This window comes from Micropterus salmoides, unplaced genomic scaffold (assembly GCF_014851395.1).
Source record: "Micropterus salmoides isolate LMB-PRFRI ecotype aquatic unplaced genomic scaffold, ASM1485139v1 Ms_hic_scaffold_15, whole genome shotgun sequence".
Lineage (NCBI taxonomy): Eukaryota > Metazoa > Chordata > Actinopteri > Centrarchiformes > Centrarchidae > Micropterus > Micropterus salmoides.
In genome coordinates this window covers 33,634,543-33,695,490 of record NW_024040596.1, presented here as the reverse complement: position 1 = coordinate 33,695,490, position 60,948 = coordinate 33,634,543, and the positions used below count along the sequence as shown (strand labels likewise).

Below are 60,948 nucleotides of genomic sequence, written 5' to 3'. Positions count from 1 at the left end.
TAAATATTTCCTCATTCTTTCTCTCCTTGCTTGGTTTCCTTGCATCTCTCCATGAATCTTCGGCGGGCGGGCCTAAGACGCAAGGAAAAGACGCAAGTGAGGGAAACGTGGATGTAATTAAGAGACTTGAGAAGCACCCTTAGTTTTAAATCTGACCCAATAATCCCTCCATACTGGTGTATCCTCGCTCATAGCTCCTCCTCGCTCCTCAAGGCACAAATTAGAGTTTTGGAACGGCCTGCAAAATGGCGGAGCAGAACAACTTCCGGTTCGAGCGAGAAAACGACAAATAAGGGAAATAGCTGTCTTCATCCAATATTTTAAGGAAGTGTCTCGGTTCAGGCTGAATGCTGTGTTTTAGTTTTAACGGGAAGGTTTTGGCTACAATGGAGACAAATGTGTTCGGGGACTCGTCGCGCTCTGTGAAATGATGCTGTCACGATGCTGTGGGTTGTGCTGTACGTTCAACTCGTCGTCCAAGGTAAGAAGTTTAACAACTGCGGTTTCGTTTCAGCTAACCTAACGTTAGCTGTCTGTGCTAGATATGAGGCAACATGCTTTTTACATGTGTGTGTGTGTGTGTGTGTGTACCTAAGATAACACAAACAGGCCTCTGCCATTAAATTAACGTTAGTCCTACTGAAGACGTTCTCATCTTTTATGGAAGGGGCTGTTAAGCCAGCAAACGAAGCTCCGTTAGAAAACTCCCACCTGAGCCTCCTGTCATGTCGGCGGAGCTGAACTAAGAACATGAATCAATTCATATAACTGTTAATGTAGGACGTTGTAGTAAAATCAGCACTGTGAATAAAGACCTTATCAACAGACAGCGCGTGTTTTGGCTGTTCACAAGTTACTTTTTTCCCGAAATCTCAGCCTTTGGATGCAGTAACGTTAGCAAAATGAACGTTAACGTTAGTGTTCGTCTTTAAATGGCGCCGAAGTTAGTTACGTAATAAGTTTTAAGCGATGTACAAGTTATGGAAAGCAGCTGTCGATTTGAAAGGGAGTTACTGAACATGACAAGAAAAACAACCCGTCGTCTATTATTACGAAATATGTGGACACTGTAACTCTCAGGTTAACGTTTAAATTGATAAAACACTCAGTTAATAAGATTCTTAATTTGAGTATATTATCAGAAAACTCACACTGCTTGTAGGCCACAGAGAGGATTGATCTTTTCATTTGTAGTTTGACAAATCACACTTCCATTATATGTCTAATTAATAAAACAAATATTTGCTTATTTGCATAGCTCTAGTGTTAGAAGACGATAAATTGGAATGGAAATTGTAGAAAAACAAAAGATATAACAGTGGTGGTCAGATTGACCTTATATAGTTGCAGTGAAATTCGCTACTACTTATATTCAACTGTCTACTCATTTGCTGGTCTGTCCACGTCCATCTGTCTCAGTTCTGTCTGAGGCGCCACTGGCTCCACCACAGAACGTCAGTGTTGATAAGTGGCTACTGACGTGGACTCCTACCACCCAGGAGAAAGACGTCACCTACACCGTTCAGTACCGCAGGTGAGCTCTGATGGTTACATCCTGCAGTGCACCCTGCATGAGAAGACACCTGAGAGGTTTTTTAACTTCCTGCCTTGTCTTTTTTTTTTTTAGCTGAGAATAAATATCCATTTGATTTGTGCTGGTCATTAAAACAGACAATGTATGAAATGTGTCACAAGCTTTAACTAAAGGTTAGAATCATGTCAGATTCACGACTGATGTGAATCTGTTGTTGTTTCTGTACCTTGTCCTCAGCTTTGACTCCAGTGAGTGGAAGGACATACCAGCCTGCACCCAGATATCTAGGGATTCCTGTGATGTCGCTTCAGCCAAAGCTAACGGCAAATTTGGCTGTGTTAGACTGCGTGTGCGAGCAGAGAGACGTCTGCTGACCTCGAGCCCAGCTGAAGCCTGTAGCAGACATGGTAAGAAACAAAGAATTTCCACGTGAACAGGCAATGTGCATCAGTCTAATAACTTTGTTCACACGGCAGCAGTTTAGTTCATGCATCAGTCTATTCTTCATTGTCAGGGTTTGTACAAGAAGTTCTGAATGTATGCAGTTTTTGATGCTGTCATATTGTTTTATAATGTACTAAATATAGCACTAAGCAGAAATCCACAGAAGACCCTCCGTAATGCTACAGTGGTGTTACCTAATGAGGAGGGGTCTAATGTAGACTCATGACTAAATAACATTTACTCTCGGTTGAAGATGGCCTTCCACAGTTTGTTCAAACTAGTGCAGACCTCTACAATAAAAAAAAAATCAGTCATCAGTTCAAATCAGAGTTATGACGTCTTCCTATCATGTAGTGTATTTGTAGGTGTTAACCAACCTAACCACAATGTGAACCATGTAGTGTGACTTGTCAAAAACTTAACAAACCCACAGCAAGCTTTCATAACTTCATTAGAATCATTGTGCTAGACTGAGTCTTGTAGTCATTTTTTTTTAGGTCTGAAAAGTTATTGGTGGCCATGTGAGATCTCACACCTACATTAATGACAGAGGGCATATGGCACAGATCAGTCCTGTTTTTGTCAACACTGAAAATGTTTGCTCTGCTCTTCAAGGTGATGCATGTACTCCTGAAGTCAGTCTGACTGCACGGCCTGGCTCCCTGACTGTACATTTATATAGGAACCACGGTTTGGCTCAGGAATATGGGAACCATGCATTACACAGGGTTTACTATGGCAAGGAAGGGGAGTCCCTGGAGGTGAGAAACCATGTGCTTGTTTAATGCGTACTGAAAGTGATGTAACACCATGTTCACACTAAGCCGGTTACTTTTGAAAATGCTGTTTTAGAATGTCTTTTATGCCTTTTTAATAGTAGGAATGGGTTCCGAAACCTGGTACTAAACGGGCCCCAGGGCTAAATTATGAAAGACCTCAGTATCGATTAGCTCCAACGTTAACGGTTCTGCTTTCGGTACTGAAGAAATAAAGAAAATACATTTCCCTTTATTATTGCTACATAAACTGGCGGCTGTGTTGCCAGTTAATAGGAAGGACGGTTCAGTCCCCGGCTCCCCCTGGTTGCATGTCGAAGTGTCCTTTGGCAAGATACTGAACCCCGAATTGCCCCTGGTGGCTGTTCTGCCAGTTGTTTTTTTGTTGTTGCAGTAAATAATTTTTTGTGTTAGTTTTTTCTGTTCTGAATTCTGTTCGTTTTTTTTTTTTTATCTTAAAAACACAAAGAACCGATAAGAATACCGGTAAAGTACCAGATCAATTAGCAGTATTGGTAGAGTAGTAATACACTTAAAATCTTAACGATATCATCCCTATTTAATAGACAGCTGGCAGAGATGCTTACTGTGGACAGAAGATCAAAATGGAGAGAAGAAAGATGTGGTCTTAGTGAATCCTTGCACTGCATGCAGCTCAACAATTAATAACAAGTTTACCCATTTTATATAGTAAATAACACAAATAAATCAATGTATGGGAAGCACTGGAGTGGGAAACAGTGTTGAAGTGAATAGGAAATATTGGCCTTAAATGTGTAACGTGTGCTAATGTTATCCAAATGCCTTCCACTATCAAGCAGAACCTTGAAGATACTTCCTCTTCAGTGTCCTTACATGAGCTGCAGAAGGGACAGCGTTACTGTACAAAGGTGCAGTATATCTTCTTCAGTACACCTGTTGGACTACCCAGCTGTACCCAGTGTGAGCTCATCCCCAGGACTGGTAAGACCACATTTGAGACCATAAAGAAGCAAATCGGCTGTGTTATTTTGGCCTTGACACTTTTCCCAGAATATAATGGGTCTCTCTCGGATTGCTTTTCTTTGTGACAGCCAATGCTTTCGGTTGCAGTGCTGTAAGAAAATGAGTTTAATGTTTTAGAAACGTGACACTTGGTAGAGGTAGGTGAATGATCTGCCATGATGCTGTTTTTAATGAAGAACTGACATCCACAATCTGACAGTCGGTTGCTTAAAAGCAGGAACATGAATGCTGTGCTTTCAGGACATCAAAACATCATGATCAACAACTAAATACAGCAGTCCTGCTGGAAGAGGTTCAAACAGTCATTGGATATGTTGTTGGGATGTGCGTTATTACCACAAAACCTTTCATTTAAAATGAAGCTGATGAAATTCAGTTCACTGTGATGGAATACTGATTAATGCGCGTCTGTATTGATTTTCATAGTGACCACCAGCGTCTGTGATTTACAGTATATGGACTGTACTTGTATTGCACTTTGCTAGTCTTCTAACCTCTTAAAGCTTAACACTACATGACACATTCATACAGTGATGGCAGAGGCTGCCATGCAAGGTGCCTTCTATCAGTTGTGTAATCATAAGCTCATTAATCCTCTGAAGTCAGAACATGCTAAAAAAGAATTGTAATGGATTGCTTCTGTCTCTTTCATTTGTGTGTGTGTGTGTGTGTGTGTGTGTGTACCTTGCATTTTCCCGAAGACCCAAAACAAACAGAGGTGATAGTAGCTGTGTTGGCGGTCCTCTTCCTGGTCACTCTGATCCCTGTGATAGGATACTTCCTCATCTGCCAACGTGGGAGAATCAAACAGTGGCTGCGGCCTTATGAGATCTCAATTGATGTGAGCACTCACACTGAACATATTCACCACACAACCGCACACATATTGTACTGCAGTTAAAAGACCTAACTCTGCTGCTCTTATAACAGCACCTGTCACGTAGATGTCCTTTGATGAAAGAGGAGAGGAAGCTAACAAAGCGTGATTTACCGAGCTCACACAGTGTGCGGGTGAAAATCATTTGTTCCTCATTGATATTAAATAATGGAGTGAAATCTTAGGCTACGTTCAGACTGCAGGCCAATGTGACCCAAATCTGATTTTTTTTTTTGCTCATATGTGACCCAGTTTTGATCTTTTTATGACAGTGTGAACAGGCCAAGTCACATGGAATCTGATACAGATCGGATCTTTTTAAATGCAACCTCAGTCTGGACACTCAGGTCGCATTTGATGCGACTTTGACATCACCCTAGAGCAGCAGTTCTGCTGTAGATGGAGCCGCGCTGAACGAAATGTGACTTGGCCTGTTCACACTGTCATAAAAAGATCAGATCTGGGTCACATATGAGCAAAAAAAATCAGATTTGGGTTACATTGGCCTGCAGTCTGAACGTAGCCTTAGTAGCAGTGGTCATAATTCAGCAGTGGCTATGTGCCGAGTGTAGGTCTCTCTCAATGTCTCTGTAATGTGCACATCAACATGACGTTATTAACATTTAAGTAATGGATTTGTGAAATCTGTGAATCAAAAACAAACCCAGCTTTAAACACTGTCAATGAACTATGAGGACAAAACAGCAGCAAAAAAAAAATTCTATTAACTTTTATATATATGTGAGCGCTTTTCATAAAAGAGCAGGTCTAGACCGTACTCTATAGAGAGAGAGAGAGAGAGAGAGATTTCAGTAACGAGTTACGCAGTGTTACTTGACTTAGTAACTAGTAATAATATTACTGATTTGGAAAATTAATTAGTTACAATACTAGTTACTGGGAAAAGTAATATTATTACTGCCCAACACTGCTGACCCTTAAGAGCTTTGTAGGTGTGAATTTAAATTCTATTCTGGATTTTAAAGGAAGCCAATGCGGAGAAGCTAAGACAGGAGAAATGTGATCTCTTTTCCTGGTTGTGCTGCAGCATTCTGAATCAGCTGAAGAGTCTTAAGGCGGTCCTTGAAATTTGCTTAATGTGAGACTTAAACGACATGTCCTGATCAAAGATAACTCCAAGATTCCTCACAATGGTACTGGAGGCCAGGGTGATGCCATCCAGAGTAACTGTATCTTTAGATAATGTGTCATGGAGGTGCTTGGGCGCCAGAACAATAACTTCAGGGATGTGATTTTTCTGGATTTTCCGACCTGAAAATATGACCCACGTGAATCATTCAGATCTGTGGTACGCATCAGTGGTACGTAATACTCTAATATTACTTTTCCCAATAAAGAGTAATGTAATGGATTACTATTTCCAAAACAGTTATATTATTACGAACTACTAATTGTTACTAACTGAACACACCATCCTTGACGTGAATGCGTGACTGTTTAAGTTAGCTGTTAGCCAAACAGCTAAAGGAAGACTGGAGAACAGGGGGAGAAGGGTATTTTCGACAGCTGTAAATAACGTTATTGCCATTATTTTTCAGTCAGTCTACGATGCAAAGAACATTGTCGTCCTTTGTAAACTTTGCGACCAGCAAAAAGCTTTTAACTGCGAACAATTCTACATTTCTACTTTAGGCTAATTGAAACATTAGCTAAAGCAATACAACAATGTGAAACTCAGAAAGAAACCGGCCGCTACTGCCAGTGATGCTTGGACTATTCGGGAGAGAGTGCCGTTATATCACCCAGTAATAAGTAGAGTAGCTAATATTACTTTTTTAAGGAGTATATGCTAAGTAACTTTCCCAACACTTGACAATGTTTGTAATGACAATATGTTTTGATTATTGCTTGTTAAAGGCTATGTCTAATGTTTACTTTGACTTAACCATCATGTTATAATAGAGACAGTTTTATCGGAGTGTGTGCGGTCTCAGGATATTTTCTGCCTTTTTTGCACTTTGCCAGTCACATGCCTGTAAATTACAGGTCATCCAGGTTTTAACATCCTGAAGGCACATTTGAAGTTTAGCTAACTGATTAGTTTCATCTGGCTTGATTGATAGATATAACTGAGTATCATCTGCATAACAATGAAAGCTTATGGAATATTTCCTGATAATATTGCCTAAAGGAAGCATATATAAAGTGAACAGGATTGGTCCGAGGACAGATACTTGTGGAACTCCATGACTAACTTTGGCATGCATGGAGGACTCATCGTTAACATGTACAAACTGAAATCGATCTGATAAATAGGACTTAAACCAGCTTAGAGCGGTTCCTTTAATGCCAATGAAATGTTCCAGTCTCTGCAATAGGATCTGATGGTCAACATTCAAAAACAGAATAATCATTCAATAATCATAGCAAAACCCCGCCCACACTCTCTTTCTGCGTGCAGCCCCTCTAGCTTACAAGTTCTCTAGCAACATGAGGGAGACACAGTGCCGATTAACACTGCTGAAGACCTGGTTTGTAAAAAGTAAAACAATGGTTCAGTACTTGGACATATTTGGCTTTGACGTACAAGCCCAAATGGTCCCGTAGGTGAGGGTTTACAGACATAATGTGAAGGTCGCTAACTGGATCAGAGGCTCCCTGAAACATACTGGATATTTACGATTCAAAATCAGAGGAGTCTCCGATTAGAAACCTTAAAAACAATTACTCCAAAGCAAAACTGCTTTGCCGACCCCTGCTGTATATCATTACTTCTTCTTCGAATGTATGCGTAGCGATGAACGTCTACACTGCCAGAATTCTAGAAGAAAAAGAACATAGTGGTGAAACGCTCTTTTGCGCCTTTTGTCAATTTTGGTCTACTGTAGAAACATGGCGACCTCCATGTAAGGGTGACCTGCAGTTATGTAGATGGGACTTACATTGTATTTCTGTCAATAGATGCTCAAAGATTACACACTGAACCTTTTAACACATTCAGACAACTTCTGTTAGGATGACATATTGCTATAAACAAATAATAAAATTAAAATAACATTGTAATCAGTCACTTTGACTACAGTAACATGAGCCGCTGATCCCGGGTCTGTGCAGGGGAACTGATCTAATAATGAGTGGAAGTTGTCTCTCGTTCGTGCTGTATATTATAGGATAAAAAGGCTCCAATAACCCATAACCCTGGTTGTACAGGACTCTGTCCCCACTTCTGAAGGCCGATCTGACAGAGTTTCACTGTGAACCAGGGCTTTGGTTTTTGTACAGTATGTGCGGAAGGTTTTAGTTGGCACACACATCCTCACAAAAACTGATGTAAGATGTCACAGTGTCAGTTCGTCCAGGTCAGTGGCTGCAGCCTCAAACACTCCAATCAGGGCAGTCAAAGCAAGCCTGTAAATCCAGCTGTGACTTGTTTGTCCATCTTTTAAAACACAAAAAGCATTACGGAGAAAATCCAGAGGCGGTGGTCTGCAGCGCCATCATGAAGGAATGGTAAATGAGAGGATTCTGTCCACAGAAATGCTAGAGGAATGCAAAATGTAGATAGTATATTTCCATGTCTGTGCCACGTGAGTTACGCTGCTTATGTGGGCTGCTCTAACCTTTGAACATGGAACCCGAAATAAAAAGCAAGGTTCACAGTTATTCACTATCTCAGTGTGCAAAATGCACACATCATCTTTAAGGTAACTGGTTCATTTAATTAAAGGTTGACAGTTTTTGTCATTTCTCCTCTAGTTCATCCTCGAGCCATTTCCTGAGCAATACAGCCCCATCTCCACTAGCAGCCCCAGCGAGGAGCACTGCGATGTCATCACCTGCATTACCCCAGAGGGCTTCAGACCATAAAGCAGCTGCCCCCATCTGATTCTGGACCACAGCTCCTCTCTGTGGCCAGGATCAGACCTGAGAAAACCCTGCTGTGCTGACTCCCCTACATTTCTGTTTGGCTACAGGGAGACGCACATCAGACTTCCTGCTGAGCTGGATAGGCTCAGGATATGTTATGACTTGATTTAAAGTGAGAAGTCTGTTGCTGGGAAGAAGGTATAATTTGATCTACATTTAGCTTTCACGCCAGGAGAGAAAAGGGAGCAATGAAAAGACTGAAGCACTTGCTGGCCACTCAAGTTATTAAGCTCCAGACTTTTAGGAAACCAACTCTTGTTTGGTTTAATATGGCTGCAAAAATTCTAAGACATTTCTATTATAGCAAAAGTAAAATATAAACACTGAGGTCCAGTGTTTATATTTTTACAGGAAAGTGTCAAATTGAGTAAAATGACCAGGTAACGTCCATGCCTGATAGTGTTTTTGCACCTTTTTATGAGCATACATCTGTCAAGTACTGAACATTTCCAGGCTATTTGTGAGCTGCAGTCCACATAAATGAGCGCATTAGAAACAGCAGCCTCACAGGTTCGGTGCGGCTCAGACCCATATACTGCTGGACACTAGTTTTCAGACCACCACAGGTCCTTCCTTTGAGCCAAGAAAACTGCTGATTTCTAAAACATTATGACTAAACCCTATTTGAATGTTCATATGATACTTTACTATAAGGTTTCACTATTTTTATGCACTTTTTCTAACAATCGAAACATTTGTGCTTTAGTAGCATTAAAGAACACAGCAGAAGCTGATCTGGTGTGAATAGAAGATAGCTCCCACAGAATGTGTAATTTGCAAGAACCTTTTATCTGAAGCTCCTGCATATTTCTTGAGACTGAGTCATTCAATAAGCACTCAGCCTCGAGCCCTCAAGGTTCACTTTGAAGACCGAGACCTGATCTTTCATCTGTGTCGCATCATTTCAGATCACTACTAGGGCTTCTAACACAACAGGAAGGATCACTCTTTAAATAAGTCAGTTATAACCAAGTGTCCCAAAAGAGAGCTCATGTTGGGGGGGGCTGGCTCTAACATTTACTTTGGCACAAAGTTAGATATTTCTAAAAATCAGAACACTGCAGTGTTTATCTTTATTATCAAATAATACTAAACCCTATTCTTTAACTTGCTGACCAGGTTAGATTTTCTGACTATCATTCAGTGTCTTTTGTCTGGCTCTGTTGGCCATTATCATGTTTCTCTTCTAACCATTGCCAGAAACATTTTAAATGTCTTTGCACTTCATGTAATGATCCTACTTTTTATATGTGGTGATTTACAATAGTGTGTAAAACGGTTGGATGTTGCCGGGTTTTTGTCCAGAAACGTTTTCACAATAAATGACTGGTGCACAGACTGTGATTTGGGCTCATAAACTAGGATGTGTCGTTTCATTGCAGGAGAGCTTATAGTCACCTACTTGTGTCCTTGTAGAACATTTAAATGATCACCTCACCTAAATCACAACACATTTCCTTAATTAAAGGCATTCTGTGACTCCTGTATGGTAGCTGCATGATTAAAAGTAAAAAAAAATTATTCTATCTCATACAGGCCCTTCATGCAGGCCGTCATCAACTCCACCAGCTGTTCGCTGTAAACACACTGCTGCATGCTGGCTGCTATTTCCGAGCAATACGTTTAATACAGACATTTGATCTCGGGTGACATTGGCGAGACTTGTGTGGCTGTTTGACTGTTTATTGTGATTTATTGGTTAGCAAACAAGGTGAAAGGTGGAGCAGTTGTGGAAAAACAGCAAACATGCTCAATGTAATGCGAGTAACCTCTACTCGATCATTCAGAAATTATCGAATTATGAGAAATTGGTTTTTAATCCCCTGTTCGACATCTCTGCCTTCGATTTTCTGGTAGTCTTTAAAAAAGAAAGCAACAGTAACATGTTTCATACCCCCCCCCCCCCCCCCGTTACTCTACATAATCCCCCCACGCTGTCAACAGTTTCCATAGGGGTCATTTCTAAAGGATGTGAGACTGCAAAGTGGATGTGGATGTTCATGCTGTATTTATGCTCAGATTTTATGTTGAGGTCGAGGAACACTTTACCACTCCAGTTCCACTTATTTTGCCTCCACTGTGAACATCATAAAAAAGCTGTCAGGAATTAGTACATACGTATGATAACCAGCTGTGGTTACACTTTTTTTTTTTTTATGACGTAAAATGTACAAAATTGTTAGTTCTTACACCCCCAACCGGTCGAGGCAGATGGCCGCCCACCCTGAGCCATGGTTCTGCTCGAGGTTTCTGCCTCTTAAAAGGAAGTTTTTCCTTGCCTCTGTCGCCTAGTGCTTGCTCTTGGTGGGAACTGTTGGGCTTCTGTAACTATCATCACAGAGTACGGTCTAGACCTGCTCTTTTATGAAAAGCGCTGTGAGATAACTTTTGTGATTTGGCGCTATATAAATAAAATTGAACTGAATTGAATTGAATTACCAAGTAAAGCCACTCAGTGTAGATACAGGTACCATCGAGTCTCACCATTTTATAGATGGCCATGGGTTCCTATAGCAAGTAAATGCTGTCCCACAGCATTCATCATGACAAGTGGCAGGTTGCAGTCGCTCACTCCCAGTTCTACTAAAATCACCCAGCACCACAAGAAAAACAAAGAACTGTATCTGCTGTTTGTGGACAGCACAATGTGATGAATACACATTGTCCAGCATTCTCTAATACAACATTTGCTTTATTTGTCACGTTTTAAGCTTCTAAAAAGTCAGACAAATCATTAAAAAGATGGAAAGTAACCCCAAATCCCATTTCCCCATTTTTTTCTCCATGCAAGTGAAAGCTTTAGGGTGCGGGTGTATCTTAATACATAAAAAATGGTCTGTGATAACAAGTCCTTTAATACTGTTACTACAGCAGTCTGATTCACAGCATCACAATATTTGTTCTATACTGAAATACTTCAGTCAAGTCTCTGAATAGTTACATTTCACGTTTTCTGGTAAAAACAAGAGCTAAACATGGACCACGTACAAGAGGACAAAACAGCTATTTAAAAAACATACGCCATCTTGAGGCAGAATGACCGAGACAAATCTGTCAACAGGAAACTGACCCTACATGTAAGAAATACTCTTCTCTTCTCTAAAATACTTTATAATCCAGAGCATGTATTGTCATACCAGCATACAGGAGCAGTTTAAGCACAGACAGCAGGCAGGGCTGTGTTCTCCCTGTGTTTACTCTCACATCCACTTCAAAATGTTTTTCCATCAATAAATTAGCTCATTCCCAGAAACCTTTCCCTTTCTGATTCACTACAATGACATTACACTGTAACCCTCAACAAATTAAACAAATGATGACATGTATTAACGCGTAAGAAGCATCTGAGATACAATAGAATAAATTGACCTGGCTCATCAGTTCTCAATAACAAAAAGAATTCCCTTATTTAAAATACATTTTCACAATTATTTTCTCAAGAACAGCACAGAAAAACTAGTAAAAATAGCCATAGCACTATATGCCAGTTAACACCATCAGTGTGTGTGGAGCAGCAGTGAGTTTGGGTTTCTGTTTAAAAAGCAAATTCAGGTTATAAAACATTCTGTAAATCTATGTATGTGTTTGGGATGGAGGTTCTACAGCTTTGTAATTAAAACAACAGATTACAAAACATGTTGAAAGACTGTGTGTGTGTGTGTGGGGGTGGGGTGGGGGGGGTGGGGGGGGGCAGACACTCTAACCCCATAAATCTTCAGTCCGGCCAAATTTGTAGATCAGAGTGCTAACAGAGAGAGAGAGAGATGAAACATGACATCAGGACACAGTGATCATGAACAGCTCCACTTTTTACCACAGGTAAGATCATCATCACATGATGTTCAGCCTGTGAGGTTCTTGCTGTTGCTGCTTTACTTAATGAACTGTATTATCCTTGAATCTTCTGACTTTCATGCCAATAAAGCAAATGCAAAATTGAAACTGAAATATTAAAAAGTTGCTGGAAGCCATCTGTACATTTGAACAAATCAACAAGTTGCTGTAGTATAAAATCCACATATACATGAAGCAAGTTAGTCTCCTCTACCATCTTATTATATGTATATTTAAGGGCTACAAAATATGATACAGCTTGGACTGCACTGCGCATTAACTGAATTGAAATGAATTCATTTATCATTGAGGTGATGCAAATGCAGAGGCATACATCCTTTGTAACACTGCGTATATAGAAACTTCTGGGACTGGCCCAAATGTCATTTTTTGTGCATGAATAATAATTAACAGCAAACAAGCATCGCCGGGAGGGGGAGGGGGCATCTGCTCAGAGATTTTAGTATCGCAATTATCCTCTATCTTTTTTGAGTTGGTTGCATTGCATTTTCTTAATTTCACTGTTCTTTTCTAGGTGTTCTGCCAAAATTTACTTTAAATGATGCATTTATCATGTGAAAACGTCATTGTGGGGATCGAACCGTCAACCCTGTGATCAGTGGACAAGCTGAGCCAGGACAATGGATGGCGAGGTTTCAACTTTGTCATTTGTTTGAGATCATTTATGAAGTCCTGATCAGAAAGTAAGGGGGTCTAGCTTCCATACTTTCTTGGTTTTCTCCATCATGTCCAACTTTAAAGTAGAGGAAACAGAACAACGCTCAGGGATAATTCTTTTGTGGTATTTAGGTGGAAAAACAAGACATGCAGTGAGCATCTACCATAAAGTAATCAATCCTTGTATTAATTTACTTATCCCTCCCTGGCTGTTGGATTAAATGCTCTCCACACAGCCATCAGGTTCAAATGGTTCAAAGTGGTAATAAGAAAAAGAACTGGAATTGGAAGGTGAAATTCTTTGGGAAGACTGTTCTAGTAATTATTAAATCCATCTGTCTGTGGGATAAAGTGAAGTACCTTTCTGAAAAAGGCATTTTAAGACAAGACTCATCTTTCACAGGAGTTTGTGCCTCTAATCATTTTTAACTTTTTGTGCAATGGTTCGGACTTCTGCATTTACGGCTGTAGAAGCACCACCGACTGCATTCTTTCCCTTGATGATGATCCCATGACAAAAAGCAGGCCACGGCTACGTACTGACACTACCCCACAATCTCCCTAATCACCGGAGAGCCTCTCAGTCTCAACAACTCAGGTACCACACAGAAGACAAAGCTCCAGCAGGTGCTCATGTCTGCTTCGCTCTGACTACCAGCTCTATGTGGCAGTTCCTGCTACGGTGGCACTGCTCTCTGTCAGTCTGTAAATTTTGGGTACAGATGGTGTTTTAATACCTGACAACTATCTCCAAAGTTTATTTTCAGACCAGTTTCATGTTATACTCACCTAAAAAAGATGAAAGCATTCTGAAAGAACACAGCCAGCCCCGGTGCCACTACTTCTTTCTCTAATAATTAAACAGAAAAAACAAAACAAAATCACGGTCAATAACAACATTAAGTAAGGGGTTTCGGAAACAGATGTTTATGTGTCTGCAAATGGGAACAGAGAGAAGATGAAACTGTTAAGTATGCAAGACTGAGAAATAATCTGGAGTCTGTGACTGGGCTGGGGAAAAGTGGGTCACTTGTTAACCTAGGGCTGGGTGATATGGCCAAAAATGTTATCACCATTACATTTTTTATATCATTCGTAGGGGTCTAACGATTCAACAAATCCATGGTTCGGTTCAGACCTCAATTTTTTCTCCTTGTTCATCTTTATGTGATATTATTATTACCATCATCATCATTTTCCATCTTGGGTTAATTAAATTAGTCTATGTTGCGAGCATGATCACTCAATCAGAAATGCAGTGCAGAAAGTTTTGAACATGAGCAGAAAAGCTGCTGAAACACAGGAGCTATTAAAGTCCAGGAGTTTATCACTGAATTAAAAAGAATTCAATTATCATTGAGGTGAAAATGTTCCACATGCACATTTAAAGAGGTTATTTCCCCAAACCCTCGATTTCAAGGCTGCTCAAGTAAGTGTCAGTACTGCAGTGACAAAAGTAGGATACCAAAACATTTTGGGATCTTGTTGCTTGTTCTGTTTGCAACAATGTCGGACCACAATTACAACTTGGAGATGGCTCCACGAGGCAAGTGATGATATCGACATCGATGAAGAATTAGGGGCGGTCGGTCTCTCCGCCAAGGAAGCCCAAATTAACAAAGACCATACACCAATTAAAGAGCCAAATCCCAAAAAACAGAAATACAGAAGTGAAATTGAGGACGAGAACACAGGCGCTGCAATTCTTAAAGCAGTACAAGCTCTGACCCGAAAAATGGACCAACAGACTGAACTTTTGAAAAGCTTTGACAGACGTATTGAAGCGAACACAACTGCGACAAATAAAAACCGGGAAGACATCGGCACGCTCCAGGAAAGAGTCGAGGACCTTCAGAGGAATAATAACCTCCATAAAGAAGCATGTGCTGAGCAAACCCGATACAAAAGAAGGTGGAACCTGAGGGTTATTGGTCTCCCAGAAAAGGACGGAGAGGACACGAGAGAAGTCATCCTCGGGATATTTACAAGAGTTGTCCCAATGTCTGTGGAACGGCTGCGAGACCTAGTTGACACTTTTCACCGGCTGGGAAGAAGAGGGGACGGCGTTACCTCAAATGTCACGTCGAGAGAGATCATTATTCAGTTCGGGATGAGAACAGTGCGGGATGAAGTTTGGAAGAAGTCGAAAGATGCAAGGGTGTGTAAGGACATGCACATACGTTTCAAGGAGGACTTCTCGAAGGAAGACCGGGAGGCGCGTCCGAAACTGTGGCCATTAGTTCAAGAAGCCAGAAAAAGAGGTAAAAGAGCATTCTTGAAAGAGGGATTCGCCCTGATTGATAACCGAAAAGTAGTCCCTGAATAAATTTCATGTGAATGACTGATTGATGCCCAGCCTACACTAACCTTTGACTGAGGTGTTTTGTTTCATGGTTATGTGACTGAACGGACGTGTTGATCAGCTGATCACAACAGGGTTGATAGGGAGAACATCCCTTGTTAATTGTTAGTTGTTGCTTATTTCTACAAGGTTTTATCACCTGTCACCTTTCTTGGTAGCCTACTATCAGTAGCTATTTTAGTTATTATAAATAAGGAAAATAGGGGGAAAAGTAAGGTAATGTTGTTGTTTTTTTTAAATGGACCATTGCTATAGCTTTTTCATCTAACCCATTCCTTTACAGTGTTTAAGGGGTTATTTGCACTAATTATAAAGGTTAAGGACTAAGTTACTCATTCCTGCTCATCGTTACACTCTTTATTGGTGCATTGGTTAAAAGGTTTCGGTACTTTTCTATATAAATGTTGTCCTAGGTACTAGGGGGTTGAAAGATAACGTAAAGCGTAAAGCTATTTTTCTTTTCTGTAAGGAACAAAGGGCTAACTGTGTTTTTTTTGCAAGAAACTCATTCAGATGAGGCAGACACTAAATTTTGGAAAGTGCAATGGGGAGACTCTATTTTTTTCAGTCATGGAACATCACATTCGGCGGGAGTTGTGATTTTATTAAATAGATTCCCTGGGAGGATTATTGACCATAAAGGCGACCCTAATGGTTATTGGCTAATGGTCAGCACAGAAATTAATAGTATAAACTACATTTTAATATGTGTATATGGATACAACAGGAAACCTCAGAACAAAAATCTCTTCTCATCCTTAGGTAAAAGCCTAGAGGACTGGAAAATGCTCTATTCAACTGATAAAGTAATAATTGGGGGGGATTTTAACCTGGCCCCCGATCTTTGGTTGGACCGGGAACCATCAAGGAGAATATTCCACACATTTGATGAAACAATAATTGAACTGACTACAAGGGCTAATCTAATTGACTATTGGAGAATGAAAAACCCAAATAAAAAGCAATTTACCTGGTTCAATGCATCCAACAATGGCCAGTGCTCAAGACTAGACTATTGGCTAATTTCAAACAATTTGGTTAATGAAGCAGATAGATGTGAAATCTCAGCATCGCCCTTAACAGATCATTGTATAATATCTTTGACCCTCTCTATGGGGGGGAACAAGACTAATTTAAACCCCATATGGAAATTCAATAATAGCCTATTGGAAGATACAGAGTTTTGTAAGGAGGTCAAACAGTTGATTAAGGAAGTAAACAAACTGGATATGTCTTTTGTGAGTAAATGGGAATGGCTCAAATTTAAAGTGAAGGAGAAAGCAACTAGGACAAGTAAGCAATCATCTAAACTCAAAAAGATAAGACAAAGAGACATCATTAGTAACATTAACAAACTGTGTTGTAAAGTTAATATATCAGTGGAAGAACAGACGGAACTAAAACACCTTAAATCCCAACTTGACATTATATATATGGAGAAAGCCAGGGGGGCATTTATTCGTTCAAGGGCCCGTTGGATGGAAGAAGGGGAAAGAAACTTCACCTATTTCTTCAGTTTGGAAAAACAAAGACAGACCAAAAAGAAAATTTATTTATTCAGAAACTTAACATCAATGACGTTATTATTGACAACCAAGACGAAGTAGATGAGAAAATCAAAGCCTTTTACAGTAATCTCTATAAACCCCATTTTTCTCCGGAAGATTGTTGGTTTTTACTAGAAGAAATCCCATGCTTCCAAAAGAAAATGGATGATAACTTTAAACAACTAATGGAAGAAGAACTAAGAATTGACGAATTAGATAAAGCTGTTCAACAGATGTCTAAAGGAAAGTCACCTGGAATAGATGGGATAACTGTAGAATTTTTTACTTTCTTCTGGAACGATATCATGGAACTGCTGCATAATGCCTTCTTAAATTGCATATCAAACGGAAGTCTTTCTCCTACTATGAAACATGGTCTCATTACTCTGATTCCCAAGCCTAATAAAGATAACCTTTTACTGGACAATTGGAGACCAATTACCTTATTATGTAATGATTATAAATTATTGGCACTTATAATTGATGAGTGTCAATCAGCCTTCATAAGGGGTCGAAACATACATAACCACACTAGGTTGTTACTAGACATGCTTGATTATCGAGACCATATTGACTCTGAAGCCTTTGTTTTATTTCTTGACTTTTACAAGGCATTCGACACTATCGAACATGCCTTTCTATTTGAAGTGTTACATTTTTTAGGTTTTGGAAACAACTTTTGTAATATTATTAAGTTGTTATATAATGGCATATATAGCTCTGTGTCTTTAAATCCTGGTATAACCCCTAGATTCGAGGTACTACGCGGCATTAGACAAGGATGCCCGATTTCTCCAAAATGATTTATTTTAGCCACCCAATTATTTATCATGCTCATAAATAACAATCCCTCTCTGCATGGTATTTAAGTCTTAGATAAGGAATTTAAAATTAGTCAATTTGCGGATGACACAGTAATCTTTTTAAGGAATAAATCTATGGTGGATAGTGCTCTCAGTATGGTCTCGATATTCTCTAAAGCTTCAGGACTTTCTCTTAATATTCAAAAATGTGAGCTATTTCCCATTCATTCATCTGAAGATTCCAGTATTGCTTCAATAATGGTTAAGACTGAAGTAAAATATTTAGGAATAGTCTTATCCAAAAATGCTATTAGGAGGGAAGATATAAATTTTTCTGACCGTTTAATCGATATGAAAAAGGCACTGAGTCGTTGGTTAACCAGAGACCTCACTATCTTTGATAAGAGTTATGCTATCTAAAACAATTGGCATTTCCAGTGTAATTTACCCTTGTCACTCCCTATATGTATCTTCTAATAATGTTAAAAAATCAATTCAATTATTTTCCAATTCCTTTGGAAAATAAAACTCATTATATTAGGAAATCACAGCTTGTCAAAGAGTATGAAAAAGGTGGTATCAAAGCCTTGGACTTTGAAGCAATGTTTGGGACCCTTAAGATTAATTGGTTGAAAACATATTTAACACAACCAGACTCTATGTGGTTTCACATACCCAGATCTTTATTTAAAAAAATACAATTACAATGTGATTTTGAGGTGACCAAGATTCCTGTTAAACTTTCACAATTCCACAAACAACTTCTTCAGTACTGGAAAATGATATTTACTCACAATTTTTCTCCCCATGGTTCCACCCTATGGAATAACAGGGTCATTACAATTAATAAGAAATCATTATTTAAGACTGATTGGTATGAGAAGGGCATTGTGATATTATTTTTTGTCAGAAAGAATATAAAAAGATATGTAAAGCAATATTACTACCATTACTACAGCTAATCCAAAACACATTACTGTATGCAAGAATAAGGGGGTAGAGGAGGAGGGACTACGCTCAGGAGGTAGAGCGGGTTGGCCGTTAATCGGAAGGTCAGCGGTTCAATCCCTGGCTCCCCCTGGTTGTGTGTCGAAGTGTCCTTGGGCAAGATACTGAACCCCGAATTGCCCCTGGCGGCTATTCCGCCAGTGTATGAATGTGTGTGACTGGTGAATACAGATGTAGTGTAAAAGCACTTTGAGTGGTCGAAAAGACTAGAAAGGCACTATACAAGTACATTTACAAGTACAAGCATTTACATTTACATTACAAGACCGCTACCAACCTTACCCAATCTTGTAATTAATGAATGTCACATACATGATAAAAAATGTAATAACAAACATATTTGTACTTTTTTTAAATCCAAGCTTTTTTTTTGATTATAACAGAGGGCTGTGTGTACAGGTTCCAAATATGGATACCTTGTCCATAGATAAACCACATTTCAAATTCATCAAATGGCCCATTTCCCCTAAAATCAAAGAAACTCATTTTAAAATAATTTACAAAATCTATCCGGTTGCAGACTTTCTTAAAAAAAGGTTCAAATTTGAAGTAGATCCCTGTATATTTTGTGAGGCTGCTGAGGAGACTCTGGAACACATGTTCTTTTCCTGTCCCTTGTCCAAAACCTTTTGGTCTGATTTACATAATTGGCTGTCACTTAAGATTGATAATATTCCATCTTTTAATTTGTCACACATCCTCTTTTATATGGACAATGTAGATCCGCCTTCATCTGATCTGGTGAATATGACTGTTCTCATGGGTAAATATCATATCCATTGTAGTAAGTGGAAATCTTCTAAGCCTTCCTTTTTGTGGTTCATAAATAATTTTAAGTTGTTCTTTTCATCACTGAAGAATGTTAAATCTAGTATAATTGCAAGAAAGATGTATAGCGATATATCCAAGCAAGTATTGTTTTAACAATCTCCCCATATTGCTGCACCGAAATGAGACCTTATTTTGTTTTATATAGCCTTTTTACTAACTGGTAGCCCCATTCTCCTTTCTGTTTATTCATTTATTTTCATTTATTTCCTGTGTTTGTAAGACTGGTTTTTGATTTGTACCAAGTGATCTAATTTTTGTTCCCCATACGAGAGTGTTGTATGTTAATGTGTCATAACAATAAAAAAAAAAGAAAAAAAAAAGGAGACACATACAGGGAGGGAGAGACAGGAAGCAGTACTTCTGCTACAATTAAGCAGGCTACGTTGTTAAATTGTGTTTTATTTTGAAAACTGACCAGATTTCTATGCGTGTCACATTCTGCCCGGTTCAATCTGCTCTGTGCAGCTTCCGTCAAAAATAGACTCGCTGCGTATTTTCTGCAGAGCAGCTTCTGGTGGACTCACAAGCATTGACTAGAATAGCCTTGATTAGCTCCGACAGCACGGGCACAGCCATAACGAGACGCAGGAAGATTCAGTGGACGCGTTAGATGTGACGTCAGCCCAGAGACCCAGCTACAGCTACGACTGGTTAGTGAGTAGGGATGCAACGATTACAGATTTTGTTGGTACAATTTTTTTGTTGGACGGACTACGTTCCGTCTTCCACAAAGGCCCTTTCAGAAAAGAAGCGATTTGAACTGCGTGGAAGTTCAACTGCTTTGACCACCATTGAAAATAATGGGCCTCATAGCGCAACCGGGCTGTCGCCCTGATCAGTTTTAGTGTGGCCTACTCGAAATGCTCCCACACTGCCGACTTTAGCTGTTTCTTTGGTGGAACTAAAGCTTCACAGTTTGGTCCCTCTGCCATGGTTTATCCTCTGATAAGCACGACACTTAAGCTAGTGCACCGCTCCTCTAACTTTATTCTTGTTTTGTGCAAGTTGCCACAGTTTCGTTCCGTGTAACAGAAACACTTGGTGTTGCGGAGCCTTTATGATTAATTAACTGTGACGTTTTAAAGCGCGGTTAATAGTGAAATCCGGTAATCGCTGCATCCCTATCAGTGACCTCTGACCACGACCCCTCTCTTCTCCACTCTTCTTCTGATGTGACCCCGGACACATCTCTTCCAGTGTGGCCTGCTTGCAACAGAGCTCTCTGATTTTACAGCCGCCAAGCGACACAAAGTCACTTGGAAGCAACGTTCTTCCTTTACGCACTGGTAACGTAACTGGACATTATAGAGCTTCACATCGCTCAACTATATCGTAACTTGGTTAAGCACAAGACTGTTTCGTTTTTGTCAATGTACATTGATGTGTTTTTCATTGAGGTTTTATTGTTGTGATCCTTTAATTGTTAATGTGAGATTATGTAACCATAGTTAGCCAATGGTACATTGTTGTTACAAATGTTATGCTTCACACAGACACAGTCTTTGCATGCTAACTAACTCCTTTTAACTTGGCACTGTTAGGCAGATTATATAAACATAGACCTCTGATTTGGTAATTAGGTAACTGGCAGAATCAATTTTCTCTTGAGGAGAATTTATCTTGAATGTCATAGCGACAGAGAACTTGAATCCCTGTTCTTAAACAATTAATTATATCTAACTATAATTATTAAATTGCTGATATTGATGAAATCATCCAGACAGATTGTGGAGGGACACTCACTTGGTACAACGTAGCCACCGAACAGGATCCAGATGGAGGCAATGAGTGAGCCAAACATCATCATGAAGCCGATGAACAGCCAGAGACGAGCTCCTGCAAGGACACAGACATGCCAATCACTTTCATCAGCTCACTGCTTCACACCCTGACAGCTGAATAAATATTCCCACATAATATTTTTGAGGATAAGTCAATTAATTTGAAGCAGAGAAATTTAAATATATATTAATTTACTTTTTGTGGCTTTTAGTTGGTTTTATATATAATATACTGCTTTTTATTGGAAATCACTCTGTAACAGTTTTTTAAATAATTGTTTCCCCTTCCTTGATCTTCCATTGTCTTAAGGTCAGAGTCTTCTTGGCACACAGCACATGTTTGAGAAGGTATTTACATCCAAGCAGCCATTAAGTTCAGTTATTCAGCCGCAACACGATTTAATGGTATACATAAATACACAGTAGTACAAGATTTCTGTAGGCAATCAGAAGTCAAAATGTATAAATTCATTCTCTCACACACATATTTAGAGAAACAGACCTGTCCTGCCAAGGCAGCCCTCTCCATATGTGTCTCCTCTCACCTGGCCATTAGAAACAGCATTGATCCTGAAAAGAAAGACATTAAGCGGCTGCATTAAGGAAACACTCTCAAACTTGAGTGCTTCAAGTTGCAGAAAAAAAGATGCTACTACGTAATGTCAAGAGATATTTTTAGTGTTGCTTAAGTTGTTGCATATTAATGCCCTCTTTCTGTTCTAACAGCACGAGGCTACAGGCTACTGCTCCTGGCAGCTGTCACGTTTTTCCATGTAACCTGGAGAATTTTTGTCCTATTTCCTTCAGCATGTCGCCTCAAAATGACATTTATTCCTACTCATCATGAATGACTGATACTCTGCTCCATCGTAGTAAGACAATGGAAAAATTTTATATTCTCATTAACAGTATCAGCCTGGGTGGTAACAAAGTATCATGGTATATGTGGTATTTAGAAATCCGGATGGTCGACTTTCAATACCGTCAAAAACACAGACGCTCCTTTTTCTCTTAAACTGATATGAGATAGTGTAAATCGCATGACATCATCTACAATGCAACAATGCAAATAACCCCCTGTGCAGCTGCTAGAGCTTAGCTGCAGTCTTTATTCACTGACAGACTGTAACCTACAGTGTACACTTACTGCTCACCCTTACTCTGATCTGCTGTATTCACCTGCTGCTCGCTCTATCTCTTGCTCAGCCATACACTCACTACGCTCACCAAAACCAGCGACTGTGTATTTTGGGTTTATTCCCGATGATGAAGGTCGCTCGCCTACATTGAGGGTGTACACTACAAAGCATGCTCCACACGGCCAAAAGTGCTCAATAATGCTACCGTCTATGGCAGGTAAGAAAAAATAAGACTTTTGAAAATGGAATCAAGACTTTAATATCTTCTAAGGCCTTTTTGAAGCAACTGAATTCAAGGCTTTTTAAGACGTTTTAAGAGCTGCAAGACAGTTTTTTCTACCTGCCAACTAATAGCTTCACCACATGGGAGCATCACATCCATCCGATTGCCACTCATGAACAGCAAACAAATTGTTTTTGTTGGAGGTACTGCTTCCAGGAATTGGACCCTGTGCCCCCCGTTTCTCACCCTCATTGTCTACAGACAGATCTACAACCTAGAGTGTCTAGCACTTACATGAAGAATGCTATAGTGGAGAAGACGCCGCATGTGTGGAATGCGTGGTTCATTTTGTCCTGGGTTGGATACGTCACTGCTGCATCAATCATAATCCACCACCCTGTGAAGAACTGAGAAAAGAAATACAGGGTTGGCATCTGAGGTGAGTGAATACATGAGATGCAGTTCCAGTGTACTGGGAAATACTGTCCTGAACCAACTTCATTTCACACATTTCAGAGTAACATGCGTTTCACCGGAATCTGCCTCATCAACCACTAATTCAGGTGAACAATGAAAATGTTGGAAAATCACCATAAAACAAATACATTCATACAAACAGATTTGTTCTTAAGTGGCTTGTATGGGTGATTTAGGAGAACTTGCTGCATTCGCCAATTTTGAACATTCTCTTATGCACAAACTAAAGTTGTTCTGAACACTGCCGAAGACTGCAGTGAATAGGGAGGACAGCTGAGGATTGAAATAATAAATACATTTGAACTTAAAGGTCCTGTGTGTAATTTACCATAACTATGTTTTCAGTGGTGGACCTTACATAATGATCCATTGTGTTTTTGTTACCTTAGAACAGAGGTCACTAATAGGCGGACTGCGGTCCGGATCCTGAACCAGCCACCATCCTGTCCGGACCGACGACCTACAGCCGATTTATTATTGAGACTTACTACCTCGTGATGGAGCATTTCTTTTTTTAACCCGCACAGCTTTTCTAGCATTTACTGTACTGGTTTAGCGGCCCAGGAAACTCACAGACCAATCGCATGTACTCCAATCGTCTCATGTGACGCTGCTCAGCCAATCAAATCTGTGCATTCCAACAGGCATTGCGAGTCCATGAATGCGATAGACGTTTTGGAAGCACATGGGGAGAGAGGAGGCGAAAGAGAAAAGAGATTGACACATGGCTTTCATCAAGAATGTACAGATTTTTACATGTACATTCCTCCCACGGGCAATTCAACACCAGAATATCTCACAGATCTGCAATCGTAGCTGGCAGGACAAACTAGAGCTCACGTTTTTCTCACTGAACAACAGAAAGTAGGAAAGTGGTAGCTCTGTAAGAGGGAATGAAAGAGAAGAAGAGGCATTACAGCTGTTCATTTGTTACTTAAATTTGGAATTTATTATTAGAGTAGAGTAGAGTAGAGTTTTTAATTATTATCCCTCCAGTTTGATGTGAAAACTGAATATTGTTGAAATATTGTCAGATGTTGACAAAAAAACATATGTTACATACATATACAACTATATGTTATGGCACTGAATGATAACGCAAGTTAGTTGTTTTGATGTTCCGGACCTTTGCTTCGGGAAATTTTCTCTAACTGAACCTCTTTGAATTCTAATTAAATACCCCTGCCTTAGAATGACACATTTCTATCTACATAACCGCAGGTCCCCCTTTCATGGACGTCGCCATGTTTCTACAGAAGGCCAAAACGGACAAACAGCGCTACTGAGCATTTCATCACTACATCCTTCCTTTCTTCTTCTTGTAGAATTCAGGCAGTGCTAAGCTGAATACGTACGTTTGAAGAAGTAATAATAATATACAGCAGGGGTCAGCAAATAAGTTTTATACTGGAGCATTTTTTTAATCCATAGATGGTGATAAGACATAATATTTAAACCAAATGTTATGGTGCTTGGTTAGCTCAGTTGGTAAAATGCAGGACTTTCACCTAGAAGGTTACGTGTTCGATCCCACGTCGGCTGAATCCCCCCCCCTTCAACAAACTGATCAAGAAGCAACTGTTTCACATGCTCACAATACAATATGTGCTGCAGTGTGTGCGTTCCAGCATTTGATCAGCAGCCATCAACCTAAAGACGCCTTTTCCCCAGTTTCTGCAGGCAGAGGACATTTAGGGAAATCACGTTTCCTGACAGCCATTTCAGTGGTGTGTCAAGCAGGCTAGATTCTTTTAAATGGCGTTTTTTTAAAGTAAAAGCTCACAATTCAACTCTAAGTAAAGCATTGCTGCAAAAATTCTTGTGCTTTTATTTTGCAGGCAAAACCACTAAAGAGGTTTCCCTTGTCAATGTTTGTCCCTCTCATGCACGGTGTCCACATTTGTGGATGGTAATATTAACTCCATTTTGGGTTAATATATCATGGTTATGTTCTCCTATTAATTTGAGGACAGAGTTGGTTGATCGAAAGCAACATTGTAACAGTGGTTACTCTTTTGTTTTCCAAATATTTATTGCTTGATGACTTCATCAATCCAAGATGGCCGATTGTGATGGCCATCAGCTAAATTCCTCAGGCATCTGTGAAAAACTTTTATTTAATCGGTTTATAAAAAAAAAATAGTGTTAACATGTTTATATTTCATAAATTAAAATTTAGAGAACCAACTGTCCACATATGTGGATGTCATAGAACAGTGGAGTCAGATTGCATTAAGTCTGATTTCTGTAAATTGCTAGTATATCTATTCTACTATTTCAAAGATGTAATGAATTGTATTATATTATAATAAAACAGACATTTAATATATAAAAATAAATAATGCAAAAGTGCATATTACAGCATTACATGGCAATTTTCTTTGCACGAAATAAGAGTAAGTATTGTACACATATAATATAAAAAAGTTTAGAACTATGTAATCCGTTATATGTTGGATGTTAATATGTTAAAACTAGGGCTGAACGATCTTGGGGGAAAAATCTAAATGCAATTTTTCTGCCAAATAGTGCGACTACAATTTGATTTGCAATTTTTTTTCCCAATATTCACTGCCAGTCTACTTTTGACAGAACTCGGTCAAGCAGCAGCAACCAGCCAGGAAGTCAGACACAGAACAGCATAGAGAATATAATAATAATTAACTACATAGCCTACTTAACCATAGTAGAAGCACAAGAAGCATGGACAACTGAACAAAATCTGGACAAGTTAGCAAAATCAGGCAGGTAAAACACTCTTATTCTGAAATGCTCCATGTGGACGTAATCGTGGAGAGAGCGGAGCGAAGCTGGCTCACAGAAAGCTGTTTTCTGTAGTTGAAGCACACAAAATGACAAATAAACAACATGTCAACAACGTAGGGCAGGCTAAACCTTCCGCTGCAGAAACACTTCAGTGAGTTGACGCCAGAAATAATTGCACACAAACGCTGCCTGTGTCTGTTCACCTTACACCATTATCCCACCTTTTCCTCTAGCTTCGTTTGTTGTAAATAGTGTTGTGTCGTTCAAAGAACATTTCATTCATTTGAACTAATCTTGTACAGGTGAAATTTTTGATTTTGAATTTGGGGTTTTCATAAGCTGTACGCAATAATCATCGAAATTATATCAAATAAAGGCTTGAAATATCTCACTTTGCATGTAATGAGTCTATATAATACATTAGTTTCACCTTTTAAGTTGAATTACTGAAATAAATTAACTTTTGCACGATATGCAAATTTTTCGAGTTTCACCTGTATGTGACTCAGGAGGAACGGGTTCTCAGTGAGGAATTTGTTCATTTTCACGCATGCGTGAATAGTCTTGGACTCTTACATTCACTTGTTACACAGCAGCTGCATGGGCTCCTTCAGCACAGGAAACAGAATTGATTAGTTCACGACTCATAACTGTGGGTCTCTGGGTTTGAGTCGTTCATGACATCTCGGCTACTGTGGAGCAGGAATAAACTAATCGTTCAGCGCTCACATGGGTCCTCCTCGGAGTCTGTCTTCACTCGGCAGGCTGACTTACTGCCAGCACCGGGGAATAAGAGGCAGGTCTGTTGTCAGGTAACAGTCACTGGACTGACATATATCTAATATCTATTTTGCTAATTCTGTGACATTTAATAAAATAAATAAAAATTATTACAGCGCAGTTATGTTGTGCTAAGTTATAGTTATAACACAGCCTAACTTTAGTCCTGCTAGTGTTTACAGCCAATAGCTGATGAGTCTGGATCCACTTCAGAGCCCTGACAGGGTTCTACCGGGAGCTGAATTACCACAGAGGTCGTCTCCTCTCCAAAACAAACGGACCGGACATTAAACCATTAAAACACAGCCACATAGCAACGTTAGCGTGTGGTTTGTTTACAGCTAACAGCTGATCCGGTCCGCCAGAGAACGCAACTTAACTTTTACTTTTTATTTATCGACAGAGCCGTACTGTTTCACCGCTCCTCAGTGGTGAACTACCTGCAGTGTTTGAGATTATTATTAAATTTGTTAAATTTTAATAAGATTGTGTTTTATTCATCTAGTGTGTCAAGCTTATTACTTCAATATATTATATAATATATATAAATCTGATGTTAATAAATAGATTTTACTCATGGATAGGCTACTGTATGAATGAGCACTTTACAGATATAGTGATAGTAATTATAATTATATATATAAATATGGCTGGTAGTATACCCAGGAAAGATGGACAGCAGGAGTAGTGGCTTAATCGAATATTGACAACATATTTCTGTGGTTTTTACATGGTTTGAATTTGGTTGTGGCTCCATGGGCCTTTATAGAACCAAGAAAGTTCAAGAGGTGAATTTGCGCATTATACTTTGTCAATTAGAGCAAGCCAGGCAGCCTTCTGTATTTGAGAACTGCGCTGTTTTTTGGGTTTTTTTTTTAAATCGCCCGCTAGAGGGCTGCAGTGCCGCAATAACCAGCCTAGTTAAAATGAACGAAATGACACAAAAAAAGATTATTATTATTATTCATTTTAATGAACGAGATTTGGTGACTCGAGTCTTTCAAAAGAGTGACTTTTCCCATCACTAGTTGTAAAACGTACACGCTCCGTGCCCACTCTGGTGAGTAGGAGGACCATAGGAGGACAGGAGGCATATGGCGCTTGTGATTGGTTAGCAAGTCTGTCACACAACAATGACAACTGAATAAATTTGTAACTGCATGACAGTTTAAAACCGGTCACTTGCGCTGTATAATTAACCTACATTTTAATAGACGTCTTCATTCGATTAGCTAATCGCGTTCTTTCAAATCACAATTTCGATTTGAAAACGATTAATTGTTCAGCCCTGGTTAAAACTGAGATGTTTCAACATGAAGTTAGATAAGGATAACAATATGCTGCTGGGTTTCTGCATACATGTAATTACAGTTATAAACAGTGTTGGGCAGTAGCGTCGCTACAAGTAGCACCGTTACTAGTTTAACTACATTTCTCAGTAGCTTGGTGGTAGCGTCGCAATTTCCTGAATCAAATAGCTTTTCAATAACTAAGCTCTTTTATAAACCAAGTAGCGCGGTAGCTTTCACACACGCTACATTTTCCCAAGCATTTCTGAAGGATCAGTAGGCCTAAATGACGCCACTGCCACACACAGAAGCCGGGTGTGACAGCTGTTCCTGTGACATCACGTACCGATCCTTGGGCTGATGTCTGTGACTTTGCTGCAGGGGAATAAAGACGCGCGACTGAATTTACTTTCTACTGTGATACTCTTGTGAGAAGGATCAGGGTCCAGCCTGGACACCTCTTCCTCTAGTGAGGAGGAAACTTTGATATGTAGTGGCAGAAACTTGTTTCCATGAGATGAGATCTCTCTCTCTCTCTCCCTCTCTCTCTCTCTCTCTCTCTCTCTCTCGTTTAGGTTGTTTAGGTTGCAATGTTGCCAGAGCACAAATTCACATATAAACAATAAAAAATATATAATTAATTTATAATGTGATAATTAAGTTACTTTATACAAACAATGGTTCTCCGTTTGTTGTGTGAGGAATTACATGTAGCTGCAATGATTGGCAGGAAGTAGGAGAGTTTGGAGCAGGTTTTTAGTCTCTGTCTTCTCTGCTACTGTGGAATGAAGTTAGTTCAATATAAACTAGGCTTTACTGTGTGTGTGTGTGTGTGTGTGTATATATAATGACAAAATATAAAAAAATTAAAAGTAGCTTTGATGTAACTAAACTACTTTTGCCACATTGCTGTAGCTTAGCTTGCTACATTTCACTGGGGGGGTAGCTTCTTTGTAGTGAAGTTTCATTTAATGTAGAGTAGCTAGTAGCTTAGCTCACGACATTTTCCAAGTAGCTTGCACACTGGTTATAAATACGACCGTGAGTGTTTTACCTCCCAATTGTTCCTCAAAATATATGTTTTATTCTTAATCTACTCTCTAATCTAATAAACTATTGAGTTTAAATACATAGCATAACATGACATTAAAAAACAATGTTCCATATTTTCAGATGTGGCATTTTATTCCTTTGTTGCATGGCGTCCACATACGTTGACAGTTAAATATTTTAAAAATACTATCATTTTGATAAAAATGTCAATGGATTTGCTGTATGCAGGATAAGAAGTTGATGATGGATGGATGTAAATGGATTTGTATATTTGCTCAATTTTGATTGACAAAAAGAATCTTTATAAAATCTAGATTTCTTGACTGGCTACTCTCAGCCATCTCAGAAGACGACACTTTTTGGAGGAGTCACGTGACCGTAAGGCCAGCAGATGGCTGCTCAGTAGAGAGCTCTGCATCATTTTGCTACATTTATCCTCTTACACATATATAAGAGGAGAAACATTGCGAAAGCCCAAAATGTCAAAAGTTCATGATGGTGGGGTGAGCCTGGACCCGCTAGCGAGCAACAGTCTCATAACATAGCGGAGGACATTGGTAACATCTATGCAGCATTACCGAAAATCTCAAGCGACATGGAAGACCTGGCTGAAATTCGCCATACTACTGCCTCGGTGTAGACAAAACTCTCCAACTTAATCATCAGAATAGATGAGGTTGAAAAGCGCGTGGAGTACCTGGAATTAGCTGAGAACAAATGCCAAGCTAATCCACCAGCTAGCAAGCAAGAGGTAGAGCAACAATATTCGTTTTGAGGGCATTCCCAAGGGCAAAGAAGGTTAAGATGCAGTTAAGTTCGGAGAGGAGCTGCTTGTAGATTTGCTGGAGATAGAGGGAAGGTGTGAGTTTGATCGTGCACACAGACTCGGCAGCCAGCAACCTGGGATAGGAGAAAGACCCAGACCGGCAAAGTTTTTAAGATCCTCTGACAGGGACTTGGTGCTGCGTGTGGCAAGAAACAAAGGCAAACTGACTTGGTGAAATAATAATATAATGTTGTTCCCGGACTACTCCAGAGCCACACAGGTGAAATGTGACAGATTTAAGGACTGCAAGAAAAGGTTGCATGAATGAGAGGTGACATTCAGGATGATGTATCCCGCCAAGCTGAAGATCGACACCAAAGACAGAGTTGAGATGAGGAAATTTGCACCTTTACAGAGCCACCAGGGCTTCCTAAATTGACAGAAGAGCAAAGAGAATTCCTTGACGTGGATTTAACTGTGGAGGAAATTAGAGAGGTGATGGGGGCCCTGCCTGTGGGAAAGGCTCTGATTACTTTGGTTTCTAAGAAAGGCAAAGACCCGGGAGACTGTAAGACTTACTGCCCAATTTCTTTAATGCAGTTAGATGTTAAGATGAAGATTATTTAAAAAATTTTGGCAAATAGGTTAAATAAGGTAATTACATCTTTCATTCATTCTGATTAGGTTTATACAGGGGCGTCGCTCCTCAGATAATATTAGGCAGCTCATCAATATTACATGGTCAGTAGCTGATGGACAATCCCCAATAGCTGCCATTTCTCTTGATGCTGAAAAGGCATTTGATATGGTTGAATGGGCCTATTTGTTTAAAATTTTGGGGATGTATGGGTTTGGCAGCGTGGTTAATAAGTGGATTCAAGTACTGTATAAGCAACCAGGCTGTGGTGCAAACTAGTAGGTTCATTTCTGAATATTTTGCACTTGGAAGGGGAATAAGACAGGGTTCACCCCTTTCTCCTTTATTGTTTGGTTTGGCCACAGAGCCCCTGGCAGCAAGTATAAGGGGGAGGTAAATGTAAATGCTCCGTACTTGTATAGCGCCTTTCTAGTCTTTTCGACCACTCAAAGCGCTTTTACACTACATCTGCATTTACCAGTCACACACATTCATACACTGAGCCTAAGTGCTCAAACGGAAACTAACATTCACACTCATTCATACACTGGCGGAATAGCCGCCAGGGGCAAATCGGGGTTCAGTATCTTGCCCAAGGATACTTCGACACGCAACCAGGGGGAGCCAGGGATCGAACCGCCGACCTTCCGATTAACGGCCAACCCGCTCTACCTCCTAAACCACAGCCGCCCCACCAGTTATCCCAACCATTTATTTTGGACAGATTTCAACCGAAGTGAGGTCTTACATAAAACTTCTGAAAAACAAAAATAGCACAGGAACATAAAACTGTAGGGTTGGAGGTTCGTTACCCTCAGACTTTTTCCCGTTGATTGAATAGCCTACCAGCACATTCGGGGTTCCCCCTTTGGATGGAAGTAAGGGAGCAAAAAGAAAAAGGAGGCAGGGAAGAAAGGGTAGGTGAAGGGAGTTGTAGGCGTGTTTCCAGATTTACATGGCGAACAGGATGAGGAACGCCACCATCAGACAGAAGAGACCCATAGCCTCAGACAGAGCAAAGCCCAGGATGGCGTAGGAAAAGAGCTGCTGCTTCAGAGAGGGGTTCCTGGCATAACCAATGATGAGGCTGCCGAACACTGTTCCGATTCCTGCTCCTGAGCCGGCCACACCCACTGTGGCAGCACCAGCACCAATGAATTTGGCGGCAGTGTCAATGTCCCGGGAGACAGCGTTGGTCTGAAAGGAGCGGGTCAGGATTGCAGACCGACTGACTGGCAACAGGGCCTGCTGCTCCACTGTGGCTTCAGGTCTGTTAAAGAGGGAGACTGAGACTGGCCGGGCGAGGACTCTGGACCCCCCACGCAGCATAGCAGGAGATGTGACAAACTTGGCGCAGGCATACATGGCTGGAAGCGGTTTGTTCGGCTTTCGGAGGGTCCGGGATTAGCTGCTCTCGCACACCGCGACAGTCAGTGAATGTTGGGAATGTTGGGTAAATTTTCCAGGCATTATATTTGGAGCGGTGGTGCATTTGCTTTATGCAGATGACATATTACTTTTTGTGTCCGAACCTAGCAGACCAATACCCTCTACTCAGGATTATGAAGTCGTTTTCAAAATGTTCAGGTTATAGGGTAAATTAGTCAGAGGCGCTACCTTTAACAGCTTATTGCCCCATTACAGCCTTCTACCCAGGTGTATTTCAGTGGCCCCAGTTAAAAGATTTAGTTCAAGTTAATCTTGTTCCATTATCAAATAAAATCTCTTGTGATGTTACTAGGTGGGCTGCCCTTAATCTCTTAATGGCTGGGAAGGTCATGGTTATAAAAATGATTTGTGTTCCCAAGCTAAATTACTTTATCCACTCTCGTCCTTTGGAAATTCCCGTCATACTTCACATGGTTCGATAGACTGGACATTTTTATGGAACGGTAAAAAACCCGGCTACATTTTAAAAATTGCAAAGACCGGTTGATAGAGGAGGTTTAGGTCTACCTAAGATGTAGTATTACTATTGTGCTTTTAATTTAAGGCATTTGGCCCATTGGTTGCTTCCTCCTGAGAGAGCCCCACCTTGGTATTGTGTTGAGCAATCTGTTCTTGCACAATTTTCACGCCTACAAAGTTTGTCTGTCAAATTGTATGGTGAGGCAAAAACACATCCAATAATGACTCACTTGAAATTTGTGTGGACTTAACTGGCCCGGACCTAAATGTAGCATCATATCCCCTTTATTGGAGGGACTGGTTGGAAAAGGGAATTGTTATACTGGGGGACTTATATCTCAATGGTGTATTAAAATCCTTTGAGGAGTTGGTACAGCAATTTGGTATTCCCAGGTCTCAATTCTTCAGATATTTGCAAATACGCCATTTGTTACAGGGGGATTTATGGATCCAGTAGGTCAGCCCCACAGACGTCAGAATGTTTCGATAAAGTGTTGATGATGTGAATATTTCACTAGATGATGAGTGGGATAGAATTTCTAGGAATATTATAAACTATGTCACGTGATACGAGGGTGCGCCTCATCCAGTTTAAGATTATACATCGCTTCTATCAGACTCCCCTCCCCAAATTGTTTAGACTTGGACTAAGAGACACACCAAATTGTTGAAGATGTAACACAGAGGTATGGTCCTGTGACAAAGCCCAGGAATTTTGGACCAGAATACATCTAATTGTGGGGACCCTGGCTCCATTCAGCCCAAGACTATTTGTTTTAGGAGGGTTAGTCCAAACGTGATAGATAAACACACTAGAAGCTGGGTCCAGACTAGTTTTAAGATAGCCAGACAGATTATTCTGAGAGGGTGGAGGAATGCAGGGGTACATTCAATCCAAGAGTGGGCTTTTGAGATGGCTAGAGTGGCAGCGTTTGAAAAAAAATTTTTTAAATGTTTTGCAAGAGTGAATGTCTACATTGGAAAATGGGGAAAGTACTTGAGCTTTCTGGAGGGTTCCTAAGACGCTAAGAGATATGGAGACTCTATATTATGTAGTCATATTTTCCCATGTATAAGATGTATATTTGGTTTAGAGTTTGTTGTCTATTTGGTCATCATTTTTATTACCGTCTTTATTATTATGGTATTTCGTTGTTTTAAATTTCGTGGGAGGATGTGTCCCTAAGTAGACAACAGAGGTCCATTGCATATGTGGTGACATTGAGTGAAGGGGGGGTTCAGACAGGGTGAGGTTGTATTACAACCTCATTGGTGTGATTTGGCGCTATATAAATAAAATTGAATTGAATATTATGTTGTAACTGTATGGTTTGCATTTTGTTAAAACAATAAAAGTGTTAATTACAAAAGAAGAAAATACTTTTTTGTCCTGTGTCAGTCATCGTAGCTATCCTATGCTCTTTGAAAGGGTGGGGGGTAGACTAGACAGTTGGTTGCTATTTGCAACCTCACCACTAGATTCCACTAAATCTTACACACGTAACCTTTAAACTTGAAATGCATTTCAAAACAGCTGAATCAACCTTGACCTCATGATTTTGACATTCTTGCCTTTTGCATACATTCACAGAAAGACCACACTAATATTCCCTCTGCAACACTATTAATTTTCTGTCTCCGTCAGTGATTCTACATTCTCTCTCTAGAGACCCACTGACCAAAACTCCAGCAGCAGTAGAAGCCACCGCGTTCCTCCTCTCCCCCCAGTCAATGCATTCCCACTCTGGCCAGCGGAAGTTATCCAGAAAGCCAGCCATCTGCAGTCTTCTTTGTGTCCACCTCCTTTTTTTTCTCTTATCCTTTTCTGCACAGGTGAACCAGTTCTTCTCCAGACACCTGCTGTTCCTCACAGACAGCAGGCTGGCTCTGCTCCTGGCTGGGATCAGTGAATCCGTTGCCTGTAGCGAATGCATACATTCATGTCTTATTAACATCTTCTATACACAACCTTTGACCTGATGTGTTGATGCGGTTAGGTTTGTCAGACATGGAAATAGCTAAGTCTGCTAAGTTTAAAAGTGGGTTCTCAAGCCCAAGGATTTGCCGTTCTTATACAGACTGCTTGCCAATTTTCACTGAATAATTTGCCCACTTTTCACCGCAGCATGAACTGTAACCTGTTCTTAATTTCCTATTTTTCAGTAATCAAATAAATGTACATACTTAATTAAGGGCCCAAAACTAACACCAGCTAAATTGCTGGTGAAATATGCAGGTGTGGTTAACTGGTGGCAAAATGAACTGGTGATGACCTGAGAACAGTTTGTCATCCAGCCTGTAAGTGAAACAGTCTGGATGTCTGGTGTGTGAGTAGGTTGAACAAATATTACAGTATGCAAATAAAATATGAGACAACATATTTCAGAATTACTGTATGAGTAAATGATTTTATTTCAAGGTGTACAACCTCAACAGTAGTAGGCTAATAGTCTCCCGCTGTGTGCCATATACTGCAGGTAGCCTGATTCACTCAGTCTGAAAGATGGGGTTTACTGTTGCCCCTTAGCTCATCTGGTACTTATGAGGCTGAGTTTCATATCAATCTATATGATCAGTGACTAATCTTTATTGTTGTCTTCTTTAGTCACAGTAACGGGTCTCTACTTCTCTATGTAATATGACCCAGAGATTACACTGCATATGAACCCTGTTAACATGTGTGTTTTGTGTTGTGACACGACAGCTGGTGTGTAGCCTTTGTTAAGGATTTGATTTTGGTGGGTCTTAATAGTGACAGGTTATTATACAGCTAGTAATTCTGAAATATGTTGTCCAGCTTTATGTTGTATGGCTACAGTGATTCTCATATTTTATTTGCATACTGTAATCCTGCTCACACACCAGTAGTGAGCACAGTACATGCTACATCTTCTATACACCACCCCTGCTTCCAACTTCTGTGTGTGTGCTAAATGAGTGAGTGAGATGAGACATGAGCGACGGTATTGTATCACAAGTTAACTTGAGCATTTACCTGGCCACAGCTGACTCCACGCTGTGTTCGGGCGGAGTGTAACTCAGCCTAAACATCCAGACTGTTTCACTTACAGGCTGGATGACAAACTGTTCTCAGGTTAACTTGACGTCAGATAAATAAAGACACGATATAAATGTTGACAGGCAAGCCAATGTTGGTAACGATGGCAAAGAAAGCGGAATATAAAGGTGATCAATGGTACGAAGCTGTGTCACAGGTTAATCTGTGTCACTTTGTAGTCCATCTGAGCGTCAACCACCTCAGCCTGTTCCCCATATGTAAGTAAAAACACATTTAAACCAACCGTGGCACAAATCAGACAGACAACATGAACATTTGGACGGTTTATTGAAGTCTTTCAGTGTTTTGAACAGCGACACAGTCACCTCCATTATCACGCACACAGTCCTCGCTTTAAACTAATCTGCCGGGGGGAGAGGTCCCCGTGAATCATTGTGCAGCTAACAATGTAGCCTGCAAACTACATTCAGAAGCATATATCTAGATAACTATACATTACGTAGATAAACAAAGTAATCAGAACGTATTTCCTGGTTTGCAGTCAGTGGATCCTGAAGCCTCGCCTAAGACACATCTGGGACTATCACCAGTTAATTTTGCCACCAGTTAAACTGTCACAACTGCAGCTGGTAGATTTGCTTCAATCACCAACCTAAAAACCTATAATAATCTATCGAGTGGCTGGTTTCAGTTTAAACATTCACAAGCTATTTGGCCGGTGGTGAAAATGTTAATTATGGCTTGATTTTTACAAATGTCTTCCAGCAAATAACTTAGAGCCATTGTGCGCAGCAGAACTAACCTTTGACGTAAAACAGCCCTAAACGTCACTTAAGCGATACATCACGTTAACTTATTGGGTCACAAGTAGTGTTATACCGAATTAAAGAACGAATGCTATTGAAAAAATATTAGACTTAAGTTTATAACGGTTGCGTACCTGCAATTAAGCATAATGCTATAATATGTTAACTTCCTACTTTCTGAAAGGTCTTCTGCATCACTGCCAATATATAGCTAGCTCTAAGTTAACGTTAGCCTAACAATACTACAGCAAACTCTAGGCTACAGTTCTTCCATAGCAGCGCTATAAAAAGAACCGACTGTTTGTTATTTGATTTGCACTTAGAGGATTGAAACCAAATATTTCGAAGGTTGTGTCAAAGCTATATTAATGTTAGGGAGCTAACGGTAGCTAACGTTACTCGTCCCCCGGAATGTGCGGCTTTCTTGGTTACAGCGAGCTAAAGGTTAGCAAATATCAAACATGAACATACAGAGCTTAAAACATATGCAACTTAATTATGAAATGTTTTGCATGTAGGGTTACTTGCAGTTGCCCACCTTGTCAACAGCCCGGGACGCTTTCAGTTTCCATTGAAATGGGCACGACAGGGGCACTGGCGCTTCCTCTTGTTGTTACGGTTGGAAGCCAGCTGCACTACCGCCACCTTCTGCACCGGGGTAAAACCGTAAAACGGGCTCTCTCTCTCTCTCTCTCTGTCTCTCTCTCTGTCTCTCTCAGATTCTCTCTCTCTCTCTCTCTCTCTCTCTCTCTCTCTCTCTCTCTGTCTCTCTCAGATTCTCTCTCTCTCTCTCTCTCTCTCTCTCTCTCTCTCTCAATTCAATTCAATACAATTCAAATTAGCTTTATCGGCATGAATGTATAACTACAATATTGCCAAAGCATCAACTACATAAGAACAAGCAACCCCATAAATTTAATTAAACAAGTAATTAAAGTGTAAAGCAATTAAAGCGTATATTTGTTTGTGTGTTAGAAAAATTATATATATAAAATTTTTTTATTAAATAAAAAAAAAACAGCAAGTGTGTGTGTATGTTAAAAAAATAAAAATATATTAAAAATAAAATAAATAAATGAAACAGTAAGCGTGTGTGTTAAAAAAATTAAAAATTAAAATAAATAAATAAAACAGTAACACTTGTGTGTTATTATAATAATATATTAAAATTAAAGTAAAATAAATAGATAATACCGTCAAGGTGTGTGTGTATCTTAATAGACAAAAAAATTATTAAAAATTAATTGATTAAAAAATAATAATAAATAAATAAATAAAAATGAGTCAGTATCAAATGTAAAAACAAAACAATTACTAAAATATCAAACAATCAAAATATTAATAATTGGTTCAATTATTTATCAGTCTGAGTTTCCACTGGTTGTCCTCACTTCATGGCATGAGGAGACATTTTGCAGCAATTATTTCACATTTGGGCATTTCTCCTAGTAAATAGGGGAGTTTCTGTGTGTCTGATAGGAATTTGAAATCAGGGTATATTTGGGAAATGTTTGCAAAGTGTTTTTGTCTTAGTGTTTTATATTTAGGGCATGAGGTTAGAAAGTGGAGCTTTGTCTCTACCTGTCCTGTGTCACACTGGGAGCAGAGTCTCTCCTCTTGTGGTAGCCAGCTCTGTCTGTGGCGACCCTTCTCTATGACCAGGCTGTGTTCACTCAGTCTGTATGTTGTCAACATTTTTCTTAGTTTAGGACATTTTATTGTGCTCAGGTAATTTGCCAGTGTGAATTCTCTTTTTAGGGTCAGATAACATTGGAATTTAATTTGTGTATTAGTCGTTTCTTTCCAGTATTCAATATATTTTTCTTTCTGCTTGTTGATAATGTGGTTTGGTCTGCTTGAGTTGGTGTTGCTGTCCTGAGGCTGTTGGGGACTTGTTATTGCAGAGAGCCACAGGACCAGCTGGCTGAGGGGACTCTTCTCTGGTTTCAGCTCCTGGTATGTTAGGGCTTTGTAATGGGATGTTTGGGGGGTTAGCTGATTTTAAGTGATTGTTGATCACAATTGAATTGATCTTTTCTGTATTTTTAGTAAGAGGGGGTATTGGCCGAGCTCTGCTCTGCACACATTATTTGGTGTTTTTCTCTGCACCTGCAGGATGCTCTTACAGAACTCGGTATGGAAAGATTCTATGATTGTTTTGTTTTGTTTTTGATTGCTCAAATTCATTATTAAATTTTGGCCCCCAAATTTCGCTACCATATAGAATTATTGGTTTTAGTACAAACTGGAACATTTTAAGCCAAATTTCAATCAGAGGAGGGGGTCTACGCCACTACTTATTCCCCACAGTTATTATTACTACCGTGCTGCACAGTGTGCGGGTGAAAATCATTAACGTGAGTTACGCATTGACTTTATTGATCATGTGAAATTTTAGTAGCTATTTGTTTATTATTATTGTATTTGTTCGGCCTTTCACATCAGCGCCATATCGTTGCAAGGAACATATATTATTATAATAGTAGGTTATGATGGTAGACTTTTCGTTCAGAGTGGGGCCATAGCTGGGTCCAAGGTCTGGGTTACAAGGGCACTGGCCCCTGTTGGCTCCCCCCAAAAACCACCACAGCCTTGAATGTAACTCAACAACAACAAAAATATTTTCCAAATTAATACGCAATAATCCTCATGACACAGCCTGTCTCGCAGGTCTTCAAAGAGTGGAGGCTACTCGCAATAATATTGCTACATTTTATTTTAAGTTCACATAACGTGACCCCCCACCGTTAATCAACCTGCCTGCATTTAGAGAGAGCACGAGAGGAGAGAGAGAGACAGAGAGAGTGCCCGCCTTGGTTACAGCTTCAGAGCTTGTCAGCGACTACTGCATTGTCTATATTAAATATAAATTTTTTCAGTCAGTGTCTAGTTAATGTATTTGCTGCACTAACATTTCACCGCAATGTAGTGAGAGAATAACATGACACACCTGACCATGACACAGAGTCCTGTTGCTCTCTTTGCTGTCTCTGTCCCCCTCAGAGACAATTTTGCTCAGGTGCGTCTCTGAAAGAGAGGGTCTCTCTTCTCCAGGATGTTTCCCTCTGAAGTATGGAGGACTGATCCTAACAAATTCAGAAATAAATACAGAAATAAATAAATGCTCAATTAATAAATAAGCATCCGATTAAATGCACAAGTAAATAAATAAATGTAGGCAGTAATTAAATTATACAAGGAGACATAAATGTATGTATCTATTTTAATTAGCTTCTTTAGTTATTCACCTTTGTAATAATTTCCTTTTATTAATTAAATTTATTTATTGTCTGTTATAATCTTCAACTTTTTTATTAATTACTTATTTTATTTATTTATTTATTTATGTGTGTGTTTTAATATTTTTGTCTGTTTTATTCTTCCGTTGCATTTTCTACCCTATTTATTTTCACCCATGGTATTTATTTCTGCCTCATTATGCAAATGAGGAGGGGCTGTGTCTCAAGGGGTGAACTTGGGAGAGCACTAGGCCTACTCTGCCTGCACACATCAACAAGCTTGCTCCTCACACAGTCAGATGGCTTCCTTCAGTGCGCTGAGGTGTTTAGCAACTCTATTTGAAGACACTACCAGCCATGTCTTCCTTTTATTCATGTGGACACTCTGACCTACAGAGTTTTCAATGAGCGACTTATATGGACACAGAACTGCAGGAAAGTGAGCTGTTGTTTCTGAGAGCCACATGCTCAATTAGCGGCAGCTAAATCTGGAGTGCACTCCTATTTGAGTATTTTTGGTAAATGCTCCCACACGGAGCAGCTAGTTGCTCTGCTGTTATCAGCTGCAGTTTCAACAAAAACGCCCTTCAGGGTGAAAATTCAACCGTAGTGTTGTGTCGGGAGATGCAGTGACTTGACTTGTTAAGCTATGAGGAGGGGAAAAGTCTGCTAGCCACTAGGCTAATTTATGTAGTGCTAATATCATATAGGCTAAAGCTCTTAAGCTAGTGGTGGTGACTAACAAATAAACTAATTCTAGTCTTTTCAACCACATTTGCATTCACCATTCACACACATTTGTTCACTGAGCCTAAATGCTCATACACTGGCGGAACAGCCACCAGAGGGTTCAGTATCTTGCCCAAGGACACTTCGACATGTAGCTTGGGGGAGCCGGGATTGAACGGCCGACCTTCCGATCAACGGCCAACCCACTCTATCTCCTGAGCCACAGCCGCCCCAGGAGGAAGCATGCGGAGAACGAATGAAACAGACAAAAATATTAAAACACACACATAAATAAATGCATTTAAAAAGAAGTAATTAATAAATAAAGTTGAAGATTATAACGGACAATAAATAAATAAGGTAATGATTACAAAGCTGAATAAGTAAAGAAGCTAATTAAAATAGAAACATTTATGTCTCCTTGTATAATTTAAATACTACCTACATTTATTTATTTTTTTGTGCATTTAATCGTATGCTTATTTATTAATTGAGTATTTATTTATTTATGTATTTATTTCTGAATTTGTCAGGATCAGTCCTCCATACTGAGGCGGCTGTGAGCTGCACTTTATCAGAGGTGCTGAAGTTTGTGTCGATGTGTAGTGAGATTTCTGATCACAAGTGTTTTCCACCTCTGATGAAGATCAGTGAGCTCGTCTCAACACAGATATGTAGGAGAGATTGTTAATGTGCTGTTAATGTGCAGAAAGTTTTGAAAATGAGCAGAAAACCTACTTAAACACAGGAGCTATTAAAGTGCAGTGGTTTATAACTGAATTAAAATTAGGCAAATTCATTTCTCAGTGAGGTGAAAAGGTGCCACATGCACATTTAAAGACATTACTTCATGGCAACATGTGTTTTGACTCAGCAGGGATTAAATTAAATGAGAAATGTTGATCTACAGTAGAAACATATCTGACAGCAATACAGAATGCATGAGAGCTGCACTGCATTATATTACACTATAGCTTTATATTTTGAATTGTCACCTGACTTTTGTATTTCCTTTTATATGGGGGGGGTGGCCTACATCCACATTGCTGTCGCGGCTAGTGTCCTAACCTTAACCTTGTTAACAGTTTCAGACTTCACACGCTTTTCTATTTTATATGTCCCACCTCTCACATTTGACATTTGATTAGTTTACCAGATTACACATTGAACCTCTGCTTTACTGATAATTTGCATTTCTATATTTCCTTTCTTTAAAACCCTCTCATTTCCCCTCACCCCTATGTGCTGGAACCCACACACCTTTTACCTGACTTCCCTGATGTGCGATTCTTGTGACTGACAGACAATTTGTTTTGCTGGTGTTTCTCTCCACAATCTGTCCTTCCTGTCTCAGGTTTCTGTGTAAAATCACTATATCTTTCATTACATAGTTGAAAACACTTATCAAACCACCAGCCTCTAATGATCAGTCTATGTCAGGCCACACATGCATCCATGGAGCCTTATGCTCAGATAAAACACTTCTTTTGGAATATCATTCCTACCCAACCAAAGTTATTTACATTTACATTTACTCATTTGGCAGACGCTTTTATCCAAAGCGACTTACATTTGAGGAACAACATACAAGCATCAACAGAGCATCAAATACAGATCTACAACTGACAATACATACTAGTAAGAGCAGCAATAAATACTAGCAAGAGTACACAGTACATATCACATCAATGGGGTAAATACCTAGGGAAGGAAGTAAAAGTTAACAAAAAATGCAATCAAAATGTATCCCTCTGATCCCACCCACTCTCCTAGCACTCCAGCAGCACTCTCTTTGTGGGGTGAGAATCATTGTGTCCCTGTAAAGCCCAGTCTTCTGCCATCAGATGCATCCTTCTTAATTCACAGCATTCTCCCATTTCCAAGCCACAATGCACACTCTCAAAGCCAGTGCCCAAATCACATCAAGTTTCCTGGCTGGTGAGCCATACGCTACCCTGCTGTAATCCAAGACAGATCTTATCAAGGTCACATACATTCTTTTCAACAATGAGCAAGTTGCTCCACATTCCCTATCTGTCAAACACCTCATCACATTTATTACTCTCTGACCCATTCTTCTCAGATTCTCCTGATATGCTCTGCCCATGTTAACTGTGAATCAAAAAGAACCTTTCTGAATCTTTCCCATACATCCATAGCTTCATCTCTTCCCCAGTTATTTCCTGGTAAAAAAAAAAATCCACTGAGAATTTACATTTACCCAATCATAACCCCTCTCCAATGCCTTGTCAGTTGCTCCTTCCACCTTCCTGAGGCCCCATCATCGGCAAACAGTGACCTACCTTCGTATTTGTAGGTACTTATTTAACAAGCATGACCCAATCTGTACTTGGAAGTTTGTAAACTCTTTCACCAACATCTTTGCTGTGCAGCTTCAATAACAATCCTTCTGTCCACATTACGTCATAGGCATGTTTCTATGTCAAATAATACTGAAATTACTGACTCTTTTTTATTACAGTCTCTAGCCTCACCACTGAGTCCATGGAATTCCTTCCTTTCCTAAAACCATAACTTAACATTTCTTAGACTTAGAGAGACTTTATTGTCATTCAACTGCACATTCACAATGTACATTTGAGCAAGATTTTGTTGCAAGGCTCTGAATAAATAACAGAAGACAAGTAAAAGAAAAACAGTATAACTATAAATACATGCAATATAAAATATAAAAGAAACATAAACTGAATAAAAAAATTGTGACAGATTTTATGTAGCAGCAGGATGTATAATAATAATGAAACAGACAATATGAATAGTGCAAATATCTGTAGCAGCAGGATGTATTGTAACAGTGAAACGGACAATATAAATAGTGCAGATAGTAACAGTTCCTCAGTGCAGTAGAGTTCACAGTATCCATGTAAAGTGATTGGTGTTGTATTTATGGGAGGGGGGATTTTGGGGAGTTTTGCAGTCTTATGACGTGGGGGATGAAGCCGTTATGGAATCTTGTTGTTCTGCTTTTGATGTTGCTGGACCCCGTGCCAGAAGGCAGCAGGGTGAACCGTCCATTGTGAGGGTGGGAGGGGTCTTTTGTGATTGTCTGAGCACTGGTCAGGCAGCATCTGCGAGCAGTGTCATGGATGGAGGGAAGTGCTGTCCCGATGATTCTCTCTGCTGTCCCCAGCACTCTCTCTACAAATTTCCATTCTGAGGCGTTGCAGGCACCAAACCAGACAGACATGCAGCTGGTCAGTATGCTCTCTGTTGTTTTTCCGTAGAAAGTGGTGAGGATGGGAGGGGGGAGGTTTGCTCTTCTCATCCCATGCAGAAAGTGCAGACGCTGCTGTGCTCTCTTCAAAAGAGCAGAGGTGTGGAGGGAACAGGTGAACAATTTGATGCTGCTGACCCGCTGCACTGATGCATCATTGATGTAGAGGGGGGTGTGACTTGGCTGATTTTTCCTGAAGTCAATGACAATCTCTTTTGTTTTGTTGACATTCAGGATTAGATTGTGTCACACCAGTCCACCAGGTGTTTCACCTCCTCTCTGTAGGCCAGTTTGTTGTTGTCAGAATCAGAAATACTTTATTGATCCCCGAGGGGAAATTCTTTGTCACAATTGCACACTTGTCAAGGCATAAGGAATAGAAATAGTAATAAAAGGTAGATAGATAAAGAGTATATAAATATAAGAGTATAAATATAAAATATAAGAAAAATATAAAGGAGTGTGGGTATGTACAATATTTACATTATTAAGAATTATTATGGTCAGCCCGGCTGACGGTGAGTGTCCTGTTTTTTTCTACTTTTTATCAGTTCTTCTGCTTTTTTCCTTGGTTTCCTCTGCCCGCCTCTCTGTGTTTTCTCCCCCGTGTGCTCTCTCTCCCTCTGCTCCTGAGCCCAGCCAACTATCCTCGCTTGATCGTAGTTGCTCCATACCTGGTGCCACTTCTGTGTTCAGGCTTCCACGTTTCTTGTTTTTTCAAACTTACCCTGTGCCTTGTCATTGTCTCCCCCTAACCTTGTCTCTCTGTCTGTTTCCCTCCCAGGTACACTCACCCTCGTCCTCCGTTCGGCTGGGCTCATCCACTGGCCCACTCCCCTTCGGACCTCCCTCTCGGCGTCCTCCCTGTACCCCTGCCTCTCCTCGCTTCCTTGGCCCCTGTGTTCCCCGGCTCCCTGGCCCCCTGTCTCCTTGGTTGCCAGTACTTCCCCGACGTCCTCCTCTCCCTCCACTCCAGTCCCTCTCACCCTTTTTTCCCCCAATAAACCTCCTTCCCTCTGAATGCTGCATTTGGGTCCTCTCTGTCCACACACCACACCCCGTAACAGAACGATCAAGCCACCAATGGACCCAGCAGACTCAAAAGCGGAGAGGGACATGTTCTTGGATGTCTTGGCAGAGCTGTGGTCTATGTGGCAGTTGGCATCCGACCTCGAGTCTCGCCAAGCTGCCCACGTTCAGGCTCACTGGGAGGTGATAGCCGTAAGGCCATGGAAGCGGCGTTGGCTGCCTAAGTGGGCCAGACATTTTGTTGACTCCAGCCCTCTGCCGTTCCCACCTATCCCTCCTGATCCCCAACCGGCTAGCCCCCAGTTTGGTCCAGATCCCCAGCTTGCTAGCCACCAGCCTGTCCCGAGCGTTCCCCGGCCTGCCTGTTGTTCTCCGTGTTCGCCCGACACCACGCTTGACCCCCGTCTTCAGTTCGAGGGAACCCGCCTGGCCGTCTTCTGTGGGGGCCGTGGTGGCCATCGGAGGAGACGTGGCCATCACGGCTCCCGCCAATTTGCACCACTCTCCCTAGATCCCCAGCCAGTTAGCCCCCAGCCTGGCCCAGTCCCTCAGCCTGCTAGCGCCGCTAGCCCCCAGCCTGGCCCAGTCCCTCAGCCTGCTAGCGCCGCTAGCCCCCAGCCTGTCCCATGGCCTGCTAGCGCCGCTAGCCCCCAGCTTCTCCCTGATCCCCAACAGGTTAGGCCCCAGTTAGACCCTGATCCCCAACCTGCTAGCGCCGCCAGCCTCCAGCCTGGCCCCCCCGATCCCTTGCCCCTTAGGGCCACTGGTCCCCGTGTTCTGTTGGCGGACGGACCGGCTTCAGCCCCGCCGGTGGTCCGGCCAACCCCTGCTCCTCGTGTTCTGTTGGCGGACGGACCGGCTTCAGCCCCGCCGGTGGTCCGGCCGACCCCTGCTCCTCGTGTTCTGTTGGCGGACGGACCGGCTTCAGCCCCGCCGGTCCATAAATGGAATAGTAAATAAATTGCAGCAGAGAATATTGCACATTAATTATTAAACAGATAATATTGCACAAAAATAGCAATGTCCAGTTTAAAACTAACTAAGTGTCCATGTGTCAGACACTTAGAGGTGAGGTCTCAAGCGGCTCTTTTCCTGGAGAATGGTCGGATGCGCTACTGCCGTGGCTCAGGCCCTGCGGTTGCTGAAGCGTCGCGGTGGCTCCGATCCTGTGGATCACAGCGTGAGATCTCCGGGACGGCTGAGGTCTTTTCCCGGTCCTTATCTGCGGAATCCTCCTCCCCTCTTCCCCGGTCGGGAGCCCATTTCGAGTCCGGAGAGGCTTGCACGGTCTGGCTCTGAGGAGCTAGATGTGCTTAGCATCGTGGAAGATGACTTCATCATCAGCCCTCGCCCGGATACGATGAGTTGTTGGAAGTGGTGACGCGGGCTGTGCAGGAGCCTCCGGCTGGCAGTAAATTGGACGAGCGGTTTCTGCAGCACCTAGTACCACCCCCGCGTCGGCCCTTGCCACTTTTTCTGGATCAAACCCTTCTCTGCACGGCTGTCTACGTCCCCCCGGCTGGACTACGGCAACGTGACAGATAGCACGGCTACGGAGCCGCAGCCAGAAGCAGAGCGTCGCTTCACGGGGTCCCCTCAACCAACCTGGGATGCGAGGCGGCACTCTCGCCCACAGCCCCGGATCTGAGGACCGTCCTTCAGTCTTGGCGGGTCTGGGGGAAGAGGTCCTGAGGCTTCGAGAAGGGGGACCCACTTACGTCCGATTTTGGATCTGCGGTCCCTGAGCCAATCTCTGAGGAGATTCAGGTTCATGTGTAATGTTGGAAAACAGTAGGGGAGAGCTGCCATTTATTTTGAATATCGTTTTCTCCTGTTTTCTGGCCAGGGAGTCGGGTTAAGTGTTTGTTCTTTCCTTTTGTATTTTACTTTGTTGTAGGATTAATTATTGGGAGGGGAAAAGGTGGTTTTGTTTGTTGTTTTGGCCTAGCTCTCCCTGATGTCTTGGTTTTCTATACCATTTGTGAATAAATCTAACATTAACTGTCAGAATATCCCGTAGCCCTTTGATGATTCATGGGGAGTGGGAAAAAGGAAAAGAGGAGACATCATGTTGCGCTCAGGCTTCCCCTAGGCCAGGTGTAACATATTTGAGCAGCATTTCTCCTGGCACATAAATTGCCTGGAAATGTTGGCGGAGGAGTCTGAGGAGTTTTCTCCCTACCCTCCACGGTCGCCACGTCCTTGTCAGAACCGATAATACGGCAGTGGTGGCCTATTTGAATCACCAGGGGCGGTCTGTGCTCGTGCCCGTTATGCAAACAGCCACATCAGATCCTCCTGTGGTCCCAGCAGAGACTGCTGTCCCTCAGAGCGACGTCCCCGGGACCCAGAATCAGGGAGCAGACCTGCTGTCGAGACAGGGGCTGAGGCCGGGGGAATGGAGACTCCACCCCAAGGTGGTGGAGTTATTATGCGAAAAGTTCGGCCCCATAGACCTGGAGCGGGTCCGTCAGGACGGCGTCAGCCTACTACTTGTAGCCCCGTTTTGGCCGGCACGAGTGTGGTTCTCGGTCCTCGAGGGCCCGCCCTGGCAGGTCCCTCTGAGGAGAGACCTGCTGTCCCAGGCGGAGGGCGGGATCTTTCACCCGCACCCCAGCTGTGGATCTGGCCCCTGAGGGGTCGCAATTCCTGGCGCAGTTCTGCGGGCCTAACGGCAGGAGCGGTCGAGACACTACTCAGCTCTAGAGCCTCATCCACGAGAAGGATGTACGGCCTGAAGTGGAATGTGTTCACCACATGGTGTAGAGAACAGGCGGTGGACCAAGTTACCTGCTCTGTAATTATGATACTGGAGTTTCTCCAGCACCGTTTCTCCGCCGGCCTCTCCCTGTCCACGCTCAAAGTATATGTGGCTGCCGTTGCAGCATTCCACACCCCTCTGAGTGATGGGCCCTTGGAGAGGCTTCCACTGGTCGTGTGCTTCCTCCGTGGAGCCCGGAGGATGAGACCTGTGACTTGTTCCAGGGTTCACACTTGGGACCTGGCAGTGGTTCTCGAAGTGCTGGCTGAGGCCCCCTTCGAACCCCTGGAGTCTGCTGAGGCCAAGCACCTGACCCTTAAGATGACCTTTCTCCTCGCTATCACCTCTCTGAGGAGGGTGGGGAATCTCCAGGCACTTTCGGTTTCTCCTCGATGTCTGGAGTTTGCCCCGGGGAGGGTCAGGGCCATCATGCACCCTTGTCCTGGCTATGTCCCTGAGGTTCCGTCCAGTTCGGCAGGGTCCACGGTGCTGCAGGCGTTTCATCCCCCCACCTCATGTGACGGCGGAGGACGGGAGACTTCATCTGCTCTGCCCTGTCAGAGCGCTGAGTATTTACACTCTGAGGTCTTCCCGGTGGAGGAAAGCAGACCAGTTGCGGGTGTGTTTCGGGTCCCCCAAGGCTGGGCTCCTCGCTTCTAAACACACCATCAGCAACTGGATCATTCAGACTATTTCCCTGGCCTATCAGGTGCGCGGTGTGCCTTCACCTATGGCTGTAAGGGTGCACTCTACTCGAGGCATGGCGGCTTCTGGTGCCCTCCTCGCAGGGGCATTGCTCCTGGATTTGTGTGATGCGGCTGGCTGGGCTACCCCTCACACTTTAATCCGGTTTTACAGTCTGGACCTTCCTTCTGCACCCGGGCGCTCTCCTCCTAGTCGTGCCGTTAGGTTTCGGCGCGGCCTAAGTGGGTATCCCATTCCCATAATGTCGTCACTGACGTAGTTCGAGTTCCCTCGAAGGGGAACGTCTTGGGTTAGATATGTAACCCGTGTTCCCCGAGAAGGGGAACGAGACACTGCGTCGGTCTGCCACACCTCACCCCGCCTGGAGTGCCTTGCTTCATAGAAAAGGGCTAATGTGTCCTGTGTGCCAGCGTGCTTATATACGCCTCCGGTTACGCCATCACACGCTACCGTTCTAGCAACACCAATAGAATTGGAGTAGTTTCATTCATAATTCAGCCCTGCCACGCCCAGAGGCGTTCCTATAGTGTCATCACCGACGCAGTTCAAGTTCCCTCGAAGGGGAACAAGGGTTACATACGTAACCCGAGACGGTCTCCTCATAGTGGTGCTTAAGGTGGTCAATGCTGATCTTGTGTATGGACACCTTTGAATCCACAAGATCACTTTTCCCTTCTCTCCTCCTATCACTTCCTGCAGGTTTTCTGGCTCTGGAGCTGTGGAGTCTGGATCTGTGGCTGCGGGTCACCTGCTGCCCCCGTGTTCCTGCTCGGCACCCTCTGCTGCAACGACTATTGTTGCTAGTCCTATTATTATTATTATTATTGTCATTATAATCATTAACATTACGATTGTTATCATTAACACTACTATAAATATCTGTACCATTTTTCGTTTGGTCTGTAGCAACATCATCTTTACTGTCTGTACCTCTGTGTGTGTATATTGTGTAGGCTGCCTCCCTCCCCTCCAGCTTTCCCCCTTTCCGCTGTTCACTGCGGACATTCCTCCTCCACACCGAATCCCCCACCTGAAGGCTTTGCTGTGCCTTTTTTGAAAGCCTTCCCCTTGTTCTGGCATGCAGTTTTTCAGTGTGTTCATCAACAATGTTCATTATTTTCTCATGACACTCATATCAATGGCCATCTCTTCGTTAGTGTAGTCATCCTCAAAGGAACCATCAAGCTATGGAAACACGATATTGATGATATTATCTACAAAGCATTACTATCAAATATTTACACAAAATTAGGAGACACAAATGAGTATATTTCTATACCTGATAATGTTCTGGGACCTTGGATGGGTTTCGCGCTTCTCTCCCAAACATGAGATAATATGGCGAGAACTGTGTTGTGAGCTGTTTTTTTGTGCGCAGCCCAAACATGACCGCGTCCAAATATTCGTCCCAGGTATTTGGCTTGTCCTCCACCAGTTTTGCAAGAGCTCTAAAAAATTAAGTAATGGGAATGCTTTATCAGCTATGGAGGCAAAGTGCTTCTGAAGCTGTGTGACAAATATGTCTAAAACACACTACATATATATATATATGTAGTGTGTTTTTGTATATATATATATATACACACACACACACAAACACACACTGTGCTGGATGCATTTTTCTCCTCTGTATGGTGCCATTGAGCCTCTCTACCAGTCCGTTGGTCTGAGGGTGGTATGGGTCACAGAGACTTCTCTTGATGCCAAGCACTTTGCAGACCTCAGTGTTGATCTACAAAAGTTATGTGAAAACACATATTTATTTATGTGTTGGTGGACTAACATAGATTTGTATAATCTACATTAAACTGTTTGCATAGCAATGGACATTATTGACAGTATTGACAAACCCTTTGCATTGATCAGTTAGAATCTGTTTCAGCAATTTCAAACGCTGACTTAGATTTTATGGCATATGCCTGTGCCATCTGGTGCAATAGTCAATGATAACACAGATGTACTGATTTTCCTGGTCAGATTTGACCAACTAGGTCCATTCCAATCAATTCGAATGGAACCTTGCTCTGCCAAAACAAACATTAATAGAAGAAGAAAGTTTAAAAATTCATAATGTTACATTTGTAAATTAAATAAATGTAATGTAACTGCAGAAGGAGCATGTATGTAACATTAATAAACCTGCAAATGTAATGAAAGCCTAATATAATGATAGCTTATTGGCTTTATTTGGAGTTTGTACCTTGATTCGTGTGTAGTCCTTCTCAAGCTTTATGTCTTTTTACATTTTCTGGCATACTGTACACTGTGATACCTGGAAAACATTTATTATATGAATTTATTATAAGTTTTGAGCTGATTAAACTGGATAGCATTTATTAAATCAAGTGTATTAAGAAAGGGGCCATCCATTGATCACGCCACTGATTTTTGAGGAGGGTTTGACATCCTCTATGCTGTGACTGCCCGTGACACTTTGTGACACCCCCACCCACTGTCCCCAAACAGTAAAACATCTGCGTTCTCCCTTTTCATGTAGGCTAATTAAAATAATAGATTAAACACTGCACTAAACTAGAATTGTTATGTAAAACTTAAAGATATTTCAGCCTAGCTGTTGACTCTCAGGATCCGCTGCAACTTTCAAGGCAACAACCCTTTAGTCGTGTGATTTGTGGATGGCCAAAAATAAGAATAAAGCACCTACCCATTTCTCTTGCCAGGCCAGTAGTACCGCTGAGCAATGACGTCTCTGGTTTTCAGCTGTCCAAGATGTGCACCAATGTTGCTATAGTGAAACTCCTTGAACAGTGCATCACCCTCTGCTGTACTGCACACAACTCTACATTTTCCCTCTTTAAGGTATCCCTTGTTTCTAATGAAGTGTAGGTCATCGTCTGTACAATATTATAAAATAAATTTGTCATGTTGATGAGAAAATTTTTTTTTAAACAGAGAGGCTTAACTTGTAGCCTACCGCAATACCAAGCCTAGTAGCCAACCTATAGGCTAGCAATATCACCAATAACAAAATTACCATAGTAGGCTAACGCTACTTCACTAAATTTCAATGGTGTACTTTGGGAATGTTTTGTGCAATAACACACACACACAATCACACACACACACAGCAGTAGCAGAGTGAGAGGCTGCGCTGTCGCGGTACGTCAGTAAGTACGTCAATAAAACCTTTGCAAGTAAAAAGACAATGGGTACAATGAGGATGCTGTCCAAGCTACATGTCATCTTGGACAATGTCTCCCACCCACTCCATGACTTGCTGCTCAAACACAGGAGCACTTTCAGTGCAAGACTCATTCCCCCAAAATGCACCACAGAGCGCCACAGGAATCCATTCCTGCCTGTGGTCATCAAACTTTATAACTCCTCCTTCTAAGTGTCTGACAGTCAGTTATTAAACTAGACCTCATTATGTCTATGAAGATTCTCAGTCATCCAGGTCATAGTTATCCAATGAAGGTTAAAATGAAGGGCAACTGGACTTGGTTGAAGCTACTGGAAGACGTTTCGTCTTTTACTCGACCTCTGTCTAAACACCACCTATTTCCAGTACAACGGAGGATTCTACAGACAGAAGCATGGCTGTGCCATGGGTTCACCGGTATCCCCGATTGTGGCCAACATCTACATGGAAGAAGTGGAGAATAAAGCCCTCAACTCCTTCAGAGGAATAGCACCGAGCCACTGGTACAGATATGTGGACGACACCTGCGTCAAAATCAAAAGCCAGGAAGTGCAAGCCTTCACAGAACACATCAACTCTGTGGACAGTAACATCAAGTTCACACGAGAAGATGTTCACAACAACAGTTTGGCCTTCCTGGACTGCGCTGTACACATTGAAGAGGACAGGAGCCTGCAGATTGGTGTTTACAGAAAACCCACACACACAGACCAATACCTACTCTTCGATTCCCACCACCCACTGGAGCACAAGCTAGGGGTCATGAGAACACTGCACCACAGAGCAGAAAACACACCAACAAACGCCCAAGCCAGGGAGAAGGAACAGAACCACCTGAAGGGGGCACTTACAGCCTGTGGATACCCTAAATGGACTTTTGTGAAGACAGCCACAAAATCCAAGAAGAACAAAACTACAGGGGAGGAGGAAAAGAAGGTCAAACGCAACAACATTGTGATTCCATACGTGTCTGGAGTATCAGAGAAAAGTCAGGAGGATTTTTAACAAACACAACATCCCTGTGTTTTTTAAACCCAAGAACACACTAAGACAGATGCTGGTACACCCCAAAGACCGCACACCCAAACACAAGAAAAGCAATCTAGTGTATGCGGTCCAATGCAGTGAGGAATGCACAGACCTGTATATTGGGGAGACTAAACAACCACTACACAAACGCATGGCTCAACACAGAAGGGCCAACTCCTCAGGTCAAGACTCTGCAGTCTACTTACATCTGAAGGACAGAGGACACTCGTTTGAGGACCACCAGGTGCACATTTTAGACAGAGAAGATGGATGGTTTGAAAGAGGTGTCAAGGAAGCATCTACACCAGGGTGGAGAAGCCGTCATTGAACAGGGGACTTATCCCCCACTTACAATGCTGTCCTTTCATCACTTCCCAGGAAACTCAACAAACGTAACCCATTGGCCTCAGGTGAAGATACCAACGATGATCGTTCAGTCTTGGCCACAGGTAGTCTCAACGACTGTAACGACTGTCGTCACAGCAACAAGGAACACTAACAAACCAGCGGTATCGATGACCCGAGATAACGACCCCACTGAGGTTAAATAGCTGAGTTTCCCTGCCAGTCAGTCTGAACTGAAGAAGTCCTTTGGATAAGGGACGAAACGTCTTCCAGTATCTTCAACCAAGTCCAGTTGCCCTTCATTTTAACCTTCATTGGATAGACCTCATTATCTATTTTCTGTCCAATATTACCTGTTTAATAATTAATGTGCAATATTCTCTGCTGCTATTTATTCACTAGTCCTTTTTGGTTCACCATAATAATTCTTATTAATGTAAATATTGTACATACCCACACACCTTTATATTTGTTCTTTGTTCCTTGCTCCTCTTTAGGACCTAAGTTGTTCCACATCAGTACACTGTGCAGTTCCCAGCAAATGTTTTTGGGAAAGGACTAAAGAATTTGTATCCTGTGGGTTACTTATCTTTGTTTTATGGGTTTAATGTCAAATCATCCTTCCATTTCCCGTCTTGTGTATACAGAGCTATTTCTTGTAATCACTCTCACAGCTGCATCTCTCTAAACCTTTATCCTGTCATAGTTCACAGTGTTTGGTAACAACAACCAACAAAGAAGGGGTGGGTCATGTTTGTCAGGGGAGGGCTTAACTTGTTATTGAGGAAGAGATCCAGTTGCAGATGACAGCTGAGGGCTAACTGATCCAGACAAAAACAGCTTTGCTCCAGATACACTGCTAAGGCTATTCTTTCACTCTGTGCCACAGATCTACAAACCTGAGAGAAATGGTGTGACTGATCATCAATGGTGAGTCCTCACTGTTTTTAAATAGAACTTTTTAGCATAAGTTGTGTGTTTGTATGACAAAATTCATTGTACTGGGACTAGGGATAAAACAGAAGACAGAGATTTAAGAACACAACACTGCTCAGCTGCATCATGCTGTCTCTCAGCCACTATAAAACTGAATCAATACTTAAAATCAAATATGAAAACAAAGTATTATATTTACTTTTGAATTCATGGGTTCTTTTGCTTTGTCTTTACATAAACTGAGTTGCCAACCTGGTGTGGGTAAAAGAAACAAGTAAAAAAGCAAAGACGAAAAGAGATTTGCTTTTGTTTGATGTCAGAATGACTCTGCATTTTTCTGTTAGGAAGTACATTCTCCTCACAGGAAATGACTGAACAAAAGGCCTTTCCAAGGGTTAGTCAAGTCACTTGAGCAAGATAACTCAAAGTAACTGGGTTTGTGAATGTCAAACATAAAAGTTGAGAAAACTCAATATTTCATTCAACTTTAATAGCCTTATAGAGTTTTTAGTCTGAAACTTTCAGATTTTATACTGCACTGGAAGAGTTTTCCTCTGCTTTGAAGCGGTACTTCAGGCAGGAAGTACTGAACTTCCACAAAAGTTTGAACTCAAAACTAAAGCTGATGATACACAGAGCAACTTTTAGAGCAATCGTGCAGGGCAACGTTGCCGTCAATGATAATGAGTAAAGATTACTACCGTAATCCCCTTCCCCCACCACTCCGCCACCTGCCCCTATCTGTTCAAAACATAGTCGGACTTGCCACTAGCAAGATTACCCAGTAACATTGCTCAAAAAGTTGCCCCGTGTATCATCATCTTGACAGATTAAAAAAAGATAGATTGGTTTAGAGAGATTTAAGGTAAGATGGTGGCACACGTAGTTGCTGTGACATAGCACTCCTTAGAGGTTATTTACAATTGAATGCTACATATGCATCTGTAAACACATCATACAGCATCATCAACTACTAAATATCAGTTTGATCTGTGTTATGCGATAGTGGTTATGTTTATTTTTGCCTTTATTTGAGAGGACAGTGGAATAATTAGGAAATAGGAGGAGAGCTAAGGGGCAACACACAGCAAAGTTTCGCAGGCTGGATTCAAACCCGGGCAGCTGCAGGAAGGACTCCATGGATTATTGTCCCACCCAGAAAGCAATGAAGGCAGCCCAGAGAGAGGAAACGAAAGCAAGGCTGTTGAGCCGAGATACATGCCAGGTTGCATAGAGACCCGTACAAAGAGTTAGAACTTACCACAGCTACAAAAAAAATACATACAGGATCAGTGATAACCACTGCTGAACTCCTTGTTCTGCATGAATGGTTATGATTATGAGATCATCAGAGACTCAGAGAATCTAACTACCATGTATAGCATTTTTCTTGCACAATAATTTAATGAATGACAACAACCCACAAAAATTAAACGGCTGTTTTGTCCAACTGGAATTTATGTTGTAGCCTACTAGTGGGAAGCTATATTAATAGTCTATAGCCTACTATTTTCTGAAATTATAATGATTACACTATAATTTACGACAATTTAAACATTTGCTCAGTAGCTTTCACATCGGGTGTAACGTTAGCATTATAGCTATAACTTTAGCTGTGTTAGCCAACGTTTACAACAACTCCACACTTGAACAGTCTGTGAAGTTACATTGCTGTGTTTATTTTAAATATAATCCACAACCAATAAAGCATACTTACAGGTTGTGATTGTGAATTTCCAGGCCCAAACAGAGTCGGAGTTGCATCATCTTTTAGGACTAAATGTTGAACTGTTGCCAGTGTTCTGACGATCTATGCTGCCTTGCTGAAAAATGCTACCATATCGCAAATCGATAGGCTCGACTCCGTTTTTTTATTGCAGATAGTACCCAGAAATAGTAAGTAGCTTGTCGTCATAGCGACGCCACACACAACTGCCGCGACGTAATGTTCCCTGCGACACACACACCAGCGATCCACACAGCTTTCTCTTTTTTAAGTTAAAACGTTTCAACATTCCTCAGAATGTAAAGACAGATAAGCGGTATGAAAACCTTCCAGTTGTGTTTTCCTCTGCCGTTGTTGCTGCGGTGGTCTGTGTGACGGCGGGAGCAGAGGGCTCCCCTGCAGCCACTTGTGGAGCTCCTCAACTCCGAAAATATTCAAGCACATTTTTGTTCCACTATTACTTCTCGTAAAACTGTCAATATTGGAAATCTACACAGTTGATTTCTCACCTCAAAACTTCTCAGAAGTGGATTTAGTGATGAAATTATGTACAAAACTGTAAAATATAAAACTTTCTGTTGCTGGCCTCTGTCTGGCGCAGCAATGATGATGCAGTGAATAGTGAATATTCTCTCTGACCAATCAGCAGTCTGTCGTGTTTTCACGTTACATTTTAGTAAGTTATGCCTATCAGCAGCGTAGCTTCCAACACCCAGCTACCGTAACATTAAGTCATGCAATTAACATGACAAAAGACTGACTCACCACTAACACAGCCGTCTGCGTGTTTGGTTTCTACATGATGCAGTAAGCTCCGGTAAACTCATTGTTCAGTTCTGTGGTTTTTGTGGTGAGGCAGTGTTGTTAACAGGAGAGCTGCAGCTGGTCGCCCTCTGGTGGGCAAATTATGCAACACCCATGACATGAGTGAAGGATCTGACTCTTTGTTTCTTTTTTAATTGTCATATATCTGCCGTTATAAACGGCTGATGCCGATTAGATGCAACTAGCTCATATCGGCCAATAATATCGGCTGGCCACGAACTACACAAACACAAACATTAAATTTGAAGAGTGGTGGAGCTGATCACAGAGGGGCATTGCCAGGGCAATGAGTCAGCTTACAGGAGGAGGTGCAGGCTGGTGCTCAGAAAACAACGAACAGTTTTTATAGTTCTTACTTAAATACGTCTTATAATATATTATTTTCTTTTGTTTTGTATTATTATTGTTTTATTTTGTAAGAGAACTTGCTCAGGTAGTGCACTTGAATTGTATACACCTTTACAATGACAATAAAGGTTCAAAATACAATTCTATGCTATGAAATTTGAAGCAGAAGAGACCATCCTAACATTTAGTCCTTTGTATGAGTCATGCACAAAAAATTCTACAGTAAGAGCTAATTGGAAATTGCCTACCTTTTCTAGTCTTTGCGACCACTCAAAGCACTTTCACTACATCACATTCACTCCATTTATTACAGATGGTACCCTCTGCCATCAGAGAGAGAAATTCACACACAAATTGGGAGTTCAACATGCAGCCTGGAAGAACCGGGGATTAAATCACCAACCATCTTATTAGTGGACAACTGCTCTACCCCCTGACCTCATCTTTAATAATAAATTATATTCATTCTCTACAGAATGGTTAATTCTAGACTGTGTTGCAGAGCTTCTTCTGACAGTTTCATGATGTTATTTTTGTAGCCTGCAGGTATGTGGTGCAGAAGATCCAGGCTGCAGTCAGACGAGAGGGGCAGCAAGAGAAAACAAGCACCACAGGTTGTAGCCAGGCAAAAGGTGGGTTATGGCATTTAACATAAGAAAGTATCCTTAAAAACATGAACCAATTACTTTAAATCGGTAAAACTTTCAAGTAAAACAAACTTTACAAACAAGTTTGTTTTCACACTGTTTTTCTGTCACTGTGGTCAGACAGGATCCTCCACATTCTTTGTGTGGTGTATCTGCAACACCAGCCTGTTCTCACTCCCATATCACGTCACATATGGACGCATGGACACATACAGGTGCTGGTCATATAATTAGAATATCATCAAAAAAGTGATTTATTTCAGTAATTCCATTCAAAAAGTGAAACCTGTATAATGTATACATTCATTCCACACAGACTGATATATTTCAAGTGTTCATTCCTTTTAATTGTGATGATTATAACTGACAACTAATGAAAATCACAAAAGGTCATTGCTAAAGAGGCTGGCTGTTCACAGAGCTCTGTGTCCAAGCACATTAATAGAGAGGCGAAGGGAAGGAAAAGATGTGGTAGAAAAAAGTGTACAAGCAATAGGGATAACCGCACCCTGGAGAGGATTGTGAAACAAAACCCATTCAAAAGTGTGGGGGAGATTCACAAAGAGTGGACTGCAGCTGGAGTCAGTGCTTCAAGAACCACCACAGACAGATGTATGCAAGACATGGGTTTCAGCTGTTGCATTGCAGAAGAGCTGAAGGCCACTATCAGAGCTACCTGGGCTCTCATAACACCTGAGCAGTGCCACAGACTGATGGACTCCATGCCACGCCGCATTGCTGCAGTAATTCAGGCAAAAGGAGCCCCAACTAAATATTGAGCGCTGTACATGCTCATACTTTTCATGTTCATACTTTTCAGTTGGCCAACATTTCTAAAAATCCTTTTTTTGTATTGGTCTTAAGTAATATTCAAATTTTTGGAGATACTGAATTTGGGATTTTCATTAGTTCTCAGTTGTAATTATCACAGTTAAATGAAATGAACATTTGAAATGTATCAGTCTGTGTGTAATGAATGAATATAATATCCAAGTTTCACTTTTTGAATGGCATTACTGAAATAAATCAACTTTTTGATGATATTCTAATTATATGACCAGCACCTGTAGTTCAATGCACTGAGGGAAGCCCTGTAGCGTCATTTTTGAATGCTAAAGGTAGGTGTAGGATATTGAACAGAAAAGTCAGAGTAAGGAGGTGGTTGGGGTGGTTAAGTGGGCCAGAAACCGGATTTTCATGTATGTGGCCTAACCCTTACCAAGTAGTTCTGGTGCCTCAACCTAACCCAATTACAATGCATCACAACGTGCCGTTACACAACGTTAACCACTAGCTTTATTTTGAAAGCCTAACCTGATGTTGCTTGTTTATTATTGTTTACTTGACCAGACGTTAACATTGATGTAGCGGCCTAGAGACAAAGTTCACAACTTAATATATTACATTACATTTATTCATTTAGCTTTATTCATGACGCTTTTACAATTGCTATACATGTCCGAGGTTGCACGCCTCTGGAGGAGTTGGGGGTTAAGTGTCTTTCTCAGGGACACAATGGTTTATGGGTCACAAAGGGGGATTGAACCCGGGTCTCTCACACCAAAGGCATAGTCTCTTATTGGCCATTGCGCCATCACCACCCCTTTGAATAGAAGAAATAACTGGCAGTTGGGTGCACTTCCAAAGTTTAGATGGGCAGTAAATGCATCAGAAGTTTAGTGCTCTTTTTTGGGGATCTATTATCAGTGGAAACCACCCTAATATGCCCTACATGCATTTGTAGGGGACTTTCTCTGAATGTGCAGGTTGTTTCTGCAGAATTCTGCATGTAGGCTCTCAGAAGGTGCCTGTTATGATGTTATGATAGTGGCTCTGGACTCTGACAGTAACAAGCTAGATAAAAGGTAATGCCCTGGCAGTGGCAAATAGCTTTGGTTTTATATTTGATTACATTCAATTTTAGATGTTGAATTGTCTCATCTTCATTTTTTGAAAAATTCACATTTATCATCAGTATCCACAAACTGACACAAATTTGTTGGGGTAGATATTATGCACAGTTTGTAATGCATGTCTTTCAGTTTGCTGGGTATAACAAGTTTATATGGGAGAAGCCATGTTGTTTCCCAGCGAATACTCTAAAGCTTAGAGTTCCACAAAATATTCCCCAAGGGGTCCGGTAAATAATTTTGAATTGCAGGGAAGAGCCAGGTTTACACTGCTCTGTTTCTATGTATATATAATGTATATTGTAACATCAGTGAATCAAATCAAAGCAGCTTAATTATCTAATCGTGACTCCAAGGTAAGCTATATATCATATCAGCCTCTCAGTATCTGTGATTTGCTTTTTCCACAAATTCCATAAATAAATACTACCAAGTCATGAGTAGAGGAGAAATCTACATGAGTTTCCAGTATGCTAGATGAATGTTCAGAAAAATTTTCTGTCATGGTGGTGAGCGGCACAGTACCAGTTTTAAAACATGATCACACAGCAACAAAATGACAGAAACATTCTCAAGGTCTTGTAGAATATTTAGGAGTTGAGCCTTCATGTTCATTGTTCAGTCATTCAACGCTGTTTGATATCTTCATTCACACACCCAGTAGTATGTGAGATGAAACTAAACTCAATTCCATATCCCTAAAATCAACAAAAAGTCAGTTTGAAGGGACATTTTGGCAGCTTTCTATTGATTATTTTGCAAGTGAATTTAGGTGGAAAACATCAGGATGTGAAGTTATAAATTATCTATCTCTGCATCCAATCTCTGTTTGTGTCTGCCTCTGTCCCTCTGTAGCACAAAGGGATGGCAGGCTGAGCACTGATGAGTCAACCTTGATTCCCCGCCCGACAGAGACGCTACATGTGCTGCGTAAGGAAGAATGTGGATCCTGAAAGTAAATTGAGAGCTGGAGGATAGAGTGGAAGGTCCATAATGAGGAGACAAACGCATAAAAAATATCCACACACACACACACACACACACACACACACACACACACACACAGAAACACACATTGTGGTTGATGCTGTTCTTCAGCTTGCAATTTTTATCAAACAATTAAACAGACTTGGTGAGCTGTGAGGCTTCATCATCTTTTCAAATTCTGGCTTGGAAGCTAGTGTCAGACACAGCAGTTTTAATTATCTTCCCACATTAGGATGACTCTCATATGATGTTGGTAAGCTGACTGTAGGTGGTTCTTCTCAAATATAATGAAAACATCAGCAATCCGTGTTGCTGATTGTTCTTCAAATATCATCTTTGCCATGAGATTCATAGGTTCATTCAGTAGATTGACAGCCAAATGTGTCTGTGTTCCCTCCACAATCACAACCTCACAAACAAACACAGATACAAAAATTCATAAAAACCTACACAAATAAACTGATTTGCAATGGACTCCCGCCTGCTTCTAGCTCTTGGTTTTCTTTTCCACTATCCAGTGGAGAGAGCAGTCCGAGTTGGCAGAGAGAATGAAAGCCTGATCACCACTTCCCTTTCAAAGGAACTGATCAGTCTGGAAAATATTGAAGACTCTGCTAATGAAGCTGTGACAAGTCATTTATTCGTGTATTCATTGACCTGTTATTTCTCTGTCATTGTAATACTTTTCAGTAAAGAAATCTGTAAAAGTACATATTTCTTGTGCTCTGTGGCTGTTTAGATTCGTCTCTTTCTGGCTCTACAAAGTTTTCTATTAAGGGTTTTGTAACGGTTTATACTGTTACAATGTATACATTACAAAACTGCTGTAAACATATGTAGAGGATATCTGTAGGGTGGTGAAGCTTGGCCTTTAAATGTGGATGAGTTCGGCCGTGGTGTTAGCATTTACTGAAGCACCATGTGAAACAGAGTGACAAAAGAACAACAGCTAACCCAACCCAACCACCCCTTAAATACCCTCCTACCACAAATTAAACTGGACCAAACTTCAGTGGAGGACAGATCTGAAAGCAACACAGAAAATTATATTCTATTATATTTATGTATTTTGAAATGTCACATGCCACCTGAATTCTGTGATC

The 60,948-nt window shown here is 41.2% G+C and overlaps 4 protein-coding genes and 1 long non-coding RNA gene across 6 annotated transcripts; 3 read left to right on the top strand and 2 right to left on the bottom strand.

Moving 5' to 3' along the window:
* Window positions 1-240: 240 nt before the first annotated feature.
* On the top strand, window positions 241-9,863 carry ifngr2 (interferon gamma receptor 2). Its single transcript, XM_038719753.1, has 7 exons — window positions 241-481; window positions 1,420-1,534; window positions 1,772-1,941; window positions 2,594-2,739; window positions 3,573-3,717; window positions 4,461-4,600; window positions 8,354-9,863. Exons 1-7 carry the CDS (start codon window positions 442-444, stop codon window positions 8,462-8,464), a joined length of 867 nt encoding a protein of 288 aa, XP_038575681.1. The 5' UTR covers window positions 241-441; the 3' UTR covers window positions 8,465-9,863.
* Window positions 9,864-11,198: 1,335 nt separating this feature from the next.
* On the bottom strand, window positions 11,199-36,889 carry LOC119903516 (transmembrane protein 50B-like). Of its 2 annotated transcripts, XM_038719750.1 has the most exons (7): window positions 36,770-36,889; window positions 34,086-34,325; window positions 23,025-23,137; window positions 21,871-21,938; window positions 21,331-21,423; window positions 13,826-13,886; window positions 11,199-12,269 (listed from the first exon to the last, which is right to left on the bottom strand). In XM_038719750.1, the coding sequence occupies exons 2-7, from the start codon at window positions 34,182-34,184 to the stop codon at window positions 12,224-12,226; spliced, it is 480 nt and encodes a 159-aa protein (XP_038575678.1). In that variant the 5' UTR covers window positions 34,185-34,325; window positions 36,770-36,889; the 3' UTR covers window positions 11,199-12,223. The 2 variants fall into 2 exon arrangements, with proteins under 2 accessions (XP_038575678.1, XP_038575679.1); XM_038719751.1 differs by lacking the exons at window positions 11,199-12,269; window positions 13,826-13,886 and adding an exon at window positions 18,409-18,566.
* LOC119903517 (ATP synthase F(0) complex subunit C3, mitochondrial-like) lies at window positions 31,194-31,952 on the bottom strand. The gene has a single exon (XM_038719752.1). The coding sequence runs from the start codon at window positions 31,861-31,863 to the stop codon at window positions 31,450-31,452; it is 414 nt and encodes a 137-aa protein (XP_038575680.1). The 5' UTR covers window positions 31,864-31,952; the 3' UTR covers window positions 31,194-31,449.
* A 7,534-nt stretch (window positions 36,890-44,423) lies between the features above and the next one.
* On the top strand, window positions 44,424-45,432 carry LOC119904456 (vegetative cell wall protein gp1-like). The gene has a single exon (XM_038721146.1). It carries the CDS (start codon window positions 44,455-44,457, stop codon window positions 45,421-45,423), a length of 969 nt encoding a protein of 322 aa, XP_038577074.1. The 5' UTR covers window positions 44,424-44,454; the 3' UTR covers window positions 45,424-45,432.
* A 7,806-nt stretch (window positions 45,433-53,238) lies between these two features.
* On the top strand, window positions 53,239-60,557 carry LOC119903513. Its single transcript, XR_005444527.1, has 3 exons — window positions 53,239-53,396; window positions 56,841-56,933; window positions 59,714-60,557. It is a non-coding gene; the product is annotated as an uncharacterized LOC119903513 (long non-coding RNA).
* The last annotated feature ends 391 nt before the right edge of the window (window positions 60,558-60,948 follow it).

What these genes read in the sequence shown, in the direction of transcription:
- LOC119903517 (XM_038719752.1), bottom strand. Translation starts at nt 31,863, where the DNA reads ATGTATGCCTGCGCCAAGTTTGTCACATCTCCTGCTATGCTGCGTGGG.
- ifngr2 (XM_038719753.1), top strand. Translation starts at nt 442, where the DNA reads ATGCTGTGGGTTGTGCTGTACGTTCAACTCGTCGTCCAAG. An exon ending in TGAGCTCATCCCCAGGACTG is followed by an intron (nt 3,718 to 4,460) that starts GTAAGACCACAT and finishes ATTTTCCCGAAG; the next exon opens with ACCCAAAACAAACAGAGGTG. An exon ending in CTTATGAGATCTCAATTGAT is followed by an intron (nt 4,601 to 8,353) that starts GTGAGCACTCAC and finishes TTTCTCCTCTAG; the next exon opens with TTCATCCTCGAGCCATTTCC.
- LOC119904456 (XM_038721146.1), top strand. Translation starts at nt 44,455, where the DNA reads ATGCTGCATTTGGGTCCTCTCTGTCCACACACCACACCCCGTAACAGA.
- LOC119903516 (XM_038719750.1), bottom strand. Translation starts at nt 34,184, where the DNA reads ATGGCTGGCTTTCTGGATAACTTCCGCTGGCCAGAGTGGGAATGCATT. An exon ending in CTACTGCTGCTGGAGTTTTG is followed by an intron (nt 23,138 to 34,085) that starts GTCAGTGGGTCT and finishes TTCTTTTCTCAG; the next exon opens with TTCTTCACAGGGTGGTGGAT. An exon ending in GGGCTGCCTTGGCAGGACAG is followed by an intron (nt 21,424 to 21,870) that starts GTCTGTTTCTCT and finishes GTGTCCTTGCAG; the next exon opens with GAGCTCGTCTCTGGCTGTTC.